The 72089-nt window shown below is 38.7% G+C and overlaps 1 long non-coding RNA gene and 2 pseudogenes across 1 annotated transcript; 2 read left to right on the top strand and 1 right to left on the bottom strand.

Annotated features, from left to right (window-relative positions):
* The first annotated feature begins 21369 nt into the window (after nucleotides 1–21369).
* LOC149152991 (uncharacterized) lies at nucleotides 21370–23266 on the top strand. The gene is made up of 3 exons (XR_016263053.1): nucleotides 21370–21659; nucleotides 21771–21939; nucleotides 22103–23266. It is a non-coding gene; the product is annotated as an uncharacterized LOC149152991 (long non-coding RNA).
* A 9052-nt stretch (nucleotides 23267–32318) lies between these two features.
* On the bottom strand, nucleotides 32319–44123 carry LOC149152990 (FRIGIDA-like protein 3; annotated as a pseudogene).
* Nucleotides 44124–44387: 264 nt separating this feature from the next.
* Nucleotides 44388–45523, top strand: LOC149152989 (dynamin-related protein 3A pseudogene; annotated as a pseudogene).
* Nucleotides 45524–72089: the final 26566 nt, after the last annotated feature.

Below are 72089 nucleotides of genomic sequence, written 5' to 3'. Positions count from 1 at the left end.
CAAAACAGAGAAAGAAATCATTCACACAGAGACATTGACTGTTAAAACAAAGGAACCAGATAGAGCATACAATCGAAATACAAACAGATCAAACATATAGAAAGTTGATCAATATCCATTACCATATGCTGATACATATAAAAAACTAAATGATTTACTATTGAAATACATAGTAAAAAGTTAAAATGTACAGTAAAAGTAAAAACAAAGTAAAGGATATTAACAGGTCATGAAAGTAAAAGTGTATCAGATGAAAGAGTATCAGTAAAAGTGTATCAGATTGAAAAATCAAAGTGAAAAAAGATGAAATCAAAACAGAAATGGTACATTTTCCAGAAATTTCTTGTTTAAGTCATAATTTTGCAGAAACTATTGTGGCCAATCCAAGATGCATTTTGAGAAACTGGAGGAGGTTTCTTTCCTAAAAGCCCACTCTACAAACACCTATCTCATGTTTTACACAGGTATTACAAAAAGGGAGATAAATGCATATCTTCAGAGCCTAGTTTTTGGACTGTGCAAAGTCCTGTTTTTGACATCTTTTTACAGAGAATATTGTGAATCGTTGGAGCTAAATTTTGGGAAATTGAAAGTGGCGTATCTCAATAACATACTTATCTACAATAACCTCTTTCACTTTTTACATATCTATCTCATATTGAGATATAAAAAGGTAACCCTGGACCCTAATTTTGCAGAATTCCTGGGGCAGAATGCATAAAGGAAGGAGGCAGTTAGTGACTTGGAAGCCTCATCATCAATTAAGAGTTGCTATCAAATTTTAATTTCTCTTCTTTGTCACCATCAATCCATAAATATAGTGCCAAATAGATTCATCAGTTTTGGGTGTCCTTTATTTAAGTTCTATTAATGTAAAATAGTTTGAGATATTTGTAAAACCAATCTTGATATTTTTTCAAGATATTTCAGTTTAGAATTTGTATAAATACTTCTTCATTTGAAGTATTTTAGGGTGGATTCTTAGACATTTCTATAGACTTCTTGATCAAAATATTGTAAAGCTATTGTATCACTGACTGGGCCAGCAAGATGGATTGATGAATAAATACAAGATATTTCCAAGGATTCATGTGTTGAGTGAAGTGCAGACAAGTATTTTCTCACGTTGTTGTTATATTTCTTAAAGTTTTTCCACAATGTACATCTGAATCTGAATGCTATAACTGGAGTATTATCTCATAATTTGTTTAATTACACTCTATTTTAACAGTTAGGAATATAAATGTTTTCTACTGGTATCTAAGTTAAGGAATTCTTAATTGCTCCTTAGTTTAGGTTGTTTCTTTATAATCTATAGCAAAGGATTCTTAATTTCCCTTTGTTTCCGATTACCCTTTATTCCTCGTTTAAGTATTGGTCTGAGAATTATTGGTTGCTCTCTCACCCTGATTCAAACCATTTCACCCCTTTGGCCCAAAGACCTGCACTATACTTTGCTATCTTGCCCTTTGAACATTCCCTTTAGTGAGTTAATTCCAGTTCTAATGCCCTTCTGTTGACTCCATAGCCCAATGGTCTAAAGACATCAATCTGTCCATTTGTTTTAAGGATCCCACCATCCAACCTTCAATACAAATCAAAAACCCCCTGAACATTCAGAACTAGCCTAAAATCCTAGCAAACAACGCTAAAACATATAGAGAGAGCCCTCTCTGAGCTTAGGTTAGCTAGAGCCTATGCTCCAAAGTTGGTTTGTAGTTACCTTGGTGATTTCTTTCTTTAACCTTGAAAAAATACTGAGTGATAACATAGTGGCGACCATACTGGGGAACAACTAACATTTTCCTCAGAAATATTTTATAGGTTCAGATCTAATCTATGATGGTGGACAGTGATCAGACACACAAAGGTTAAATTCATCCAGCTGGCAACTCCAAATAAATTTCACAATCAAGACTCCACTGGAGGAATGAACCTGAAAGAACAATATGAAAAGATCAGGCTTTCAACTTGGATTGTTGTCCAAGAAATTATGTTATTTCTCATCAATAAAGTTTTTTAATGTATATTGTATTTTAGAGAAGAATTTAGATTAATTTTTTATTATTTCCCTTTGAAAATTGTAGATATAAAACCTCCTTACACATTTGAGCAGCATTCTTCTAACTCTTATGAAGATCATTTTCCAATTAAGGAGCATCAAACAATCAAGACTAATCATACAACCCCTGTACATATTCCTATACCTTATAAAGTTCCTGATAGACATAAACCACTCATCTTACCTCCTACACTCCATGCTTTCCCTAACAATTATTACAAGTATCTCCCTAGGTTTGATGGAGAGAATGGTATCATTGCCCAAAAAAATATTCAATATTTTGAGAACTATCTAGACTTATTCGAAATTGATGAAAATGATGTTATTATCAGGGTTTTTTCTCTTTCTTTGCAAAGTAGAGTAAAGAGTTGGTTCAAAAATTTACCTATTGCAAGCATCTCAAATTTCCAACAATTTGTTAAAATTTTCCTTAGTAGATGGATAATCAAAGTCAATCTTCTTGTGATCATAGAAGAATATAATCAGTTAAAAACACAGCCAAAAGAAACAATACAACAATTTTCTGACATATTTAATCAAGCCTATTATTCAATGACATCAAATATAAGACCTCCTCCTGATTCAGCACTTTTGCATTATCCAAAAGCATTTGATCCAGAGATAGAATTTCAGCTAAGAGAAAGAAACCCATCAACACTGGAACAGATGCAGAACATTGCAGTAGATGTAGAAGTTAATCTGCAAATTAGAAGAGAAAAGTTGAAAGTAGAAGCAGAGGAAAACAACATTGCAAAGATAAAACTCGACCTTTTGGTAAGACAGATAGAGGAAAGGATACAGAAGATCACCATGAAAGATAAATTTTTTGTTCAAAATCACCATGACACATTTATTTCACAAAAAGAAGAGGTTGATAGCCATGAACAAATTCCTGCTAATTCCAACTACCATAGATCAAAAGATAGATTTATAGAGCAATATGTGGAGAAGAAATCTGTTGATATAATGTGTATGTTTGATGAAATTACTTCTTTTAATGATTTGACTAAGTATGATTAGTATGATGATAATTATGTTCTTCAAATCCAAACTAACTTTACAAAGAAATCATAAACTAGTTTGGGAAATAAAGGAATTCAGTTTCAGCAGCTTGAAAATAGTGATCATTTTATCGATATCAGCTATGAGAGTGAGGAAGAAAGTGCAGAAAATTTGGAAATAAGTGGAGCTTCTTTACTTCTTTGTTTTGAATCATTCAGTTTTTAAAGGAAATGTGGTATAAAATCTCTAAAGAAAAGGATGAGAATCTTGTAGAAATCTATGAAGTTCCATTCAAACCTATATGCAATAAGTTGCAACAATCCTTCCAAGTTTTTCATGATCCCATAACTGATGGGTTGGATAGTGAATGCAATCAAAAATTTTCTTCATTAACTAACAATCAGATTCAGGATCAAGATGATAAAGAATTTATCAGTCAAACATTTCAATCAGAAGAAATATCATCACAAAGCTTGTTTGAAAATATGCAGGGTGATAAAGGTGAAAGTGATATTTCAGTTTCATGGTCTGGAGGCCATCTAGAACAGATGTACAATTGCTTAAATCAGTTCAAAAATAGTGTATATATTTTAGAAGATCCTTTTGTACAGTTTTTAGAGTCCACAAAGGAAATCAAGTATTTCCTTATCTTCTCATTGGTTGACAAGGTTATATTGAGTTGTAGAACTTCAATTTTAATAACATTCAAGCACAAGCAACAAAATTCACCAATGTATATGATGCTTGTATGGTTGCATTGGTTGTTTCATTTTACCTAAACAGTAGTTGGATAGCTGATTAGAGTAAGTAGGTAGGATTTCAGTTTGAATAAATTCAGTTTTTTAGCAGCAAGTTTATGTTAGATCAGATTTCAATTTGCAGAAAAGGGTGTATTTTCAATTCAAAAGTTTTAGTCACAAAGATTATACAAAATATCATTTATATGTGTGGGATTGGCCCAATGGATCAGGCTACTAGCCAATGATGTCCTTTGACATTTCACAAGGAAATTCCATCCCCAAGTGGAGCCACTGTTAGGTTCCTATACCAATAGGAGTCATAATTTTGAATGACTAAGGTTAAGCTTATAATATTGTACACGCCTTTGCTTTCTGCAAATGTTTTCCATATTTAAAAAAAAAAAGTAAAAAAGGTAAAGAAGGTATGTCCTAAAAGATAAATCAAAGGACAAAAAGAATAAGAGAAGGTAACAAAAAATGAAAGTATTTGAACCCAAAAAACAAAAAGACCATGAAAGTGTGCAAGTAAAAATGCCACTACTATTTACTTTTTTGCATAATAATGATTGTGTGCAGCTTGTTATTCATACCAAAATCCATGGTAATCAAACTGTTTAATCTTGGTTACTTCATGTTTTGAATTTTATGTTTATAGTTAGAGAACAAAATCCGACCAAACAGTTTAATCTTGGCAAATCATTAGATAGGTAGAGAAATAAAAGGAGCTCATAAGTTTAATCTGATCCCTTGGATGATATAAGGTTAGAATTAGATAGTTTTCTTTCTAAAAGAAAAATAGATAAGATAAGGGTTTTCTAGCCTAAATGCACCCAAAGAAATGAAGAAAACATGTTAGGGTAAGAGATGGGTAAGTAGAAGAAAGGCTGTTGAACTACAAAGTTAATTGGATCGAAACACATGCATCATGCTTAGATACATATTTCAACATGCATGATCAATTATGAAGGCAAAAGAAAATGGTTTACAAGTTCATGTGATAAATTCCTCCTCATTCATTTTCCCCTTTCCTTACTAATTTCCTATCCACAAGTATGTTATAGTACTTTAAATCCTATGAGTCAAAGAGGCTCAGAGCATTTCTCTAACTTTTGGTGGGACTGGATCTTCAGCTCAATGACTTATGGACACAAGTGCTAGAATCCCCTTCATAAAATCATTCCCCCTTCATACAAACCATTTCCCCTCATCACCCTAAGAAAACCCCTTTTCCTAAGGTCAAACACCATTTACCTAGGAAAAGTGAAAACCCCCCATGTAAATCCCTTTTCGCTCAAAAACCCACAAAAAGCCTTTTATCCTAAGTATAAAGCATAATCACAAATATTACACTTTACCTTTTTACTTAGGAAAACCCACTCTACCCATCGCATTTCATATTAATTATTAATTTCATTATATAAATCCCGATATAACCCTTTTCCCGTATATAAACTAAATCCCTAATTAAATACCCCAACCCTTAGTTTTAATAAAAACTATATAAATTACCCATATCTCGATACAACCTTACTTAATTTACCTAATCCCAGTAAACCTAAGTTGATCCCGGCATAAAACTCACCCAACTCCCTAGTCCCTCATTAAGCCCGACCCGATCACTTTAAGCCTGCGATTAATCCCTAAACTAATCCCAAACCAATGTGATTAAACCCCTAGGCCCCCTTCAATTCCCATTCATTTCCTTCGTGCAAATCTTTCGCCCGACTACCATCAGATCGCAATCGCCCAGATCCAATGGCCCAAAGCCATATCGGTCACGCCAAATGGACTGCCTTTACGTGCCTGATAAGTCGGTTTTCCCCCGACGCCCGATGGCTACGTGTCAAGCCCTGACGTAGATTGGGTGACCCCTCCTCAAAACCGCCCATGCTATAAAAGCTGTGTGACAACCCTCAAAACCGCCTCCCCATTGTTCCGATAAACCACCCATCCTTCATAAATATGAATTTCGCGCCTTATTTCAAAAGTTTCCTGTTAAAACCCAAAAACCCTTGTTTTCATTCCTTTTTCTCCTTTTCATAGTAAAACCTATCAAACCCTTCTGGCGCCACCCTGAACCTTTGCAACACAATTCAACCTCCGATTACTTTCAAAACTTTGCCATGACCGCTTCCCGAGACATCCCTCTACAATAAAGCCATCAATTGCCTTTCTTGCCTACCTATGTTTTCTTAATGATTTTTGTATTTTGCAGGTAATTAGTAGAAGACGAGACCTTGGATAAATAGTTTTGATACTAGTCACAAAACTTGTTTACTCGAAGACTCGAAAGGAAATCTATTTAAAAACCTTCACTTAGTAGAAGAAAATAGTTATACACAGAACAGAGAAAGAAATCATTCACACAGAGACATTAACTGTTAAAACAAAGGAACCAGACAAAACATACAATCAAAAGACAAATAGATCAAACATACAGAAAGTTGGTCAATATCCATTACCATATGCTGATACATATAAAAAACTAAATGATTTATTGTTGAAATACACAGTAAAAAGTTAAAATGTACAGTAAAAGTAAAAACACAGTAAAGGATATTGACATGTCATCAAAGTAAAAGTGTATCAGATAAAAGAGTATCAGTAACAGTGTATCAGATTGAAAAATCAAAGTGAAAAGAGATGAAATCAAAACAGAAATGGTACATTTTCCAGAAATTTCTTGTTTAAGTCATAATTTTTCAGAAACTATTGTGGCCAATACAAGATGCATTTTGAGAAACTAGAGGAGGTTTGTGTTCCTAAAAGGCCAATCTATGAAAACCTATCTCATGTTTTACACAGGTATTAGAAAAAGGGATATAAATGCATATCTTCAGAGCCTAGTTTTTGGACTGTGCAAAGTTATGTTTTTGACATCTTTTTACAGAGAATATTGTGAACAGTTTACAAAGGATTTTTCGGTGAAGATCACATGAGACATCATTTGTCGACGCGTTTCGAACCAACCAGTGTGGTTCATCGTCAGGACAAGTTGAAGAAACAGATCCAGCTTAGCAGGTTAAATAGACAAAGCAAAGCCTCCAACGGCTAAAAAGACAACAACTACTTTTGACTAGGTCCAGGGATCAAAAACCTAATATTAACCTAGGGGGCTAGACCAATAAATAAAATAATAATATGATAAAAAATATTAATAAATAATAAAAATAATAAAAATAATTAAACAATTATGTACGATTAGTACCTAAAAATAATTCCTAATAATAGTTAGTTAAAGATAAATAATAAAAATTATATCTAGGAAAAAATAAATAAATAAATAATAAATTAATTAATTAATTAATAAATAAATAAAAATTAATCTAGAGAGGGACTAGTCCCTTAAAAATAATATTATGATAATAGTTAAGTACCAATATTAATAAATAATTAATTTTTTTTTTTTAATAAATAATTAAAAAGCAAATAGGTCCCATCAATAACTAAAATTAATTCAGAATTAAAATTCTATTCAATTATTAAATATAATTAAAATTATATAAAGTTATAAATAAATAATTCTATTCAATTATTAAATATAATTAAAATTATATAAAGTTATAATATATTTATTTAGTTATAAATAAATAAATAATTAATTAATAAATTAATTAATTAATGAATTATATAAAATTATATAAATTAAAATTATATTTATGTAGTTATAAATAAATAAATAAATAATAAACAATAAATTAATTAATAAATTAATAAATAAAAATTAATCTAGAGAGGGACCAGCCCCTTAAAAATAATATTATGATAATAGTTAAATACCAATATTAATAGAAAATTAAAATTTTTAATAAATAATTAAAAAGCAAACAGGTCCCATCAGTAACTAAAATTAATTCAGAATTAAAATTCTATTCAATTAATAAATATAATTAAAATTACATATAATTAATATAATATATATAATTAAAATTATATATAATTAAAATTATTTTAATTAATATAATATAATTAAAATAACTTTAATTATATTATATTAATTAACCTTATTATATTATTTAAAATTATATGAAGTTATATTAAAATTAAAATATAATTAAAATTATATTTAAAATAATATTTATATTAAAATTATGTTTTAGAATTAAAGTTATATTATCCTAGGGACCAACCCCTAAAAATGAATTAAAGAAAATATAAAAATAATAATAAATAAATAAATAAATAAAATAAAAATAAAAATAAAAATAATAAAAATAAAAATAAAAAAATAAAATAAATAAAATAATACTAATGATAATAATAATTCAGAATAATAATAGATAATAAATACATAAAAAAAAAAGACTAGGACGAGAGTGCTGGGACCCAACACCGACTGATTTTCCAGCCATCATCTCTATTGAGATTACTCGGCCTCTTTTCAATCTCAAGCGCCTCCCTAAATTTCCGATGATGGAAGTGCGAAACCTTCGCAATAACACTAGCTTCCTCAATACAAACATGATTCTTGGTTTTCTCGGCGTGCTCAGCTAAAGCGGAAGACTTAGTACGCCTATGCTTGAGATCTGCTACATGCTCACTAATCTGTTGATTAATGGAGCGACCAGTTTCCCCAATGTAGGGGGTCCCACAGGAACAGGGGATCAAGTACACACCTTTCATATCTTTAGGGTCAATAGGATCCTTCGCTGATCTGAGGGACATGTGAATAGTGTTCAGGGGCCTAAAGGTCACAGGGACATCATGTGACCTGAGAATCCTACCAATCTTATCAGTAGTCCCTTGAACATACGGAAGAAGGATGCCAGGAACTCGCTCCTTAGGTTTACGATGAGACAATGAATTCTTTGAAGCTTTAAGGAAAGCCCTCTGACCCAGGAATCTACTATAACCATTCTCAATAAAGACATCAAGGAGATGGGATTTCTCCTTCTCAAAACTCTCCTTATCCGAGATCCTTAGGGCCCGCATAGCCAGGGTATTGAGAACACCCATCTTTTGAGCCAGGAAATGATGGGAGCTGGCATGAAGGTATTGCTCAATATGCGTTTTCTTCCGAAAAACTTGGTGGCCGAGGGAACCATCACTATTCTTAGAAATCAGAATATCGAGGAACAGAAGGCAACCATCGACGTCCTGCTCCATGGTGAACTTAATGGCAGAGGATTGATTATTGAGATGATTGAAGAAGAGATCTAATTCCTCTTGGCCGTGAGGCCAGATAACATTGGTGTCATCCACATATCTTCTCCAATGCTTTGGCAAGAGCCTGGAAGAGTTTAGAGCCTTGGACTCAAAATCTTCCATGAAAAGATTAGCAACAACAGGGGAAAGGGGTGAGCCCATGGCAACCCCGCAGGTTTGCTCAAAGAACTCTCCCTCAAAACAGAAAAACGTAGAAGTGAGACAGATCTCCACTAACTTAGCAGTGTCAGGATCTGTTAGGCGGTTGATCACCTCCAAGGCCTCACCAATAGGGATGCAAGTGAAGAGGGAAACAACATCAAAACTAACAAGAATGTCCCGAGGGTCGAGCTTAATGTCCTTGAGCTCCTTAATGTAGGAAGCATAGTCCTTTACGAAGGACTCAGTACGACCAACCAAGGGCTTAAGCTTTAACGCAAGGAACTTAGCAAGGAGGTAGGTAGGACCACCAATGGTGTTGACAATGGGCCTCAGGGGAGCCCCCTCCTTGTGAATATTTGGGAGACCATAGATTCTAGGCGTGATAGGGTTGCTCTCAATGAGTTTATGGTGAAGGGAACTCAATGAGCTAATGGATTTAATGGCAAGCGCCACCTTCCTAGCAACCTTCTTTAACGGATTCTTAGGAAGCTTTTTGTAGCTACCACTATTGTGAAGATGATCCAACATCTTGCTGCTGTAATCAGCCATGTTAAGAATGACGGTAGCACCACCCTTGTCCGCCTTTAAAACAATGATATCCTTGTTCTGGTTTAAGGATCTGAGAGCGACAGATTCTTCCTTGCTAAGGTTGCTCCTAGGGGGCTTAGCCTTTCTCAAGACAACCGCACAATCTTGCCTGATGGTGTCCTTGACCCTATCAGGTAAATTTCGGATAGGGTCAAGGACATCATCAAGCAAGATTGTGCGGTTGTCTTGAGAAAGGCTAAGCCCCCTAGGAGCAACCTTAGCAAGGAAGAATCTGTCGCTCTCAGATCCTTAAACCAGAACAAGGATATCATTGTTTTAAAGGCGGACAAGGGTGGTGCTACCGTCATTCTTAACATGGCTGATTACCACAGCAAGATGTTGGATCATCTTCACAATAGTGGTAGCTACAGAAAGCTTCCTAAGAATCCGTTAAAGAAGGTTGTTAGGAAGGTGGCGCTTGCCATTAAATCCATTAGCTCATTGAGTTCCCTTCACCATAAACTCATTGAGAGCAACCCTATCATGCCTAGAATCTATGGTCTCCCCAAGATTCACAAGGAGGGGGCTCCCCTGAGGCCCATTGTCAACACCATTGGTGGTCCTACCTACCTCCTTGCTAAGTTCCTTGCGTTAAAGCTTAAGCCCTTGGTTGGTCGTACTGAGTCCTTCGTAAAGGACTCTGCTTCCTACATTAAGGAGCTCAAGGACATTAAGCTCGACCCTGGGGACATTCTTGTTAGTTTTGATGTTGTTTCCCTCTTCACTTGCATCCCTATTGGTGAGGCCTTGGAGGTGATCAACCGCCTAACAGATCCTGACACTGCTAAGTTAGTGGAGATCTGTCTCACTTCTACGTTTTTCTGTTTTGAGGGAGAGTTCTTTGAGCAAACCTGCGGGGTTGCCATGGGCTCACCCCTTTCCCCTGTTGTTGCTAATCTTTTCATGGAAGATTTTGAGTCCAAGGTTCTAAACTCTTCCAGGATCCTGCCAAAGCATTGGAGAAGATATGTGGATGACACCAATGTTATCTGGCCTCACGGCCAAGAGGAATTAGATCTCTTCTTCAATCATCTCAATAATCAATCCTCTGCCATTAAGTTCACCATGGAGCAGGAGGTCGATGGTTGCCTGCCGTTCCTCGATATTCTGATTTCTAAGAATAGTGATGGTTCCCTCGGCCACCAAGTTTTTCGGAAGAAAACGCATACTGAGCAATACCTTCATGCCAGCTCCCATCATTTCCCGGCTCAAAAGATGGGTGTTCTCAATACCCTGGCTACGCGGGCCCTAAGGATCTCGGATAAGGAGAGTTTTGAGAAGGAGAAATCCCATCTCCTTGATGTCTTTGTTGAGAATGGTTATAGTAGATTCCTGGGTCAGAGGGCTTTCCTTAAAACTTCAAAGAATTCATTGTCTCATCGTAAACCTAAGGAGCAAGTTCCTGACGTCCTTCTTCCGTATGTTCAAGGGACTACTGATAAGATTGGTAGGATTCTCAGGTCACATGATGTCCCTGTGACCTTTAGGCCCCTGAACACTATTCGCATGTCCCTCAGATCAGCGAAGGATCCTATCGACCCTAAAGATATGAAAGGTGTGTACTTGATCCCCTGTTCCTGTGGGACCCCCTACATTGGGGAAACTGGTCGCTCCATTAATCAACGGATTAGTGAGCATGTAGCAGATCTCAAGCATAGGCGCACTAAGTCTTCCGCTTTAGCTGAGCACGCCGAGAAAACCAAGCATCATGTTTGTATTGAGGAAGCTAGTGTTATTGCGAAGGTTTCGCACTTCCATCATCGGAAATTTAGGGAAGCGCTTAAGATTGAAAAGAGGCCGAGTAATCTCAATAGAGATGATGGCTGGAAAATCAGTCGGTGTTGGGTCCCAGCACTCTCGTCCTAGTCTTTTTTTTTTTTATGTATTTATTATCTATTATTATTCTGAATTATTATTATCATTAGTATTATTTTATTTTATTTTATTTATTTATTTATTTATTTTTATTTTTATTTTTATTTTATTTATTTATTTTATTTATTATTTATTTATATATTTTTTAATTCATTTTTAGGGGTTGGTCCCCTGGGATAATATAACTTTAATTCTAATACATAATTTTAATATAAATATTATTTTAAATATAATTTTAATTATATTTTAATTTTAATATAACTTCATATAATTTTAAATAATATAATAAGGTTAATTAATATAATATAATTAAAGTTATTTTAATTATATTATATTAATTAAAATAATTTTAATTATATATAATTTTAATTATATATATTATATTAATTATATGTAATTTTAATTATATTTATAAATTGAATAGAATTTTAATTCTGAATTAATTTTAGTTACTTATGGGACCTGTTTGCTTTTTAATTATTTATTAAAATTTTTAATTTTCTATTAATATTGGTATTTAACTATTATCATAATATTATTTTTAAGGGGCTGGTCCCTCTCTAGATTAATTTTTATTTATTAATTTATTAATTATTAATTATTTATTTATTTATTTATAACTAAATAAATACAATTTTAATATATATAATTTTATATAATTAATTAATTAATTATTTATTTATAACTAAATAAATATATTATAACTTTATATAATTTTAATTATATTTAATAATTGAATAGAATTTTAATTCTGAATTAATTTTAGTTACTGATGGGACCTATTTGCTTTTTAATTATTTATTAAAAAAAAAAATTATTTATTTATTAATATCGGTACTTAACTATTATCATAATATTATTTTTAAGGGACTAGTCTCTCTAGATTAATTTTTATTAATTAATTAATTATTATTTATTTATTTATTTATTTATTTTTTCCTAGATATAATTTTTATTATTTATCTTTAACTAACTATTATTAGGAATTATTTTTAGGTACTAATCGTACATAACTGTTTAATTATTTTTATTATTTATTAATATTTTGTATCATATTATTATTTTATTTATTGGTCTAGCCCCCTAGGTTAATATTAGGGTTTTTGATCCCTGGACCTAGTCAAAAGTAGCTGTTGTCTTTTTAGCCGTTGGAGGCTTTGCTATGTCTATTTAACCTGCTAAGCTGGATCTGTTTCTTCAACTTGTCCTGACGATGAACCACACTGGTTGGTTCGAAACGCGTCGACAAATGATGTCTCATGTGATCTTCGCCAAAAAATCCTTTGTAAACTTGATATGGATCACAGAAGCCTAAACTCTACTAATATTGTGAACAACTAGAGCTGAATTTTGGGAAATTGAAAGAGGTGTATCTCAATAACATACCTATATACAATAACCTCTTTCACTTTTTACGTATCTATCTCAGATTGATATATAAAAAGATATCACTCGACCCTAATTTTGCAGAATTTCTAGGGCAGAATGCACAAAGGAAGGAGGCAGTTAGTGACTTGGAAGCCTCATCATCAATTAAGAGTTGCTATCAAATTCGAATTTCTCTTCTTTGTCACCATCAATCCATAAATATAGTTCCAAATAGATTCATTAGTTTTGAGTGTCCTTTATTTAAGTTCTATTAATGTAAAACAGTTTGAGATATTTGTAAAACCAATCTTGATATTTTTTCAAGATATTTCAGTTTAGAATTTGTATAAATACTTCTTCATTTGAAGTATTTTAGGGTGGATTCTTAGACATTTCTATAGACTTCTTGATCAAAATACTGTAAAGCTATTGTATCACTGACTGGGCCAGCAAGCTGGATTGATGAATAAAGACAAGATATTTCAAAGGATTCATGTGTTGAGTGAAGTGTAGACAAGTATTTTCTCGCGTTGTTGTTATCTTTCTTAAAGTTTTTCCACAATGTACATCTGAATCTGAATGCTATAATTGGAGTATTATCTCAGAATTTGTTTAATTACACTCTGTTTTAAAAGTTAGGCATATAAATGTTTTCTATTGATACCTAAGTTAAGAAATTCTTAATTGCTCCTTAGTATAGGTTGTTTCTTTATAATGTATAGAAAAGGATTCTTAATTGCCCTTTGTTTCTGATTACCCTTTGTTCCTCGTTTAAGTCCTGGTCTAAGAATTCTTAATTTCTCTCTCACCCCGATTCAAACCATTTCACCCCTATGGCCAAAGACCTGAACTCTACTTTGTTATCTTGCTCTTTGAACATTCCCTTTAGTGAGTTAATTCTAGTTATGTTGCCCTTCTGTTGACTCCATAGCCCAATGGTCTAAAGAAATCAACCTATCCATCTGTTTTAAGGTTCCCACCATCCAACCTTCAATACAAATCAAAAACCCCCTGAACATTCAGAACTAGCCTAAAATCTCAGCAAACAAAGCTAAAACATATAGAAAGAGCCCTCTCTGAGCTTAGGTTGGCTAGAGCCTATGCTCCAAAGTTGGTTTGTAGTTACCTCGGTGATTTCTTTCTTTAACCTTGAGAAAATACTAAGTGATAACATCCCAGACCCCTGCTAAAAATTATTCTAAACAGAAGTCAGTCTCAAATACTGTTCCTAATGGTTCATCTCAAAATCCACCTGGACCTGGTAAAACCTCAGAGGTCCAGGCTGTCCAGTCTACCGCAGCAGACAAATACTCGAAAGGAAAGAAGAAAGGCAAAGGCAAAGCTAAAGCCGATGCCCCAAAACAAGGTCATCCCAAATCGTCTGATGGCGAATCTTCGCAACGAAATCCTAAGTATCCCTGCCTCATTTGCGAGGAAGATCACTACACTAAGGATTGTCCTCAACGATCTGAAGTTAGTCGCCTGCTCAAAGGGACCACTGTTGTCGTCAAAGAGTTGTTTCCATCTCAGTAGACCCAAATGGTAGACCAACCCCAATTTGATTCCTCCAGATCTCAAGTTTTCATGATGAGTATGCCTATTAATGTGGCTACTAGGTTGAAAGACCATCAATCTCTTGCTCCGGCAGCTGAGAAAGATAAAAAAGTTGCACCTTCTTCTTCTACCCCAAGTTCTGGCCCTCTGCATATTGAGCACCCTAACCCCGATTTCGCTATGCAGCCACCCTCTTGAGGTGTACTATGGAAATCCTCGTATAATGCCAACGTCCGAGTTGCTTAGCATTACAATATTGTTGAGGATTTGGCTTAGGCGCCATCAGCCATGTCGGATCTCGAGGTACTCCAAAGCTGCCCATCGCAATAGAAATATTTTTTGTTAGCTATCGAGGGCATCGATCCCACCGATTCCAATTTGAGATGTTTTTATCTAGAAAACCATGTTCCACGGATCCCTCATCAGATTGCCTTTCTTATTCAGGTAAGACCATCTACTGAACTGTCATTGATGAAGGTGCTTCCACCTGCATCATGTCAACCACATGTTGGAAGGCTATTGGTTCTCCTGCACTGAACCAATCTCGAACACTTTTGAAGCTTTCTATGGGCGCGATTTGTGACCCTTTGGTGTCTTACCTAACCTTTCCATCACCCTAGAAGGAAATACAGTGCAAGTAGAAGTAGAAATGGTTGACGCCAATCTCAATTATAATGTTCTACTCGACCGAAGTTGGACTCATGCCATGCATGCCATGGCCTCCTCTTTATTTCGCGTGATTTGTTTTCTCCATCAAGGAAAGATTGTCACCATCGACCAACTATCTTTCTTTGCCTCTTCCTCCTTGGATGGCAATGTTCCATATGTCAAGCACTTTGGTGCTCCCTATGAGAGTGTGGGGGTAGGTCTCTTCAGAGATTCTGCCTTAATGGGAATTTTTCCACTCCCACCTCCTCATGTTGCCTCTGTAAACATGATATCTATCAAATCTGATCCTTGGGTCATACCTGCACTGGATCTTGTTGATACCTGGGGCAAGGTTATGCCGCTTAGTCCCGCCGAAGTCAATTACGTGGAAATTGTTTCAGCTTCTAACTTTGCATCATCTAATTCTTCTATGTCGAAGACCTCTTTCGATACGTACTCTCAATCCCCGTGGCTTAGCACTTTGGAATTGCCTGATCCCTTAGCCGAGACCTTCATTGCTGATGAAGGTATCATTGAAGTCATGTCTCTTGAGGAACCCCCATGGATCGATACTCATCATCGCTCCTCGTTCCTACCTCGCTTGACAGTCATGTCTACCTCTTTCAAAAGGTCCTCTTCTCCATTTCTGCCACCGATTGTTACTAATGAAGTATGGTCGGAAGGAAATCTTGGTAATATTACCCAAATGATGCCGATTGACATCTCTGTCAAACCCAGTATCATTGAACACGTTCATATTGGGGTATCTTGTTCTCTGGATGAGATCAAGACATATACTCGTCTATTTCAGGAATTTCATGATGTGTTTGCATGGTCCTATGAAGAAATGCCCGACATTGATCCTAACATTGTGGTCCACTAAATACCAACGTATCCGCACACAAAGCCTGTTCACCAACTGCTTCGCCTGGTGCACCCTGGGAAGGCCGCCGTTATTAAGGGTGAAGTGGAAAAGTTTCTCAACGATGGGTTCATCTATCCCATCCCCCTTATAGACTGGGTGTCCAATATTGTCTCGGTGACTAAAAAACAAGGCATGATCCGCATTTTCGTGGATTATCAAGATCTCAATTTTGCTTGTCCTAAAGACAATTATCCTACTCCCTTCATTGATAAAATCATTGATGAATGTGCCGGGATCAAAATCTTTTCCTTTATGGATGGCTTTTCTGGTGATAACTAGATCAACATTGCATCGGCTGATCAAGAAAAGACAACCTTTATCTGTCCATGGGGTATGTTTGCGTACAAGAAGCTCCCTTTCGGCCTCAAAACTGTTGGAGCCACATTTCAACGGGCAATGTCCTATGCATTTCATGACATTCGCAACATTGTCCAGCCTTACATGGATGACCTTCCTGGTCATTCTTGTAAGCGGAAAAAGCACCCAGACCATCTTCGGCAGATTTTTCTACGCTGCAGACATTATAACATTCGGTTAAACCTGCACAAATGTGTTTTCTGCATAGAATCAGGATGACTCCTCGGCTTCATCATTTTCAAGGATGGTATTCGCCTAGATCTGCTAAAAGTAGAGGCCATTGTAACTTTACCCCCTCCATCCTCACTACACAACTCCAGAGCCTGCAAGGAAAGGCCAACTTTCTATTTCGTTTTGTACCAACTATGGCGGGCTAGCCACAGGATTTACCCGATTGCTCAAATAAGGAACGCCCTTTGTATGGGACGAGGTGGCCCAAAAATCCTTTAACGATCTCAAGGAAATCCTCATAAATGCTCCTCTGTTGCACCCGCCAGACTATTATCGAGATTACTTCCTTTACCTAGCCGCATCCCCTAGCACTATTGCTATGGTTTTGGTTCAAGACGACGATGAAGGCAATGAACATGTCATCTACTACCTTAGTCAGAATATCCTCGATCCCTAAACGCATTATGCACATGTCGAGAAGTTGGCTTTGGATACTGTTCAGGCTATTCAACGCTTTTGGCAATATATCCTATTGCGCACGACTATAGTGATTTATGAATGCAACCCTATGACCTATGTCCTGACTCGTCAGTTGCGAGGGAGAAAGTATTCTAAATGGATCATAATCCTACAAGAATTCGATTTGGTCTTCACTACAGCCAAATCTAAGAAGTCACTTTTTTTTGCTGAATTGATTGGTTCCCTTCCCTCCAAGGCTCTCCCTGCTGGTGCAGATGAACAACTTCCAGATGAGACCCTATTCTTGATTAGCACCCTCAATCCATGGTACAGTGATATCATTGTGTATCTCCAAATGTCCACGTTCCATTCGACGTTGACCAAGGATGATCACTGAAGGATTCAACATCACTCCCAACCCTACCATATTATTGGCGATACTTTATACTATGTCGGTGTCAATTTAGTTCTTCGCTGGTGCCTTGTGATCGAGGAAGATGAAAGATTTCTCAATGATTGCCACTCTGGGGCATGTGGTGATCATATGTCTGGTTACGCTACAACTCAAAAAATCCTTCCCATTGGTTATTTATGGCTTTCTATCTTCAGGAATTTTTGCTGTTCGCAAGTGCATTGAATGCCACATTTACCAATGCAAGATGCATGCCCCACTCCCTCACCTACACCCCGTCATCACTGTTGGTCCCTTTGCCAAATGGGGCATCGATTATTGTTGAAAATAGAAACAAGAAATGTTAAAAATAGAATCCAGAATATTCCAATTTTAATTTGTCCTTGAATTAAAATTGAGGATTAAAATTTGAATTTAGTCTCACCAGCTGCTTGAAAAATAATTAATTAATTCATTATGGATTAATTAGTTGGAGAAATTTAAGTTAGAAGTCTTTGTGAAGTCATGCAATAGTTATCCCTTAATTAAGGAGATTATCCCTTAATTAAGGAGATAATATTGAGTTATATTTGAGTTGTACTTAGTTAGCTCAGTTTATGGAGTTAAGTCTAGTTAAATTAGTTCCAAACTGTTTGAGGAACTAATTGTGAGTTCAATCAGTTAATACATGCATGCATCCAACTAGTGTACTCGAGATAACTGAAGATTCTCTCATCAGAAACTCATGCATGTCTATTTAGACAAAGACCCAGTTGAGCTAAATGTCAAGGACAGGTTACTATGTAAAAGGAAAAAGGTTCCTATAAAGGAAATTCATCCATGCAAAAGGAAAAAGGTTCCTTGAGGATTGTGCAGTTTTACAAGGTGTGAGATTAGTGTGAGTGATCAATGTTACACTTCGTAACTGTAGGATCACCCAAGAGAAACAGAGCAAGGAAATAGGAGGCTTGGAGGGCATAGGAGAAGGTTTGTGAGAAGCCTTATTTGTCTGTGAGCATCCAGAAGGATTGTATTGAGAGATGGCTAGTTGTGGGAGCTAAGGCTTTGTGTAATTTTGAGATATTTCCACCTTGTATGATAATACAAATAGTGGGGTTTTTAGATGAGGCTTTCCCCTAAGTATTTTCTGTGTTTCATGTGTATTGATTCTTCTTCTTATGGTTATATGTGTTTAGCTTGATCTTGCTCAAATATTTTAATCTTTCGCTATTTGATAGTAGAATTAGATTATAGTATTTTGCTTTGGTATATTGCATTATCGAGTTCTACAATCAGATTTTCTACATAGATCTCAGAGGTAGATTTGTAGAGAATTTGTAGGAAAATCTACAATTATATGACATGTAACCCTCGTTTGGTCGGGGGGCATGGCTATATTATCGTCGTTGTGGATTATTTCACCAAATGGGCCAAAGCGATGCCTACATATTCTCAGATGGTAAGACAGTGGCTCAATTCCTTTTTAACCGTGTTATTTCCAGGTTCGGCGTACCCCAAGCCATTGTCACAGACCATGGCTCCCATTTCATAGATTACATGATGGTCGAGTTGACATCTGCGTTGGGCTTGTGCCACGATGGCTTGACCCCATATTACCCTCAAGCCAATGGCCAAGTTGAAGCTGTGAACAAGGTCTTGGTCACAATGCTTTAGCGGACTATTGGGATGCACAAGTCAAATTGGCATCTCATTCTTTTTTCAGCTCTATGGGCCTATCGAACCTCAACCTCAGACGCAATTGGTTTCACACCATTCCAGCTGGTCTATGGTCTGGAAGCAACATTGCCAATCGAATGTAAGATTCCTTCACTCAAGTTAGCTGTTGAACTCCTCCTTGAAACATCACCTCAAGAGGAACACCTCTTATATTTAGAACACCTAGATGAGACTCGCCATCTTGCGGCCTTGGTCATCGAAGCACAAAAGAAACGGGTCAAATCCCATTTTGATCAGTTGGTCTCCCCTTGTGTGTTCTCTGAGGGTGATTTGGTCCTACTGTACAACCAAGCTAACAATAAGCTGGGGGCATGCAAGTTTGAACCGATGTGGCATGGGCCCTACATCGTGGAATGTGTTTTGTAGAAAGGATCCTATGAGCTTATTGATTATGAAGGAAATCCTCTCGATAAGCCCCGAAACGGGCTTTACCTCAAGAAGTACTATTCTTAGGTCATCTTGCATGGTTACTTGTATACATTAGTGTGTGATTAAATTTTGTATAGCGTGGTTTTGTGTGTTAGTTTTCAAACAACTTTCCTGTTTACTATGCTTTTCTTGCTTTGCAGATGTCTGCGACTCCTCACGTTGGTTTTGCTGATGGTGCTTGCTGTAGTACTCGGAGCCTATCATCTGTGGCATGGACTATTTATGACCCTAGCTATGAGTTGATTGACCTTCAAGGTATCTGCCTAGGTTGCAGAACCAACAACATTGCTGAATACAATGTGGTCATCAAAATGTTGTCAGAAGCCATCGCTCTGGGAATCAGAGAACTTGTTGTCAACCTGGATTCACAGCTTGTCGTTCTTCAACTCAACGGGTAATATTCCGTTAGAAACCCTCAAATATTGAGAATGTATTTCTGTATTCGTCTATTGGAAAGGCATTTTGATTACATTACATATCATCATATTCCTAGACGCATGAATGCATTAATAGATGCATTAGCTAATCATGTGTTGGATAGACATTTACGAAACATTTAAAAGACAAAACAAACCATTTGTACCATAGTAGACAGTATAATACAACACACACACACACACACACACACACACACACACACACACATATATGGTGATAATGTTTGATACATCATATCCCAAAAAATAATATGTGTATCTAAAATAATATCGGCGGCTCGCAGGCCTCATATATCTGTGGCACATAGGCCTAAAAAAATATGTAAGTGCTGAACCTAGGAACTAATTAGCATGGTGATCATGGTAGCATGATACAGCTCATGCAACATGAGTCAGCAATTGGTGGATCGGCTCCGACACTCCCACCATGTGTCTCTGGTACTGACGAGGAATGTCTCCTAATCGAGCATACTCCGGGATACCACGAGTCAACCCTTCAAGGTTCCTCGCGATCTCCTCCTCGTTGTCACTCTCCTTCTGATAAGGAGCGATAGCATTGATAGGGAGGGGGACGTGCCTAGCTATTGGGGACATCCCAGAAGGCCGCTCTGGTCCAACACCTGCATTAACAAGAGAAATGTTATAAGCACATATATACCAAAAACAAGTAAAAAATCTCAAAATTAAAAATTTTGGTTTTTTATCTTCATCATCAAAGTCCTCTCCATCTCGTAAGGGCAAGTCTGGATCTCCTTAGAAATCAGTGCCACTATATGGCTAGTCCTCCACGACGATCTTCTGTCATTGTAGCCATGAAAATAATGCAGGTCAGTATGACATGTGCTGACCCCCAGTGATCATGGGCAAAAAACAACTCCAGCGGGCCATCCGCGTATCGTGTGGCATAGGAGGATCTACCTCAGTCAGCGGATACTGGAACAATGGTACTCGTTCCAGGGAGAAGGTCACAAGCATTGATCCAAAGCCAAATTGCTTCAGATTCCTAGCCTTAGCTTTGGATAGTTGGCACTTGATGTTCATCTTCATGGCCTCTGCCCAGTCAAAGATCGTAGGAGATGTGCAGTCAACAGCATAAAGGAACTTCCACTTGTTACGCCGTAAGGCGTTTCCCTCTGGGAAGAACTCCCTTATATGCCACCGTGTCTTATTTTCGACCATTGATCTGATGTGTTAGACGATTAAAAGAGATTGTGCCCTTGGATCAGATCATTATAGTTGGAATTTTAATCAGCGCTGGTTGAACTCCCGGCAGATCCATGAGTTTATTAACTGCCAAGCAGCTGTAACGGTAAAGAAACCACAAAATAAGTAAAGGAGGGCTTCAGTAGACCAGCAATGGTGGTGATAGAGGAAGACTTTGTAAGCCACCTGCTAATAACTATGGAGGCTCCTTTTCCTGTGTATGGAACAAAGGCTCCATTTTTGCAAGGATTATCTTTAGATTGGCTTAGAAATCGCTCTAAATGGGCTGTGATCAGTAATGGCTCGGCTATTGATTCATGGAACTCTCCATGTAACTATCTTCGAGGCAGATTCACTGAGTGATCCTGGTTGAGTGACGGGAGGAGCTCCCAAGTCCTTCAGAAAGGTAAAAAATGGCGTAATTTGAGTTCTAAGATATAGAACGATCGAATCCTCTGTGATTCATTTTGTCTTTTTTTGTCTTTTTTTTTATTATTGTTTGTGTCTATGGTTACAGTTCATTCAAGACATTGAGGGGCATTCAAGAGACTATGGGGTTTGGAAAAGGAGCTAACAGACTGTACGCGACCATCGATCTGGAGAAAGCTCTAGTGGGTTGAACTCGGTCTAGAGAAAGCTCTAGTGGGTTGAACTCAGATCCTTGACGAACCCAAAAACCCACGATGGTATGATTCCTTTCACATTTACTGTGCTAACCAAGCTGGCAATGTAGGAGTTCTCTTTCATGCACATGGGACTGTTGAATCTCTACTGCACTTTAAATACTTGGATGCTTGTATTTTCTTTCATCCTCTTTCTGATGAAGATATTTGGCAATGGCAATGGCAGATCAGGATAAGCCAGAGACCCCATCTAATAAGCTTTGCAGGTTCTCCAAGATGCAACAATACAAAATCCATTCGTTCCGTCCTCATTGAACAGTGTTAGGCAAACCAAAGAGTTGCAATTTTTTGAACTGCAATTCCTACGTTTGCCTAGGTCCCAAAAACAAAGTGAAGCTCTTCATGCAATCCGAATTCTACCTTCAGCCTCCTGGTGATAGCCCTACTCGGAGATCCCTGTTCGATTCTCTTAAAGTTGGGTGCATTCATGTGTTGTTCAATCCCTTTACAGCATATTATAAGTATCCATGGCATCTTCAGTTTACATAGCAGAAGAGACAGTTGAAGAAAATAATATAAATGTGATAGAGGCTCTTCAGAAAATCCCCAAGGAACAGAGGAAGGAAATGAGAAAGACCATAATCCAGGAAATTATACCTGCTATTCAAGATTTAAGGTTTTCCAGGATGCATTTATGATTTCTTTGAATAATATTCTCTGGAAAAAAACTAATCCCTCCAAGGATGAAGCCATTTGAATCCATGATGCATTCCATTATGGAGGGGACAATGCATCTGAGTTGAGTACAAGTTTTGAACTTTACAGACAACTAAGCTCTTGTAAAAAATTGTTTTGAATTGAGGATACATGAACAATCAGACGTTCATGGTTTTTGTAATTGCAAATAAAGGCATTGAAATGTGTCAGGCAATTGTTATAGGTGCTATCTCCACGATTCATAGGGAAAAAACTGAAGTGGAGTCTGCACCCAGCAACTTTCGGTTTGTTGGATGTTATTTAATTATGTAGTCAAGAACATAGTTACTGGTTGTTATTTAGTTATGTATTCATGAACATAATTATCGGCATCTTCTTTGGTTTTAGTTTGGTGGTTAAAGGCTACCAAAACCAGAGTTTTATACCGATCGGACCTCCAAATTACACAGATGCATATGTATGTGTTTTCCTTATCAGGCATTAAGAAAACTGTTCAATGTCTAAAATTTAGTTTCATGTATTTCTCTCTTTTAATATCATAAAATGTGCAAATGAAATCTATTCAATGTATCAATGACGTGTAGATTGTGGATTACTTTAATTGTGTGTGGTTTAGTTCAGATTATTGTTTCATTATTGTTTCATGGAGCAGGAAGTATGGCATTGGATGAGATGGAGTAATTTTGAAACCGTCTCAACTCTGCCTTCAAGCTCTGACATAAGCCTAAACACAGATGAAGCGTTATTCAAAATTGCTTCCATTTCTTCCTTTGACATAGTTTCTCCTCCATGAATGATGAACTGTCGGTTGGATTGAAATTCTTCAATGTGATTGCCTGTCTGCTAGTTAATTTTACAGATCCTTTATTTTTGTTTTGCAAAATACTTTAGACATCACAACAGTCTTCTTAGGGAAAAATCGACTCAAAATTTGGAAGAAGTGTTGGAATTGTTAAAGGGCTGTCGTTTGACCACCCCTGCTCAGTTTCGAAGAGTGGTCTATCTCAACCCTAGGTTCCTTTTTTATAGATCCAAAATGAACCTGAAGTCTAAGCTGACTTTCCTTGGGACCTTCATGGAGGAAGAGGATATCCCTAAACTAATTATTACGTATGCAAGGGAATTTGGAGCCAGTGAGAAGAAGCTTAAATCTAAAATTTCTCTTTCGGAAAGATTGGGTGTTGTGGGTCGAGTATTATCAGAGTTAGTAGCTAACCATCCTCATATGTTCATGGCTTCAGAGGAAAAGGTAATGAAGTCATTTAGAATTGCCGAGGATTTGGGTTTCAAGCTGGGATCAAAGAAGTTTGTAGTTGCGGTACATGGAACGTTTAATCTAGCGAAAGAAACCTTAGAAGAAAAGATTACAGTGTTTGAGCAGTTTGGGTTTCTCAAAGAAAAAAATTTCGCAAATGATAGATCGGGATCTGTCTATTCTGTGGCTTTCAAACAGATGGTGAGATCACTCACACTTTCCTCAGATTGAGTGGTACATCAGCAACATGGAGATCAAGCTTGTCTACACATGTCAGCATATAGGTCAGAATGAACAAGGGATAATATGGCTACTCTTTAGTGACCAGAGGACAAATATGGCTATGGCTATAGATAAGCTCTATTATAGAGAAGCAAATTTTGTAACCAAGTGCGATGTTAGGTTTTGGTGGATTACTTTTTTTTTCTTTTTTTTTGTATAGATGATATTGCAGCCGAGAAATATTATGTTTAGTATGAGAATAGCTCAGCAGAGAACTGGCAGATTCTGCAATTCTTGGTCTCAGAAATTTATGAGAAAATTTGGGGTAGATAAAAAGCTCATCATTGTAAGTTGTATCTGATCTGAACAAAATCCCTATTAAAATGACACATGCACTGAATTTGTCAGTAAAAACATTTGCTAAGATTATGAGAGATAAATCTTTAATATGATTTTTCCTGTTCATAGTTTTTATTTTTTCACCAAAGAACTCCAGGTAAACGCTCCACTATTGGCAATTTTAATAAGGGGTCATTTTGGCTATATAATCTTCATGATTTCTCTTGCGGTATTTCAATATGATTGGTAATTTAAAAAAAATTTGAGGCTTGCTGTTCAGATGGTCTCAACTAAAGAGAGTTACCCTGGATGGGACTCTAGCTTAAATTTGGCATTCCCTCTCATAACAAGGAGTGCTCTCAGAAATGACTTGATTCATTTTGGGCAGGGAAAGGATAGAAATTTGAAGAGATTGGGCAAAACTCTACTATCTATAGCAGAGTTCAAGTATTATTTGGACAATCATCTGCCTTTTTAAGTTTTAGGCTATGCTGCCCTCTGTAGTTACAACCTTACCAAGTTTTGCTTCAGTTGTAGTTTGCAAAAGTAAACACCTCATCTTTGCAAAAGCTAACAATTCATTTCAATGAAAAATGTAGTGAATTATTTGTTCTTGATAAATTTTAGTCATGTTGTGAATGAGTAGTCCAAATGTATGACATCTGCTTCATTTGTTTGACGAGATGGTTGATGGTCCTTACCATTACAGTGTAGATTCTAATCTTTCAACAAATTTTGAAAGTGTGATCTAGCAATTTTAATAAGGGGATTTTTTGGCTATATAATCTTCATGACGCTCTTGCGGTATTTCATAATGCTCTTGATATATTTCATGATGCTATCTTTCATGATGCTCTTGCGAATGATAATTTAGACGAGACTTCTTGTTCAGCAATCCCTGTCATAACAAGGAATGCTCTCAGAAATGCCCCACTTGATCCATTTTCAGCAGGCAACGGATAGAAATTTGAAGAGTGGGAAGAACTCAACTATCTATAAGAGACTTCAAGTATTACTTGGACAATCATCTACTCTTTTTAGTTTTAGTCTATGTTTCCCTCTTCAGCTACAACATTACCAAGTTTTGTTTCAGTTGTAGTAATGGAGTAGTTGCTTTGATAACATCTAGTGAGAAGAAGCTTAAATCTACAATTTCTCTTTCGGAAAGATTGGGTGTTGTGGGTCGAGTATTATCAGAGTTAGTAGCTAACCATCCTCATATGTTCATGGCTTCAGAGGAAAAGGTAATGAAGTCATTTAGAATTTCCGAGGATTTGGGTTTCAAGCTGGGATCAAAGAAGTTTGTAGTTGCGGTACATGGAACGTTTAATCTAGCGAAAGAAACCTTAGAAGAAAAGATTACAGTGTTTGAGCAGTTTGGGTTTCTCAAAGAAAAAAATTTCGCAAATGATAGATCGGGATCTGTCTATTCTGTGGCTTTCAAACGGATGGTGAGATCACTCACACTTTCCTCAGATTGAGTGGTACATCAGCAACATGGAGATCAAGCTTGTCTACACATGTCAGCATATAGGTCAGAATGAACAAGGGATAATATGGCTACTCTTTAGTGACCAGAGGACAAATATGGCTATGGCTACAGATAAGCTCTATTATAGAGAAACAAATTTTGTAACCAAGTGCGATGTTAGGTTTTGGTGGATTACTTTTTTTTTCTTTTTTTTTTTTTGTATAGATGATATTGCAGCCGAGAAATATTATGTTTAGTATGAGAATAGCTCAGCAGAGAACTGGAAGATTCTGCAATTCTTGGTCTCGGAAATTTATGAGAAAATTTGGGGTAGATAAAAAGCTCATCATTGTAAGTTGTATCTGATCTGAACAAAATCCCTATTAAAATGACACATGCACTGAATTTTTCAGTAAAAACATTTGCTAAGATTATGCCAGATAAATCTTTAATATGATTTTTCCTGTTCATAGTTTTTATCTTTTCACTAAAGAACTCCAGGTAAACGCTCCACTATTGGCAATTTTAATAAGGGGTCATTTTGGCTATATAATCTTCATGATTTCTCTTGCGGTATTTCAATATGATTGGTAATTTAAAAAAAATTTGAGGCTTTCTGTTCAGATGGTCTCAACTAAAGAGAGTTACCCTGGATGGGACTCTAGCTTAAATTTGGCATTCCCTGTCATAACAAGGAGTGCTCTCAGAAATGACTTGATTCATTTTGGGCAGGGAAAGGATAGAAATTTGAAGAGATTGGGCAGAACTCTACTATCTATAACAGAGTTCAAGTATTATTTGGACAATCATCTGCCTTTTTAAGTTTTAGGCTATGCTGCCCTCTACAGTTACAACGTTACCAAGTTTTGCTTCAGTTGTAGTTTGCAAAAGTAAACACCTCATCTTTGCAAAAGCTAACAATTCATTTCAATGAAAAATGTAGTGAATTATTTGTTCTTGATAAATTTTAGTCATGTTGTGAATGAGTAGTCCAAATGTATGACGTCTGCTTCATTTGTTTGACGAGATGGTTGATGGTCCTTACCATTACAGTGTAGATTCTAATCTTTCAACAAATTTTGAAAGTGTGATCTAGCAATTTTAATAAGGGGACTTTTTGGCTATATAATCTTCATGATGCTCTTGCGGTATTTCATAATGCTCTTGAGGTATTTCATGATGCTATCTTTCATGATGCTCTTGCGAATGATAATTTAGACGAGACTTCTTGTTCAGCAATCCCTGTCATAACAAGGAATGCTCTCAGAAATGCCCCACTTGATCCATTTTCAGCAGGCAACGGATAGAAATTTGAAGAGTGGGAAGAACTCAACTATCTATAACAGACTTCAAGTATTACTTGGACAATCATCTACTCTTTTTAGTTTTAGTCTATGTTGCCCTCTTCAGCTACAACATTACCAAGTTTTGTTTCAGTTGTAGTAATGGAGTAGTTGCTTTGATAACATCTAGTTACGCCGTAAGGCGTTTCCCTCTGGGAAGAACTCCCTTATATGCCACTGTGTCTTATTTTCGACCATTGATCTGATGTGTTAGACGATTAAAAGAGATTGTGCCGTTGGATCAGATCATTATAGTTGGAATTTTAATCAGCGCTGGTTGAACTCCCTGTTTATCTCATGCTGGAGAGATTACCCGCGGGAAGGGGCGCAACATCGACAGCGGTATCATAACTGGCTAGGATTGCATCCGCCGCAGATAAGGAACCCAAATCGGCAGCGGCGACAGCAGCAGAGAATAAATGTGAGCAGAAATATAAATCTGCAGTTGCTGGAAGACAATATGCAACGGTTCATTTTTGGCGCCTCCAGGCAAACCAGAGAAAACCGCCGCTTCCGCGGCCGTTGTTGTCTTCGACAGTCTCGTTTAGTTGCCCTTTGTCAAGAGCTAGTAGGTCATTTTGGTACAATGACAACAGACCTGAACAGATCACTAGAGGATTACCAAACACCATTAAGGACTGTCACGAGGACTGCGAGTGAGTGTCCATCTCAACCACAACTCGACCAGCGATATCCTACCAACTGTACTGGTAGGAATGACTCGGATGGTTAGTTGAACCGTGATTAGATGCTTGCAAAGGAATCTCTCATCAAACTTCACACTTTCCACTCTTTTTCTTGGTTCAGGAATCCTCAAAAAATTGTTAGGCTTTAAGCGTATCTATCTGCTCGCTTCCTTGTTTTACTTTTTAGATAGGACTTATATCTCCATTTGCCGGTCTTCAGTTTCACTACAGATGCTTCATTAGTGTAATGCAGTATTAATGGGTTAATTGTCATTCCTGTTTTCTTTAAGCTGAAAATGGATGTTTCACTGTGTTATTTTTAACCTTTAATTCAAAATACGCAGTGGGTTGGTATGTGTTTGGCAATTTCCTTCTAAAATTACCCTTGGCATGATATTTATTTTATCCGTCATCTAAACCCTTCGCAGACAGTAGTGATGGCTTCGCTGGAGTTTTGATTTCCTTGGCATCTTATGAATTTTCTATAGTTATCTGTAGACAAATTTCCTGGCTGCCTGCTCAGTTTGAAAATCCCAATTCAGTGGGGATGAAGATCTCAGTCGGAAAAAAAAAAATATAAATCAGGCCCCAGGCAGAACCTTGATGTATCTCGGGGCACTGTGTACATTATCTGTATCTTCATATAGGTACAAAGGATTGCATTTGCACCATTTTCAAATTGTTTTATATTTTAGACCCGGTGCCATCTGAGAAATGGACCAAGCTGAGTATCATGATGTATATTTTGTATAACTACGACACATTTGGTGTGGGACTGGCTCTCTTTCCCAAGGGTAATAATCAAATTGTAAATCTCTCCTTGCAGAAAGTTTAAAGACTTGGTTGCCCTTGTGGTGCACACAGATAGGGCACTCCTCAGACAATTTAATTACCTGCACCAATAGAATTCACAGAAATGGCAGCCTGAATCAGTTATATATGTTCTTTCAAAAATATATTGATTTAATAATGCAAATGAGTGCTTCGTTTATCTCACCTTTGGCGCACATTTGAAACAAAATAAGTGGCTACATGCTAATTGCTTCGGCTCCACAACGGCATCTGCACATAGATTTATGGGTAGAAGTTTCAAATTTTGTTGTCTGTTGTTAGAATACAGATAAATCATTGAAATAACAATGTAAAAAAATGAATATTCTAAGTACCCAGGCATATAGAACAAGTAAGTTCCTTATCGATAGCAGATTTTGATGATGCTTGTGTTAAAACTTTGGAAATAGTGGGCATGTTCCCCATTGTTTTCTCTGTAGTATATAATACTGTTTTAATACCATTGGATCCATTAAGATTTGAAAATGGACTCTCTGGAAGGTTATGTCCATAGCTGTTGCAAGGAAAGAAACTCACTGATCATTACTTTTTTATAATAAACACCAAAACAAAACAAAGTAGCTTCTATTCAACTACTTCCAGGAACCCATTATTGACAGCTTGTTTTCTAAGTAAAATCTTTGTCATGTTCTTTATTTTACAGAACTACAGACTGTGGATGACGGTCTCTACTTTTCTTGATCTTGATTGTCCCGCTTAGGCTCATCTTCGTTATTCTCCAGTACCTCAAGCAGGCACCCAAGATGATCGGTTGAAGGAAACTTGTTGAGATCTGCATAAGAGGATGAATGAAATTACTTAAATGCAAAGTGACAGTCTCTAGAGAACATGTCTTGAATAAGTGGGTATCCTAGGTTTACCTTTTGATGCCTTGGATTCTATTTCAGACTGTGGGAATCCATTAGTGAATCTATTCTCGAGGGGGTGGGAAACAACAATAGACGTGTATTCCTTTGGAGTAGTTCTTCTAGAGCTAATAACTAGAAGAAAACCAATCAATGACAAGAATCCTAAAGGCCAAGAAAGCTTGGTTATGTGGGTAGGGCTCTAGTGTCCTTGCTTGTTTTGTATTTGATAATTTTGGATTCTTTTGGTTTCTTTGTCTTGGTTCAGAATCTTAATCTCTTGTAAATTTCAAAATTTAGGCAAGGCCATTACTGGCAGCTGGCTCTGTAAAAGAACTTGCAGATCCACTTTTGGAAGATGCTTATGACATGAGGAAGATGAAGAGAATGGTCATTTGTGCAGCATGTTGTCTGAGACAGGCAGCTCAGTTTCGACCTCGAATGAACAGAGTAATTACTCTTATTCTCATTAGTTGCATATATATGTTTCAGTTTCTGATGTCAAATTTAGTTGCTTGAAGACATTTCCTTTCCTGTGAGGAGTTAGTGCTAGAATTGTTTTTTCCCATAACAAAGAATGGCACATGAAATATCGAGTTGATATCCTTCTGACATAGAGTAAAGGGTGTTTAGACCTAGTGTTTAGGGTTGTAATCTAAACATTTGTTTAGTAGTTCAATTTGTGAAATCATCACCCTTAAACCGCAGAAGAGATGTTGATGGTATGCAAATTACCCCTCCCTGAATAGGCAAGAAGAGCCAGCATATCTGCTTTCGCTCCAATATCAAGAGAGTATATAGCTTTCCTGAGAATCACTATCCTAGCTGAAATCTGGATTGCAAGATTTGAATTGAAAGCTTTGGTTTCCCCAAATAAAGTGGCTTACCTTTGCATTAAACTGACTTTGTGAAATTTCAAACAATGGATAAATGTTAATGTAAGAACGTGAACTTATTCTTCCTCATTGTTTGTCTGTAACTTATTATTGCAGAGTTTGAAATTACTACGAGGAGAAGGAGATGACCTACCTTATTGGACCAAGAGGTAATTGACAATTTCCATGGAATTAGATGAATTGATTGAGGATGAATCTGGAGAAAACTATGGGAGTTGTGACATCCAAACTCATCTATCACTTGCAATGCTTGGAGTTGATGATGATTTGGTATCAAACAATAGTCCAGATCAAAGTGTAAATCTTGTACATGAGAGCAGAACATTGGAAGATTATTTCTATGGACATTATAGCTGTTCAACAAGCTTTGATTGATTTAAATCTACTTCTCTGAGCTTCATAATTTTTCTTACTCCTTGCTTCTGTAAAAGCTTCAATATTTTATACTTGGTGTATTACTGTGAGCCAATGCCACTACTTAGCTATGTTCAATTTCAATCACTCTCCATATTGGCTGAAGCTGTGTCTGAAGTTGAGTGGAGTCCATGTAAAGTCCCTTGCCAATTCCTTGTATAAATGTGAAAGCCATTAGTGGTCACTCGTTTTGGTGACCCACTGGTGCTCACTAGAGCTGAAAATTTTCTTGTCCTTGCCTTTGGAGCAATTGTATGTATGTGGAAGGAAAAGCAATTATGATATCGCTATTGATATGCCAAACCATTGTTATGTACTTTTTTAGGTCTGAAGATGTGTAACTTGTGGTTTAGCTTGGTACATTCTCTTGTATACTAGTTTACTTTGAATTTGTCAATATCATAAGCCCAGTAGCGATTTAAGTGTATGTCTGCATGGTAGAACTGCATTGGGGTTGAACTTTTCTAAAATTAAGTTGTATTTAAAGAAATATGGTGTCTAAAAAGCATAGAACTCCAAACATCAAATCTCTTTGCTCCTTGTAGGCTTGAACCAACATCTCTTCTAGAGAAATTCAACAATTCTAATTTAATAATCCTATCGACCTCTCTTTGTACCTTTTGAGACAATTGCTAGTTCTAGATGGGACATATAACTCCAATGTGCTTTGTCCTCGTTACAGAGAACACAAAAATATTAATGCAGGGTATAACAACTATACCACTAGTACTACAAATCATTTCTGCTCAAAAAGGGGGATTTAAATCATGCAGCAGCTTAAGAGGGGCAGGGTCCAGCTTAAGAGGGGCAGGGTCCAGTTTCAAAAATAGCCTTACAATTGGACTAATCAAAATAAAATCTGATTCGCTTCATAGGCGTAGAGTAAACAGGTACCAATGAGGTAAGGTGCAAGTGGACAATTAAATCATATTCAGCACAAGACAAGCCCTCGGCATACAAATGCAATTGAAAGTCTTGTGTTATGAGCTCCGAACAAGATCACAAATGATATATTATTCACCAAATTTTAATCTTCCACAAAGAGACAGATTGATCCTCTCTGATTTGTCAAACAAATAAAAAAATACCAAAATTATGCATAGAATCATCTTTGAACTGTAAACACTACAGTATATAGTAACCTGGGAAAGTGATGAAGCACTCAATACCATACAAAAATAAAATTCCTTAATAGAAGATTCCTTAATAGAAGAAAACACCACTGAAAATTGTGAAAAGCTGCCAAATGAACTTTGCCAATCTTTTAGATTTACAGAAACAAAGTCAAAAAACCTCTTCAAAGCTAAGTGCTTACTACCAGCCACATCCAATAGAAAAGGTTTTATGGGGCCTGATAAGATCAGAACTTGCTTGACCACGGTAAGATAAGCAGCGTACCTACCTAATGTATAAAAGAAGACTGATAAGCTCGAGGAGGGGCAGGCAGTCTACTGCCAAAGTGATGGTTGCTGTAATTAGTAGAGGAATTGTAAGAACCGAAACCCAACAACGAAGGTCCCATGTTATCTGATGGATACATATATGGCCTTGAGAGCGACACTGGAGTCCTATTTCCAACACCATAGCCTGCTCCATATAATCCTTGGTTTGATCTGTCATATGCATTTTGGCCCTGTAGGTTGTAGGATGTAACACCTAGAGCTGCACCAGAATATTGTACTCTATCCAAAGACCTATAAAAGCTTCTGTCTGCACCATTGGAAGAAGCATAAAGAGTCGGAGTTCTTTCATCTGCACTTAACGGAGGCATATATACACCAGCATTTCCTCCATTAGCATGAGGACGCTTAGGTTGAGACTTAATAGCACCTGCAGACCTTTTTCTGTCAGCCTTAGCTTTCTCTAGCTGAGCTACACGCTTTTGAAGAGGATCTGGTGAGAACTGGGATTCAAGTTTGTGCTCCTCAATGCACTTTAACAGCTCTGTAAGCAGAAAGCTCTTTTGTATTTACTTCATTCTGTAGCACCAAATAAAAATATCGGTCAAAAAAGGAACTTTTGATATAACCAACAATACTAAGCCAAAATGATCATCACATAACAAGACATTTTGTATAACAGTAATACAATCGTACTTGTGCAACAGTAGAGTTATTCCCGCTTTTTAAACTTGCCTGAGAAGCTTTCTTAGCATCTTTCAGATATTCCTTCAACAAAGGAACAGGTGCAAACTTCTCTGTCAACCCAAATGCATGAGCAAAGTTGACTGCCTCAATTTGTTTTCCACTATTGACCAGGGTTTCTACAACATCTGCATGAAATTGTCACAAAATTTTCAGTTAATCTGAATATGTCACAAACATTTGAAATACCAAAAGACAGTTTACTGTGAAAGGAAAAACAATACAGACAACTTCAACGGATTTGTCAATAAAGATAACAGCTATGTCAGCTTGAGACCATTTTCGTAAGTAAACAGTTCCCCACTCATGAAAGGCCTTATGACACTTTACCATAGCTGATCATCTTCAGGTGCCTTTATTAATATCAACAAAATAGCTTACATACAACTTTCTACCTCATAAAAAGATGTCTACCTAGTAGAGGCCACTCAGTATCTGCCTTGCATATGAAATGTTGAGATCTAAAGAAAAGAATACCAACCCCGTCAACTTAGAAACCCGTTCACTGGACTAAACAAAAAACGATGGGAAGGTTTACTACAGCCAGGATTACCAAAGTTTATCTTCAACTCAATCAGCCACAACCAAGTATACTGATAAAATTCACCAGTCCCTCAAAAAAACCAAGCTAGCCATGAATGCCAGAAAAACAACAAAAAGCCTATCTACCAAAATGGATGGAAATTTTGCCAGCCTAGCCACTGAGGCTAACATTACATAACACCAGCCAACCAACTTGGCATTTTTGATTCAAGTCCAAGGGAACGACAGAGTTCAGGTGTTTGCCTGCACCGTGCAACTGCAAGAACAAGCTTGCATAAGTCATCTTTATCAAACTCTGACGCAATTCCAAAAGTAGCTAGAAGTTGCAAGAAGGCCTGGGCCTCCAACGAATTGCCATTGGCAACATCTCCTTCAAGGTTTATCTTCGACTTCCATTCATGTGCAATACTTTTGGCTTGCTCCTTTATATTTAAGGGCAGAACTGGATGTTCAACACCCAAAATAGGATCTGCCAAAACAGGTACAAGAGATTCCAGTAATAATGTACAGGCCCGGCGTAGAGCCGGGAGCCCAGACTCTTTCTTGTCACTTGACTTTTGTTCAAGAGAATAAAACCCATCCAAGGACTCTAACACTAACCGTGGTGGGTCAGTTGCAGAGTTTAATGCAGAGGGAACCTCATTGCAAAGCCCTATTTCCAATTGCAAAAGTCATTAAGAATGGGAAGAAAGGATTTAGGGATTATAATATCTGAAAATTTCTATTTTTAAAGTATTATAAAATGAGTTTAGATATTTGTATAACAATAATAAGTGGAAATCAGAAAAAGAAAAAGAAAAGAAAAGAAATTGATTGGAGATAAAATTTTTATAATTTTGTAAATGTTATTGAGTTCCAATGCTCAAACAAAATATTTATAAAAGGTAATTGACTGGTCTGTGGATGAAGCAAGCATTTGGAGGCTAATTCGTGAAGTCTGACAATAAAAGAGGTGAAATTAGAATGAGTAATGATAAGACAGACATCCTTGTATAGAAATTGCAATGAGGTTCTTCTTAAAGGTGACTTAATTGTATCACATTGATTTTGACATGACAACATCAGTAAAATGATATAAAAGTCGTTGCAACTAGTACACCTGTGTTTGGTGCATTAATCACTATATGAGATTGAAGGAATCTGGTGCATTCTCGATCAGAACTATTGCTTGATTGACAACATCATGAGTCTTGTGTTGTACAACAATTGTATAATTGGTGCATTAATCACTGTATGAGATTGAAGGAATCTGGTCACATTCTCAATCAGAACTATTGACAACAACATGGGCCTTGTGTTGTACAACAATTGTATAATTTGATTGTGAAGGATTTAAGGAGAAGTAATGTTGTTTTTTCTGATCCTAGTAAGGATTTTCAAATATACTATTTATTGGTCCCTGTGGTATAAATTGTTTGGACCTTGTTTTCTCCCTTAATTGTAAGTGCATAAAAATATTAGATTCATAGGACAGGGTACCATTAATCATGTGATCCAATGATCTTGGACGTTTTTTATTGAATTCTTCAAAACTTATTTCCATTTGATCTTCCAAAATGTGAAGATAGTTTTATTGGTTGGAACAATGCTACAACTTACAAGTTATAATAACAAAGATTCTGTTCTGCATAATGCTTTCCACCTTGCAATCTTTTTGTGGATATGGTTAAGCAATATTCTCTTCGAGTAAAGAATAAATTATTGTGTGTAGAGTCATTGGGTTTACTATAGTAATGATCGTAACATTTTGTAGTCTTTTGTTTGTTGTTATGTGGTTTAGTGGTTGAGACAATGCATTACCATGTTAATGACCCAAAGTCAAACTTAGAGATCAGAGCCCTCAATTATAAGTTTGTTGAATTTTATGAGATTTATATGCAATATTAATTCAATAATTAAAAAAAATATAGACTTAGGCACCCTAAATAAACTTCAATTTATACATCTTTAGAATCTCATTTATGCTACATATCTGCATCTTATGTACATTTTCCCATTCCCATGTCAGAATTGTTCCTCAATTTATGCCTTACGGCGTTTCCTTTGCAACATTTGGTGCAAATGCTAGTTAGTCTCATGTTCCACCTAGGACCATGCCACTCTATTGATAGTCAACAGAAGCACCCTCAGCGTCAGATCCCGAACACTGGAAATCTCTATCTTCCCACTCTTGGATATCAGGGCCTCAGGGAAGAGTTCGGCAAGCAAGGAAGATATGCTTGCCCCAATCGGACGTGACCCATACAAGTTCACCAGCTCCCCTCTATAGGATAGTCCAATGATGAAGTATATATATGAAATCTCCAACTCCATCTCTTGGTCGCCAATGACAAAGATCTATCGATTAATGTCCCAAAGACTAATAAGGTATCGAAGCAACTAGAGCTAGGCTCGCATCCCTGGGGTAAGAAATAATTTGAGGAGCCTGCAAGCCCTCAAAGCCTCTAGACAATTTGGGTCATTCATTTCCTAGGTATCAACATCTTCATGTTCCCGTTCTTTCCAGTCCACCATTTTCAGTGATTCTCTCCTGCAAAAGCGATTAATTTGAGTCAATAATCATCCTTGGCACATAAAATTTAAGTTTCAATGGTCAGTTTTTGAGAAAATAGGGTTTTTCCCTATCCATGGCATAGGCGCCTGTTTTAAAAATAGTTGAGCTGATTGACATCGATGGCATTGTTAATCACCCTTGGCTAGCGCGATTCCATGCCTGGAAATCACACCAACCAATGGTGAAAACAATTTTCAAAAACCTCCTCAAAAATCTGAAAAAGTGGCTAAAAGCAGGAATAAAGAGCATGAAAATGGAGCTCAGGACTTAGGCTGTTACCTAGAACTGGCATCTCGTCAATTGACCTCCTGGATATCCCAAAATTTGCTCCAGAACAATTAGGGAAAAAGCGAGTAAAAATTCTTCACAGCAAAGGTAAAATGGTAAATGGTAAAAATATATTTACTTTTCCCCTTTTTATTCATTTTTTCATGAAAATATCATGTTTTTGTAGATATTTTGACCTATTTTTCCTCAAGGACTTGATAATACAATTTACCTTACTTGTACAGTGACAGGTGATGGATGTTTGACGATGATGATGAGTCACGTTTAAGCTCTTTTCTCAACTCGTTAAACTCATATGAAAAGATTGCAGATTATTTTTTCCCTTTTTGACTTGTTAAAGAGAATAAAAACAAGGGGTCTACTTTCAGCTCTTTTTTGACCCTTTAAAAGTGAAAAGATGGCTGAGCCCATGTCGTTTCGAACTCGTTAATGGATGCGAAACATTGTGCACCCAATATAAGTTTACCCCTTTTTTCAGGCTGGGAGGCACTATTTACGAGAAAGGTACTCCTTGACTGAAATGGTCAAGCAGTTCTCTTAGGTATTGTTTTCTACATTTTCGGGCTTGAGAGACATAAACGTACAAAAAGGGACCATGTGGAGTTTTCTTTTACATGTCTTTTTCAAACTCTCTAAACATGAAAAAGATACCGAGTTACACCTTTATCAGACTCGTTAAACTATTAAACGACATAGGATTCATCATGATGACAAACATGAGCTTCTCCTTGCTAGGGCTCATTAAACTTACTAGGTCAGATTCATCTGAAGGATGAACTTACAATGCAAGCATATGTTATCCCCTTCAAGCTTGTGATTAAAAAATAATTAGGGTACCTGCTAGAAATGGTGGGGGAAAATTTGGAAATTTATCAGTTGTGTCGGCAGCTCACTCTTGAACATGACACTCTTTGCTTCGTGTCGGGTTGGGACATCCTCCTTTGTATCGTTGACCTTCCTGGGTTGGGCCGTTCATTTTTGCCTTCCATTTGATCTCTACTATGTCATCATGACCACCGATCCTATGGATCCAAAAGCTTCCAAACTTCCAGTTGTGTCGCTAATATGTTCAAGAGTTGTCCTTCTGCAGTTACACTTACCTCCGATTCTCTGTATCATCCAAAATCATTTTGCATCCTCTCATCTCGCGTCGATTATGTGGGATTCATTATGACCCTCCTTTGACACGGTAACTTTTCGTCGACTTCAACTCATTATCCGAGAAGTTGACCGTGAGACTCCCTTTCCAGTACCTTAGAACTTGCATGCCTTAATGGCAAGTTCTTCGCACTTGATGACAAGTTCACATCATTGGCTTTCGATCGAGTGATTTCATGGGTGTTCGACTTCAGTTCCTCTATTCACATTTTGTGAATTGTGCTAATAGTACCTTGAGGACCATTGTCATTATTGGTGGTTTCTCTCGCGCTTGTTAACAATTTACATCATTGACTGTGTTAGCGCTCGAATCTGGCCTCAAGCTGAAGAAGGCAAAATCCAAGGCAACATCAAACCACTTAGCCTCGTAGCTAGCCCTACGAGGATAGGAGAGGGCTCTCTCCGGGTCTATCTCGGAAAATATCTTCAAAGGGCAGAGATAACCAATAAAGAACACTGATTTTAGGCTAGTAAACTGATAGAGAAGGTTTGATTTCAGATTTTTAGGGTTTTGGTGGAAAACAGGGGGAAAGCAATTTTGGGTGCGGGGATGGGACACAGCTTTTGCAGAGGTCTTTTTGGGGCAAGGTAGGAGACTGTCTTGATGCCTTTGAAAGAGTTGGGTGGATAGGAATGACTGGTGAGGAGCTAAGGAGAGCAAGAAATCACCATGAGTTCTCCTTAAACAGATGAAAACATTGATATTAAGCAAACTTAAAGGCAGAGCATAGCAATCATGAATTCTACCTTATCACTTCATTTGCCTAATTTGCAGAAGGAAAAGTGAGAAAATGATACACATAATAAAACTTACAAGTACATAAGAGAAGCACACCATCAACACAAGTAACCACAGGAATCCCAAAGAGGGCTGCAAAACCATGGTCTTTCCTTTACCAAAATTGCAGAGATACAAAGTGTAATACAATAGAAGCTTATCCCTCAAGAGTCCAACCATGAAAATGACTAAGAAAATACATAATATAGGCAAGCTAACACATTCCCTTGCCTCTAGGGGTTGAGCTTATCATCCTAGGAGCTGTTTCAACCAATTCTAAACAAAGCACTATAATCTAGGCAGTCAAAACAACTTGCCTCTATAAGCTAGGAAACCAATTCATTCATTAAATGTTTGCTATTTTATGAATGAATCATCTAGAATAGGTAAATAAGTGTCAAGTCAACATAAAATTACATCAATTACATCAAAGAGGGTGAAAAATCCCATGAAAAGTCAAAACTGGTCAAATAGCTGCGTTGTCTTGTATTGTAGATGAAAAACTGGAAAATTTCCCTGATGCGTAGCGCGCCAAATCTCTACGCGTAGCACGCCGTTCAACCCACGTTTGGGGCACTTCTCGGCATCCAAATGAAGCTCAAGTGGGCTTGTTGGAAAGCTCTGGATGTCTACTTTCCAACCCAAGTCGAATTTCTCAATTTGGTGCCCATTTGCCCCTCCAAAAATGCAATCTCCCAAGACTGCTTCCTGTGTGTCCAAAAAGTGGCAGAAGGTCATTTTTTGCTTGTTTTTTGACCTTTTGGGGGCCCAAACCTCAATGAAATGTCTTGGCAGTGGCTGAGCAAGTGTAATTTGTCATGAAAAGTCCAAAAATGTAGACCTTTCTTGAATTGGGCCTCCCCATCTTCAGGGTAGCGCGCGGCGCGCTACGCGTTGAGCCCAAAAACCTGTTTTTTAGTGCAAAAATACCAAAATGTCAAAAATTTCTCCAAATTTCTTGAAATTTGGACTGTAGGTTCTTCATCAAGGGAAATGATGAGCCAAGGATGCCTCAGCCAATATCTAGAGTCCTTCATCCACTTTTTGCCTCCTTGAAGCTCTCTTTACCTTTGCTTTCAAACTTCCGATTCTCGCTTTGTACACCAAGTTCCGGGACAAGTAATGATATTTTTGCCACCTCTATGAAGCCTCATGAGTGCATGTCCTTCCAAGGGTGAGTCACTTTGGGTTTCCACTTCATAATCGGATGAATGACCGGATGACATAACTGTTGTTGCACGACTGCCTTGGATGAATGCTGATATGTGAAACTGCTCTTCTGATCTAAACAATGCTGTGACCAAGGGGAAAACAAATGTAACAAGGGAATATTAGGAAGGGGAGAATATTAGGGAATAATGGAAATAAAACAAGGAATTTAGGGAAGGGAGGGGATATGGAAATCTTGAAGTTTTAGGGTTTTGGGGTGAAGTAGGTTTTGGGATTAAGTAGGGTTTGGGATTAAGTAGGGATATTATATAATTTTATGGGAAATTTGAAGGGGAATGTTGATGGAGATGAGGGAAAAGAGGGATCAAAAATGGGCAACCTTGGACAGCAAAATATTTTGAAACCATACCACCATTAAGTATTTAAATCTTCCACAGCAATGTAGGGTTTTGACTTCTCATTTTCATGGCATTTTAACATATTAATTTCTCATTCATCTTGCAAAACCAAAACTAGCCATGGAGGAGAGGCCTACCTGAAATTTGCTTGAGAGAAAAGACGATTTGGTGGCTTGCTGGCAATTTATTGGGCAAAAAACCCAACGCATAGCGTGCCTGGCCCAATGCGTAGCATCCCTATAACACGTAGCGCACGTGCAAATTTGTTCTAAGAAAGGCAACCTGATGCGTAGCACGCCCCTGACGCGTAGCGCGCCCCTGACGCGTAGCGCGCCCTCCCTGATGCGTAGCGCGCCCTCAACAACATAGTGCATTTTGTAGGAGGCGTTTGGAGGCCTTCCCAGTGTTGAAATTGGGCGAAGGATAGCTCGTTGGAAAGGTATTTGAGTCTACTTTCCAACCCAACTAGAATTGTTTAATTTGGAGTTCATTTGCCTTGTCAAAAATTAAATCTCCCAAGACTGGTCAAAATGTGCCAAATGAGGCTGCCTCAAGGCAGAGTGCTGTTGTAGTCAACTTTTAAATGCCTTCCTCAACTCCAAATTGAGCTCATGATAGCTCATTGGAAAGATATTTGTGTCTAGTTATCATTTGAATCATCAAGAAAGTCATTTGGCCAACCAAAATAGGAGAAAAATTGAATTTCCCAAGGTCACTTCAGAGGTGCATTCGATTCTCTTGAGGCAACGATATTTTTGACATTTCTCTAAAACCATGACACCTGTGTAAAAAGTGAAGGAATTTTTTTCTTCCTTGGCATGTTGTGGACAAAACCCTCTCTCAGTTTTCCAAAAGTCATCTTTGATTGCTCTGAAACATCTTTTGAGTGAAACTTATCCCGATGTGTGAAACAAGGAATTTTGTGGAAATGAAGCGAAATGAAGGGGATGAGGGGCTTGTAAATTCTTGGGGAAATTTTGGGGAGTAGGGAGGGATTTTAGGAAGTAGGGGAAAGTGGAATCTCAGATATTGAGTGAGGGGAAGGGGTCCAAAAGGGAAAAACACATGCCAAACCTAGAAAATTGCCAAGTTGCAGCAAGAAACTAGGGTTTGCGCGAAAATGAGGAATTTGGGGGATCTCAGTGATGGGAAGCATTTGATAAGGTACATGAAGGATAGGGGAAGGTGTATGAACATCTGGATACAAGTTTTGCTAATGATTTGACCATCCAAGAGGAATTAGCTTTCAAAACCCTAGGAGAGGGAAATGACCTTGCCTAGGCGCGCAACTGAAGCATGAATAAGCTGTAAAATGACTCATTAGACATTGACATGATAATGAAAACCCTATGAATGATGATAGACTCAGCTGAATGATGACATGGACCAACATTTGGATAACTTTAGAAGGAGTGAAAGCAAACCCTAGATCTAATGCCTAGTGACCAAATTTTGCTTGAAGACTCTTTGAAATGACAAAATTTGACCTTGACACTCTGAGACCACTTTGTAAGAGCATATTTGATCACTGGAGGAAGGCTGGAAAGACTGGCACTAACATTGGCTCCAATGGGGATGGTAGCTCCTTGGAGGTGCCAAGAACGGCAGATCTTTGGGAGAGCAAACCAGTGTTTTCATCCATTGGGCAATGGAGTCATAAACTCAAACTAAAATGCATGACTGAAAAACTGATGACTCGGATGACACAAATTGACTCTCACTACTCTAAAAACTGACTCAATACTTAAACACAACCGACAAACTGGAAACGATGCTCAAAGGGGAGCTTATTCATCACAACCTACTCTAACAGTTTCATTCATCATCTGATCAAGTGAAATGAAACAACCAATGCAACCAAGTAAGTATCCCATCTGTTGTTCGAATTCTCCGCAAGTGCTCACTTATGAACAACAAGAGAGAACTACTGAAGGAAACTCCCATGACAACTTAGAAACAGATCTGTTGAATGATATGGATTCTCTATCCGCCTCCAAAAACACTGCATAAGGATCATGAAATTCAAGCACACTGGAACTTAGCTCATCTAATGGATTACTTCTCTTTTCCTCATACCGTGAATGCAAACTTTGATCTGAACCTTGTGACGAGACCTCTGCTGAAAATGACAAAGAAACCGGCTGCCAGATCAAATTCATATCAGCACATGTTTCAAGCTCACATGTAGTCAATGGAGAAAGACTTTGACTGCAAACCTCGTCCAAAACATCAGCTATTGGATCATGAAAAACTTGAAAAGACTGTTGTAATGTATCCATTGAAAATGTATGACATCCTTCTAGCTGTTCATCTTTTTCTTGAGAGATTTTATGAAGATTCTGCCTTATAAACTGAAATGCTTCGAAACAAAAGGGTATAGAATCTTCCTGCATCATCAAATCATGTATTTTGTCTTCCACAACTTCATCTGTAATCTGCCCTTCAATTTCATTTGGTGGCTGCAAATTTGATGCTACAGGCTGCTCAAGAATTTTTTTATCTGTCTCATCCTCAACATTAACACTGAAAGATTGCTGATTTGTTATAGGCTGTTCATTTGAAGATCTACTATGCAATCTACCCTTCAAAAACTGAAATGATTCAAAACAGAATGGTATGGAGTCACCTTGAATTATTAAATCATGTGTGTGCACTTTCAAGTATTCATCTGCAACTTGACAATCAATGGCTTTCGGGGGTTGCAAATCTAAATATGAGAAGTCTTGAACAAAATTTTCATTGCTCTCAAGATGATTCAAATCAAGGCTTGTTAACATTTGATTTCTGATTGCATGGTAGTTATCTCTGATGAATTGAAACGAATCAAAACAAAAAGGCAAAGATCCTTCACTTACTTCCCACTTTTCTGCACTTTCCTTGTCAATGTCATAGCTGATATGCATCGCTTGATCACTGTATTCGAGCTGCTGTAAGTGAACTTCCTCCTCCCACAAACTGTATGAAGCTGTAGAAGAAATAAGAAATGAGTTAGCAGATACTGAATTTGATGAAGATGTTTTCAGTGCCTTGCTTCATTGGTTGAAATCTCCAAAGTTCCCTTGTTTCAAAACTAGATTTTGTGAGTTAGTTGTTGAAAGAATCGAAAAGGAGATTCAAGATTTAGATGAGCAGATCCAGTCATATGATTTCCAAGACCCTAAAAAGTTCTTGGAAATCCTTCCTCCATTGAAACAAGAAATCATAGAATTGCCTACAGATGTTTACATTGACAGTGTGCAGCTGGAGGTATGTATTGCAGAGTTGGGGCAGCCAACAGAGTATGGCTTTCGCGATCCAATTGCGATGTACATGGAAATGTTTTTCAGTTTGATTGATAGATCAAGCTGTTGTCTACGTGATCAGGCTCATTACGTACATGAAGGGCTGCCAGCAATTACATCTGTGCCCTCGCGGAAGCATTCTCAAGCGGCATCATTCTCAGGTTTACTTGAATGGTTGATCTGGCACTTCAGTATTACCTGATCTAGTGTTTTTGCAGCATAGTAGGGTAGATTTTGTAAATAAATAAGCAGCATTTTGTTCCAGTTTCATTACAGTTTAGTTTGAAGTTTGCCGAGTCAGTCTTTCAATCAATTCAGTCAGTTTCCAGTTAATAAGTTGAGTCTTCAGTTGTGTCGATTTGTTGGAATGATGACTCCATCGCCCAATGGACGGAGGCACTGTCTGCTCTCCCAAAGTTCTGCGGTTCTTGGCACCTCCAAGAAGCGGCAACTGCCATTCCTAGTGGAGCCGATGTTAGACTCCGTCTTGTATGTCAGTGTGAGATTGATTCTTCTTCAAAACCCTGTTTTGAAGAAGAAATCATTAAATGTGTTTTTAGAATATGTATCAAATTCTCCAGCTCTTCAAAAGACAGCAGCTTCCTCGGCTCCTATCTCTGCAAAAACACAAACAGAAGAAAACAAAACATCATCAGCAATCAGAGGCAAAGCAAGTTACAAGCTATTTGGAGAGGTCTCACTGGACATCCCAAACAAACTTCATTGTCATAGCTATTGAATCAAATGGTTGTGTTAGCACTGGGAATGCCCTGCATCTTATTGATCAGAGGAATGTGATCCGAGGTGATTTTGTGCTTGTTAGTAGTGACACTGTGAGTAATATGTCTTTGAGGCAAGAGTTCATTCTGAGCAGCATGCATACAAGCCTCCATTGATAATTTCTTGCAATCTAGAAGCCGGCATATACTTTCGCTTTTACTAAGCTCAGGGTGTTCCTTAAGGTATATATCAATCACTCTGTACAAATCATCATGAACTGGGCGTGCGAAATCGAGTATAGCTTCTGCAAAAATGGTGAATCTTGAAATTAATAGATTTGCATCTCGAGCAATCTCTGCCAAATATGCATCAATCAGCTTTACAACTTTAAGCTTTGAGCTGTGTGCTGCAGAAGATGATCTTCTGCTCTCTACAAAATCCAGGCTGAGACAGAGAAGGAAGTGGGGTTAAACAAGGGCATATATGACAAGCAAATCAGGTTAAAAATATTTTCTCCAAATGTACTCAATATAACATTGGTCGACTTACCTAGGATAGCAAGGGTTCCAGTGGGTGATCAACCTTCAGATATAGAGGCTAGAATCAGAACAATGATTCTATCATGCATTAAGCACGAGACGTGCATCATCCTAGTTGTTTCTCCTGCAAACTCTGATTTGTCAAATTCAGATGCATTTTAGATGGCAAGAATGGCTGACCCAGATGGATCTCGAACCATCGGTGTGATAACAAAGCTCGATATTATGGACAGAGGAACTGATGCTCGTAACTTCCTTCTTGGAAATGTTGTCCCCCTTCGACTTGACGATATAGGGATTGTAAATCGCAGTCAAGAGGATATTATTGCAAACAAAAGCATTCGAGATGCACTGGCTTATGAAGAAGAATTTTTCCACAGTTGGCCAGTGTATCATAGTTTAGCTGATCGATGCGGTGTTCCCCAGTTAGCAAAGAAGTTGAATCAAATTTTAGTACAGCATATCAAGGCAATCTTACCAGAATTGAAAGCTCGAATAACTTCCTATGGCGAGACCATAGATTCCAAACATTTAATTCAATTGTGGATGGTAAAAGTGAAGAGATGGCAACAACAGAGTTGTATGGAGGAGTAAGGATTCATTATATATTTCAGTCTATTTTTGTTAAGTGCTTAGATGAAGTTGATCCTTGTAATGATATCACTGATGAAGATATCCGAATGGCTATTCAAAATGCTACTGGCCCAAAAAATGCTTTGTTCGTTCTCGAGGTTCCTTTCGAAGTTCTAGTAAGAAGGCACATTTTTCGTTTATTAGATCCAAGCCTTCAATGTGCTCATTTTATTTATGATGAGTTGGTAAAGATAGCTCATCAATGTGAAACAGTCGAGCTACAATGGTTTCCTGCTTTAATGTAAGAAGTTGTAGGGATCTTTTTACAGGAAGGCCTGGCTCCTGCGGAGAGTATGATTGAAAATCTTATTGCCATGGAGGTGGACTATATCAACACTTCGCATCCATCATTTATGGGTGGCAGAATTTCCTTTATCAAAGGACAATTGACTCATTTGTAGGCTACGACTACATGACATTTCCAAGTTTTATGAAGAATCATTAGATTGAGAGATTCTATGAGTATTTTCAGGCAGATAAGAGCATTCAACGAATACAACTGGCATAATATGCACAATTGTGAAATTGTTAAAGATTTCAAACAGAAAGCGAAGGTGAAAAGTAAAGGATCAAACACCACGAAGACATCGACCACAACAGAAAAATAGGAACCGATCTCCTACTAAGGACTTCAGTTAATGATTCAACAGGATCTGCGCTCCAGTTTGTCGACCATCAGAGGATTTTTAGAGGGACGCTGTTTTATTTTAGAATAGAGGAAACACTCTTTTCTATTTTTATAACTACAGGTGAAACATCGCCCCTATTTTGGGGTCGATTTGTTTTTCCCCTAGCAGCGTTTATTTAATGTATTAAAAAATCATTTGTAAAAGGGAGCAGAGAGAGAAAGTGAGAGAAGGAGAGTTCTGAGCGCTGGTGGAGGAGAGAGAGAAGAGCTTTCATTGTACAGATTTTGACAGAGATTTTAATTAAAAAATGCAGCTCTGACCCCTGAGATTCCTGTGGTATGAAATTTAACATTTGTGTCCTCTTTTGTTTCATATGTAGCCTGTTATGTGTTCATGTCATTTCATGATCGTTTCCATTTGAACAAATGAAGTGTTAAGGTAGAATTCATAATTTATATGCTCTGCCTTTAAGTTTGTTCATATTTAATGTTTTCTTCTGTTTGACAAGGATTCATCTTCTATGCCCTTGTCAGCTCCTCAGCAGTCTTGCCATTCCATTTAATCTCAATTTGATGTTAAACTTTCTTGCCTACCTTGCCTCAGGGGATAATCTATGTTTTTGATTGCATTTCTCTGTTCAAGCTGTTTCTTTACCCCATGCGGCCCAGAAAAACCCCATCATTTTATTAAAAACCCCTTTTTATCAGTTTACTAGCCTAAAATCAGTGTTCTTTATTGGTCATCTCAGCCCTTTGAAAGACCTTTTACCGAGATAGACCCAGAGAGAGCCCTCTCCTGTCCCCGTAGGGCTAGCTATGAGGCTAAGTGGTTTGATGTTGCCTTGGATTTTACCTTCCTCAGCCTGAGGCAAATTCGAGTGCTAACATATTGGCGACCATACTGGGGAAATTCTGGAATGTCTGGATCGAATTGGAGTTGCCAGGTGAATGGTTCAACCTGCATATGTGTCTAACTGCTGTCCACCATCAGCATCAGATCTGCAATTTGATTTCATGTACTGGGACAAGACAATCAACAAGTCGAATGTTCTTCCCAGTATGGTCACCAATATGTTAGCGCTCGAATCTGGCCTCAGGCTGAAGAACGCAAAATCCAAGGCAACATCAAACCACTTAGCCTCGTAGCTAGCCCTACGAGGACAGGAGAGGGCTCTCTCCGGGTCTATCTCGGCAAAGATCTTCAAAGGGCAGAGGTAACCAATAAAGAACACTGATTTTAGGCTAGTAAACTGATAGAGAAGGTTTGATTTCAGATTTTTAGGGTTTTGGTGGAAAACAGGGGGAAAGCAATTTTGGGTGCGAGGATGGGACACAGCTTTTGCAGAGGTCTTTTTGGGGCAAGGTAGGAGACTGTCTTGATGCCTTTGAAAGAGTTGGGTGGATAGGAATGACTGGTGAGGAGCTAAGGAGAGAAAGAAATCACCATGAGTTCTCCTTAAACAGATGAAAACATTGATATTAAGCAAATTTAAAGGCAGAGCATAGCAATCATGAATTCTACCTTATCACTTCATTTGCCTAATTTGCAGAAGGAAAAGTGAGAAAATGATACACATAATAAAACTTACAAGTACATAAGAGAAGCACACCATCAACACAAGTAACCACAGGAATCCCAAAGAGGGCTGCAAAACCCTGGTCTTTCCTTTACCAAAATTGCAGAGATACTGTTAAACTCACATGGATAGTAAACACAATAGGAAAGATAAATCAGTGAGTGTAATTTTTATTAACAAAAGATGTACATTTATAGTACAATAGGTGACTCTTGGGATTCAGATCCCAAGGTCTCTTGGACTGCTTTGTCCATTCAACTTCCACGCTAACCCTTTAGGATTAGGTGTCCAACATTCCCCCCCTTAATCCGAAGGGTTATGTATGAGTCCAAGAAGAGAGCTGTAATACAAAATGTGCAAAAATGCATGGCAGCACTAGACTGAATGTGCTCTATGAAATGTTGGTAAAAAAAGGGCGGTGGTTTAAGGATGACCACCAACACTGGAACGCTTAGTGCAGTTCCCGGAACTCTTCCAAAATTGGCAAGAAGCTGGAGTCTTCTGCTAGAGGAAGTGTTCTTAATCTGTGATGGTTTAAGGATGACCAACAACTCTGGAATGCTTAATGCAATTCCTGGAACTCTTCCAAATCTGGCAAGAAGCTGGTGTCTTCTGCTAGAGGAAGTGTTCTCAATCTGTGTTCACGGGCATCTTTGTCTCTGGCTGCAACTCTGGAACTGGTGTGGCAGGTTGTGGCTCAGGCTCGCTTGATGTGGCTTTGAAGCTTGTAGATGACCATCATTTCCCCCCCTGTCAGGTACAAGGTGAGAAGATGGAGAAAACTCAACTGAAAGACTGTTCAATACTCTAGAACAAGTTCTAACATGCGTTTGGAATATCTTCTTGGCTTTTGATGCCCATTGCCAAGAAGCGATCCATCCAAGATGAATCTAACAGACGTTTGTTTCTGAAGCATCTGTTTGAAGAATGGCTGGTTTTATGACAGTGCTCACATGGATGAAGATCAAAACAGTGATCTTTCAGATGGCCAACTCGATCACAGTGTTGGCATTTCACGATCTGTTGTTTTTGTTGTTGTTGTTGCTATGGAAGAGGAGCAGAATCTGGAACAGCTGAAGCTGATCTGTCATGAGGAGCAGGTGAACTGTCATAAATAAATCCAACACTCTGAAACTGAATGGGCTTGGCATAGTCTGGAATATGAAAGGACAAGTCCTTGTCATATCCAAGACCAGTTTTGTGCTTGTTGTGGACAAGCTGTTCCCAAGGTCTGATGATGGGCTTGGGAAGTGCAGACTGAACCTCTGCATCTGCATGTAACTTTGTTAATTTATCTGAATGAACTGTAACATTATTGACTTGCTGTTTATGGGAGTCTGCTTCATTGTTCTGAACAGAAACAGGTTTAGAATGATGACTCCACTGGTGTAATTCTTCCTGCTGTAGCTTTGTTTCAAGCTGCAAAAACTCAATATTCTCATGTGCAGTTTGCAGAGAGGTTTGGATGTCAAAGAGAGTTTCTTTGTTAACTTTGACCATCTCATCAACAGTGGAATGAATTAGGATATTCAATAACTTTAATGCATCTTCAAGTCTGGCCATTTTTCTTCAATGTCACTTAAAAAACACAACTGAGGCAACAGCAACAGAAAAATAATATTGTACTCTTACTACAAGATATTGTAAGGGCTTATCAAGTGGCAACAATGTCGCGAAAATGGTTGATGGAGCAGGACCTGAGTAAGCTGGATGTTACCAAGTTAAACTACAATAAACATTTCTCGTCAAGCTACAATAAACATTGGTACAATTGGGCACATGGTAAATCAACAGTCCACAGTTCGTTTCAAGAATGAACTGGAGCATAACATCACCAATGCAAAAAAATATATAAATGTGAAGATGAGCGCTGTCCTCAACTTCAAACTTCAGAGCATCTAGCTGCTATGGAAATCATGCAAAATCTCTACAAGAAACTGCTCCAAAATCTCTACAAGAAACTGCAAAAAAATGACTTCCAAAAATGTCTTCAAAAATGCTTCAAATTTACTTCACAATGCTGATCACTTCTCCACGAATCACTTCACTCAGAGGTTGTTTCAAATTGTTCCATGGACAACACCAAATCTGCTTCGAGGTGGCTTCAATACTGCTCTTAAAATCTGCTTGAGCATGTGCCAAGTCATAAAAAATTTGACTTACAAATCATCTATCAGTGTTAACTCTGTGTGATTCCAGGCAGTCCGAATCTCGATTGACACACGGAGTTGATTGCTGATTCAGAGTTCACTGCGCAGTGTTTGAGCCGCCGAGATGTGCATGCATGGGAGCGTGAGGCTCCATGTGTAAATCTCAGAGGGCACGAAGAAGAGCAGCAAGGACGGGTCAAGCCTCCATTGCTGAACATACGTGGAAATTGAACAGTCAAGGTATTCAGACCTGGAGGAGAAATATAACCAAGCATAAGGTGTTAAGATTCATAAACGCACATGTGAGAAGCCACCATCATTAATGCACAAAGAATATGCAGCTACTTCAACTTCTCGGCTCAGTTTGCTGCGGCCTGGCGCTTTCTATTTGACTAAAGTAGATTCCGGCGTTTCAAGATCAAAACAGTGTCAATGCTCAGACAGCCAATTTTTAGATGCTTCCTCTGCTGAAACAACATAAGGTGTTGTATTTTACACATACTGATGCCCGTCTTGCAAATAATGACCTTCCTGATTCAATTCAGAAACTCCGCTGCCGTGTAAATTACCAGGCACTGAAGTTTACTAAGCCAATTGAGCGGCTATCTCAAACTCTTCTAAGTAGAATACGGGATAAGTCACCATACATTGATACCAAGAAGAAAGGCGCATACAGGGAAGCTGCCCTTTGACTCCTCAGTGAGTTCCAAGGGGACAAGACCGTGTGTAGCTTCCAAGCTATTTTAAAGGAAAAAGAAACCCTTCCGATCTGGCGCCAAAGTCAAAATAAGTACACTATTTGCAATGCAGGTGCAAGCAGGCTCCAAGCGCGTCTTTGTCAAAACACTTTAAAGAAAATTCTTAAACCCATTTCAATCCAAAGAGGCGCCCAATGATTATCATGCAATCACCTCTAACCAGCAGCAGAGACAGGAAGACGCAATTCATACATCATAGCAAATCTCTGTAATACAAACTCGTATAAATCTTTAAATTATTTTTGGCGATTGTGGGTTCGTGTCCCACCGGGCGTGCCAATGTGGAAGCATTCGGATCAAAACCAACTGCATCTGTTATATCAACAAAGCTCAAACCCACCGACAGAACACGGGTCTCCTCAACAAAGGAAATTACAAGAAATGAATGATAAGAATCTTGGTGCTTTCATTCTACCGTGAAGTAGCAGTGATGGACAGGCTCCGGGTGCCCCTTTCTGTTCTCCATGCAAAACCGCTCTCCTTATTGAAGCCCGAGCGCGCCTCAGGTCGATTTCCACCTTCGGAATACCACGTCTTTCTTGCTTCTCATTGACAGGGCTTCTGTTATGAGGAACTACAGCAGGTGAACCGACCAAGGATGAACCATGCGAAGGCAATCCATAATTCGGTATTGCATGAGATTGTGATGAAATATACGATAACAGTAGATCCAACAGCGGCCGCAGCTCTAATGAGGGGACTGACCCAGTATATCCACTGCTATACACGCATTAACTCAAATACAAACCGGTGCCATTTCAAATGATTCTTAAAGAGCCTTCACGACCCATGCCACAACAAGCACGCGCAGTAGGTGGATGAAAACGAAGCGTAACCACAGTTCAAAAAACGCAGCGTTTTCACACCACAGTCTTTATAAAAAAACGCAGCGATACAAATATATGCCTTCTCCACAGCACAGAGATACAAATCGCATTATAGCTCAGAGCAGAATGCTGATTTTTTTTTTTTTTTTCTATAGCAAATTTAATCTTGTCAGATATGTAACGTAAAGATGAATTGGGCACAGAAATTTTCTTTGGACAGAACACTGAAATGATGCAGACTCTTAAGAAGGAAGAGGGTAACCGCAATTAAGATTTTACATTTCAGTTCCCCATAGATACAAATTGTAATTGTAACATATGACTCATAAGATTTCAAGGGCATAGTCAACTTGTTCGAAAGTAAAGACACAGTATTCACAGCATATACGGCCTTCAAAAGCTTGTCAACAGCATTCACGGTGTTTTTAACTCTCATATGTAAAACAACGATGCATCACAACATACGAACAGTTGTGCATTCTCAGATCATAGCATTCCAGGTCGTGGGCCGCAATAGTTTGTAACGCCTACACCGGTTTTCAAACGCGCCAAAACAAAAGAACGCAGAACGGACATTCATACGTGCCAGGGAGCGAGAATCACTCGAAGACTGAGGATGACAGGAATTTGGCAGAAATAAAAAACGCATTCTTCATTATAATAATGGCAAATGCGTTGGCATATGGACAAATACCAGAGCAGAGAGCGTATGCAGCGCTGGTGCGCCAGGGAGCAAAGGTGTGTCAGGCAGCGTATTCAGGCCAGAGGCAGCGTATTAAATGCAGGTGGAGCAGCGCTTTTAAATGGAGCGTATATGGACAGTGGCAGCATGTCAGGAGCGCTGGAAAAGAAGCGTGCGTTGCGTTTCACTCAGCAGTGTTTCAGGCAACGTTATTGTTTCAGCTCTGACATCATTTTGTATGCAGCTTCAGAAGAGCAGGGCGCAGGTACAACACAGGGATGGCAGAATGGAGCGTTACAGAAGAAGACTAGGCCAGCTCTAGTCAGCACTATTCAAGGCAACTCAGACCAGTTGCTCAGGGAAAACAGGCCACTCATCATGGCTCTGATACCATGTTAAACTCACATGGATAGTAAACACAATAGGAAAGATAAATCAGTGAGTGTAATTTTTATTAACAAAAGATGTACATTTATAGTACAATAGGTGACTCTTGGGATTCAGATCCCAAGGTCTCTTGGACTGCTTTGTCCATTCAACTTCCACGCTAACCCTTTAGGATTAGGTGTCCAACAGATACAAAGTGTAATACAATAGAAGCTTATCCCTCAAGAGTCCAACCATGAAAATGACTAAGAAAATACATAATATAGGCAAGCTAACACATTCCCTTGCCTCTAGGGGTCGAGCTCATCATCCTAGGAGCTGTTTCAACCAATTCTAAACAAAGCACTATAATCTAGGCAGTCAAAACAACTTGCCTCTATAAGCTAGGAAACCAATTCATTCATTAAATGTTTGCTATTTTATGAATGAATCATCTAGAATAGGTAAATAAGTGTCAAGTCAACATAAAATTACATCAATTACATCAAAGAGGGTGAAAAATCCCATGAAAAGTCAAAACTGGTCAAATAGCTGCGTTGTCCTGTACTGTAGATGAAAAAACTGGAAAATTTCCCTGATGCGTAGCGCGCCAAATCTCTACGCGTAATGCGCCTTTCAGACCACTTTTGGGGCACTTCCCGGCATTCAAATGAGGCTCAAGTGGGCTTGTTGGAAAGGTCTGGATGTCTACTTTCCAACTCAAGTTGAATTTCTTAATTTGGTGCCCATTTTCCCCTCCAAAAATGCAATCTTCCAAGACTGCTTCCTGTGTGTCCAAAAAGTGGCAGAAGGTCAATTATTGCTTGTTTTTTGACCTTTTGGGGGCCCAAACCTCAATGAAATGTCTTGGCAGTGGCTGAGCAAGTGTAATTTGTCATGACAAATCCAAAAATGTAGACCTTTATTGAATTGGGCCTCCCCATCTTCAGGGTAGCGCACGGCGCGCTACGCGTTGAGCCCAAAAACCTGTTTTTTAGTGCAAAAATTCCAAAATGTCAACAATTTCTCCAAATTTCTTGAAATTTGGACTGTAGGTTCTTCATCAAGGGCAATGATGAGCCAAAGATGCCTCAGCCAATATCTAGAGTCCTTCATCCACTTTTTTCCTCCTTGAAGCTCTCTTTACCTTTGCTTTCAAACTTCCGATTCTCGCTTTGTACACCAAGTTCCGGGACAAGTAATGATATTTCTGCCACCTCTATGAGGCCTCATGAGTGCATGTCCTTCCAAGGGTGAGTCACTTTGGGTTTCCACTTCATAATCAGATGAATGACCGGATGACATAACTGTTGTTGCACAACTGCCTTGGATGAATGCTGATATGTGAAACTGCTCTTCTGATCTAAATAATGTTGTGACCAAGGGGAAAACAAATGTAACAAGGGAATATTAGGAAGGGGAGAATATAAGGGAATTAGGGAATAACGGAAATAAAACAAGGAATTTAGGGAAGGGAAGGGATATGGAAATCTTGAAGTTTTAGGGTTTTGGGGTGAAGTAGGTTTTGGGATTAAGTAGGGTTTGGGATTAAGTAGGGATATTATAGAATTTTATGGGAAATTTGAAGGGGAATGTTGATGGAGATGAGGGAAAAGAGGGATAAAAAATGGGCAACCTTGGACAGCAAAATATTTTGAAACCCTACCACCATTAAGTCTTTAAATATTCCACAGCAATGTAGGGTTTTGACTTCTCATTTTTATGGCATTTTAACATATTAATTTCTCATTCATCTTGCAAAACCAAAACTAGCCATGGAGGAGAGGCCTACCTGAAATTTGCTTGAGAGAAAAGACGATTTGGTGGCTTGCTGGCAGTTTATTGGGCGAAAAACCCAATGCGTAGTGCACCTGGCCCAACGTGTAGCGCCCCTCTGATGCGTAGTGCACGTGTAATTTTGTTCTGAGAAAGGCAGCCTGATGCGTAGCGCGCCCTCCCTTATGCGTAGCGCGCCCTCAACAACATAGTGAATTTTGCAGGAGGCGTTTGGAGAGCTTCCTGGTGTTGAAATTGGGCGCAGGATAGCTCGTTGTAAAGGTATTTGAGTCTGATTTCCAACACAACTAGAATGTTTCAATTTGGAGTTCATTTGCCTTGTCAAAAATCAAATCTTCCAAGACTGGTCAAAATGTGCCAAATGAGGCTGCCTCAAGGCAGAGTGCTGTTGCAGTCAACTTTGGAATGCCTTCCTCAACTCCAAATTGAGCTCATGATAGCTCATTGGAAATATCGTTGTGTCTAGTTATCATTTGAATCATCAAGAAAGTCATTTGGCCAACCAAGCTAGGATAAAAATTGAATTTCCCAAGGTCACGTCAGAGGTGCATTCGATTCTCCTGAGGCAACGATATTTTTGACATTTCTCTAAAACCATGACACCTGTGTAAAACGTGAAGGAGGTTTTTCTTCCTTGGCATTTTTTGGACAAAAACCTCTCTCAATTTTCCAAAATTCATCTTTGATTGCTTTAAAAAATATTTTGAGTGAAACTTATCCCGATGTGTGAAACAAGGAATTTTGTGGAAATGAAGCGAAATGAAGGGGATGAGGGGCTTGTAAATTCTTGGGGAAAGTTTGGGGAGTAGGGAGGGATGTTAGGAAGTAGGGGAAAGTGGAATCTCAGATATTGAGAGAGGGGAAGGGGTCCAAAAGGGCAAAACACAGGCCCAACCTAGAAAATTGCCAAGTTGCAGCAAGAAACTAGGGTTTGCGCGAAAATGAGGAATTTGGGGGATCTCAGTGATGGGAAGCATTTGATAAGGTACATGAAGGATAGGGGAAGGTGTATGAACATCTGGATACAAGTTTTGCTAATGATTTGACCATCCAAGAGAAATTAGCTTTCAAAACCCTAGGAGAGGGAAATGACCTTGCTTAGGCGCGCAACTGAAGCATGAATAAGCTGTAAAATGACTCATTAGACACTGACATGATAATGAAAACCCTATGAATGATGATAGACTCAGCTGAATGATGACATGGACCGACATTTGGATAACTTTAGAAGGAGTGAAAGAAAACCCTCGATCTAATGCCTAGTGACCAAATTTTGCTTGAAGACTCTTTGAAATGACAAAATTTGACCTTGACACTCTGAGACCACTTTGTAAGAGCATATTTGATCACTGGAGGAAGGCTGGAAAGACTGGCACTAACAGACTGTAATCAAGCAACTTTCTAGAATGTTCGACGCCAACACATCTACTCACATGTTAGAATTTTTACTTTGATCAGGTCGTGTTGGAGTGCAAGACCCTGGACTCAGATCACAAAAGTTCAGGTTGGAAACAGTGTGACATGGTTATGATGATACACATGTCTCTTTTGGATGGCTGGCTGAGACTAGACCATGAGTTATCATATGTGATCCTTCTCATTATTGGATGGCTGTGACCATACCATGGTTTCGTTATGATCCTCTTTGACGGATGGCTGCACCCATACCTGGATCCATTTACATGATCATTCTCTAGATGGTTGCGTCCATGCAATGATTCATGTATCATTTGACAGAGATCTTAGTTTATGTATATGTATTTGTACTTGCTTGTATGTTTTCCAATGGCAGACCAGTTCCTCGCACTGATTTATAAAGCATTTCATCCCTCACTCCAGATCTTCCTTCACACTTTAGGGGGCATATGTTACACAAAATTTTGTCACTGTCACTATACTCCCCATTCCTTGATCCTGGAGGACCTCTACAGTGAACTGCACATGCTTTTCCTTCATGAAGAAACTCCCATTGTGTCCCTCTTCATGAGCATATCAATTCCCTTTTGCACCATTTCCCCTGAAACTTTTGTTTTTCCCAGTTTACAAGATCGATGCTAATGACCTTTGTCTTCCCCACGCCGATGTGTAGAAATTAGCACTATCCCTCGTGCCGACCGGTGCAACTGAGCTATGTTCCAGTCACACTAGTCCTATTTTGGAAAGTTTTTTAAATTTGGAGTCGAAGCTTCTAGCTCTAGAAGCGTCATAACGGAAGTCTGGTAAATGGTTTGGCTGGATGGGGTCGAGGATGTCAGTTTGGGCTCCTTTCCCTTATAATGATGGAACTACCTCAAGGGATATGTCCTTTTCCCATGAGAGGAGGATCCATCTCTCATCCATTTTTCCTATATAAACCTTCCTTCTTCCCAAGCACAAGCTAGTGTTGATGTTGGTGTGCTTATGCTATTTTGGTTTGGAGTAGACAACAAGCTATCACTAATTGTAGCTATCTAGTTGTGTGAGGGAGAAGTGGGATTTGGTTTGGGGTGAAGCCTAAATGGAAGAGCCTTAAACCTATTGTTGCTTGAGGCAATCATGGAATGCTAGTAGAAGTGTGTGGGAACCTGGTCTTGTCAAAGGATGACTGCAAAGTCAAGACAAATGGTTGTAATCTCTCTTTAATATTAATATATGCAACTATTGATTGATTTCCTATATGTTTTGTTATATTATACATTCATGGATTAATGTTTCTTGACTTGTTAAGTAGGTTGAATTGCAATTTGTCTATTGTCACATTTGTTGTTTGCTATTGTTTACTTGTTTCAGGTTCTTGAAGAAGGAAGTGAGAGATAGCTAGAGCGAGCAAGCAAGGACATCATCAAATAGGACAAGCAGACTAAGAGGTAGGCCCTCTTACTTGGTTCTAACCTAAGGGAATCTTCCATAGAATGTATCTGTTGTGGCTAGACCCATCATCGGGCTAGAGGAATTCGTTCATGTCAACACTTATAATTTTACTTCACCACAACAACCTAGTGCACGGAGCATGTACAATTTAACTGGGTGTGCTACCTCTATAGCGAGTTCCTCAGGAACTGCAGAGAAGCGCAAGATCAAAGCAATACCTTCCATTATGTATGGCTAATGCTTTCAATTCTACTGGTGGCATGGGATTTACTAGAGGATAGTCAGTTTCCTCCAATTGCAGTAGAGCTGCCAGAAGTAGCGAAGTTCGCTTCGCTCTAGGCCACAAAGGACCCCAAAAGGGTCAAGGACAGTAAGATATTTTGGATCCTCATGGAATCGAGCATCCTCGCCACAATCAACTGCAAGACGTGACTCTCATCGACTATCTTTGAGTAGTTGTCTAAATATGTGGAGTTCAAGACGAACTTGCACTATGTTTCCATCAGAGCGTGGAAGGACCCCGGACAAAAATGGTATGATCTTTCATACCTGGTGATGGATGATGCAATCTCTGCGGTCTTATAGACTTGGCTAGCAAAGTGGTGCATGACCTCAGACTTATCAGCTGGGTCTAGTAATTCTATCGCGAAGCAAAAGAAGGAAGAAGCCAGGTTAAAGATGGAGAAGTTGGCTGAAAGAAGGAGGAAGGAAGCCGAGGACAAGGCCAAAGAAGAGTGTGCTGCCAAAAAGAAGGTAGAAGGGGAGGAAGAAGAGGAACATCGTGACTTTGATAGGAGTCAGAATTCATCTTCTCCATAGACAGAGGAGGAGGAGTAGTGCTTAGACCAGGGAGGAGCAGACCTGGAGACTACTCCATTCTGGGTTAAGCGCACAAGGGAGCAAGAGAAAGTAGGGCCGCGAAAGAATTCCAAGGCCATCAAATCATTGCTTGACCCAATCACCTTGAAAGAGGGTGATTTGAATGACATCAATGATACAGTGAGGGATGTGACCACAGAACTACTGCAACATTTTGAGAAGTAGTAGAAGCAGGCCTTGGTTTCCATTCAAATGGGTCTGCGCGAGTTGCATATCCAGGCTACTTAGGTGTAGACTAGTGTAGGGTGGGGCAGCGCGGCGTTGAGTAGTTTGGTGCCTGGAACCTTAGATGTGGCAGATATGGTCCACTCAATAGATCCCTGGGCCGTTGCACTACCAAATGGATCATTGACCGAAAAAACAAAAGCTGACAGGGCCACTGTCAGCGCTCTCAAGAAAGTCCTGTTAAACTTGGCCATACTTCCAAGTGAAGCCCTTCACACCCTACAAGACAGTGTGATCGCGGAACTTCGGGCTCAGGAATAATGCACATTGAATGTTATCAGCGAGCAGAAGGTGAACAATGCCTAGATGTTCATAGAAAAGACGTCCATGATTGATCTTCTTAAGAAGATCACAGAGAAGAATGAGCACACAACAACTGTGGTGGTTGAGGCATGTCAGACTGTTCTAGAGCTGAACATCCCAGAAGATGCACCAGTTGACGCAAGAATCCGGAAGCTCATTGCAGGTGTGCGTGACACACGGACAGAGCTGGATAAGGTTTAGATTTCACTGAACCTTAAGATCATAGAACTTGAGTTGAGGGCCCAACCTTCAACTCCACTAGAAGTCAGAGAACAATGCGAGACCACTGTCAAAGATTTTGTTGCATCTATCGATATCACAGTGAAGGATTTCATTTCGCTCTTCGAGCATGCGCTCGAAGTAGTTACTAGTTTGTAGGAAGATCCCAACCTGCAGAGGCTAGAAACTGGGGCATGGGAACTGCAGTAGAGGTATGACGAGGTCAAAGCGACAACGTGCACCGTCACCATCATGCAAAGGTTAGCAAAGCTGCAGGAAGCAAAGGAACTCAAGGAACATGTGGAAACAACACAAAGCAAGGAGGCAATATTGAAGGCCAGGCTAGGGCCTTGGCTAAATGAAGCATATGTGCTCACAACCACCATTCAAGGCAAACTGGCTAGTTTGCAGGAAACACAATAGAAAATATAGATGGACAGTGCAGGACCAGCGATGGAGTAGCTGGTAGAGCAGGTGAAGCAGACGGTGACACAGTGTACCACCGACCTTGTAGTATTCCAAGTAGAGTTGGGAGGTCTTTACGACAGGATCTCCGCACCGACTGAGTGACTCGAGGCGAGTCACTAGATTTTTGTTGGGGGCCTGTTGGGAATGGGTCCCTGGGGTCAATTTTGGGGTTAAAAGCTGAAGTTTTGGGGATAAAGGCCCAAGTTTAGTATAAAGAATGTAATGTCTCCGCATTTTGTGGTCGCAAATTGCGAAGATGTAAAGAGTCAAAAAGGGTTTCCACCCTTAGTTTAGGTAACTTGTGTCGGCTTTATGAGATCCACCCTTGGTCCGTGGACTATAATATTGTATAAAGAGGAAGTCTTAGAGGAGTGTAAGGTAGTTCAGTTCGGTTCAGTTGAGTCTGGTTATGTTTTATATAATGGGTCTGTGAGAGTTAAGAGTGAACAGTCTTAGTGTAGGAAAGAGGCTTTGTAGCTGGGTGCGCAGAGGCTTAGGGTAGAAGTCCGAAGCTGAGTGCGTGGACCCCTTCAACTATGTGTGCAGGGAAGTTAGAGTTTGTACTAAAGATCTTAACCATCAATAAAGAGAATTATTCTAGAGATACCTATGTAAGAGATCTTTTACTTCTGTTATGAATGTATGTAGTTATGCTATGTTGAATACTAGGTTTATGATTTAATGCTATATTGATGCGCGAATATATGTGTTTTACTTTATCATATGAACGCAAGTAAGAATATCTGTTTACGCGAAGATAATCATAATGCATGTTGAAGTTATCCGATACTAAGCTAATTTGGGTAGACACAGAAGCACAGGTAGTTACAAAGGCATGTAAGTGCATGAGTTTCCCATTTAGGGTATGCAAAGGACGATCGTAGACCTTCATGAATGTCTCGAAGATGAATAAGAGAAGTATAGAGATAAGTCCTAAAGAGCTTATCGGTCTGTGCAAAGGAAGGTTTAGGGCATAAAACAACATCACAACTATCTCAAGGTGTAGAAACTTGGTTCCTGCATTCCCCCATACTACTTTGGGTGAAACTTCAGTCCATGCTCCACGGATTGATGCCGAAAGGGCCACTAGTGTAGGGATTTTCTTGGCTAATTAATGTTGAACCCGGGTCAGGGCCCATCAAGCCAACAACTGGACAATGTTTGAGTTGGTCAAGCACCATGTAACCAATCTGCGATTAATGTTGGATACCTGCTGAAGATATCAAATCACGCTGAACCTAAAGAAGTGCTTGTTTTGTGTCCCCTTTGGTATTTTTTGGGTCATGTGGTATGAAAGCAAGGAATCATGGTGGACCCTTCCATGATCGTGGCAATAATCAATTTGGAAGCCCCAAGGAGTGTCAAATAGTTGCGTGCAATGTTGGGCCATAGTAGATATTACTAAAAGTTCATTAAGGCTTATGCTCAAATTACTGTGCAAATGGAGAAGTTGCTAAAGAAGGACACTACATTATGTTGGGATGAAGAATGTCAGTGTAGTCTGGATGTCTTGAAGGAGAATATGGTCACCGCACCGATATTTGTCTTCCTGGACTGGAAGAAGGAATTCCATGTGCACGTTGATGCCTCATGTATTTCGTTGGGAGTAGTGCTGACACAGGCTGGCGAAGGAGAGATGGATCACCCTATAGCATTTGAAAGCAGAAAGTTATCAAAGGCTGAGAAGAACTACTCAATGAAAGAGCATGATGTATTGGGTAGACATTTCAAGATGTACACGGACCACTCTGCTTTGAAGTACCTAGTCAATAAGCCTGTGTTGGGGGGGAAGATATGAATATGGCTATTTTTGTTTCAAGAATACGACTTTGAGGTAATTGTCAAGCCAGGAAGGTTGAATGCAGGACTTAACCATTTGTTGCGAATAGAAATGGGGGAGGAGCATACTAATTTGGAGGAAGGGTTTCCCGATGCATAGCTCTTCGTGGTGCACGTAGCGGACAACCACTTTATAGATATTATCCACTTTTTGACCACAGGGACAACTCTAGAAGGCTACACTAGTCAACAAAAGAAAGAATTGGTATTATGTGCGACTGATTTCTCAATAATTATCGAACATTTGTATAAGATGGTATCAGATGAGATACTCCGATGGTATGTGCCTGATTTCAAAAGAAACAACATCGTTGGGGAGGTTCATGGAGGGGCTGTAGGAGGGCATTATGCAGGAAAGGAAACAACGCAAAATATTTTGCGCACTGGGTTGTGGTGGCATACGCTGCATAAATATTCTAAAGAATATTGTAGGGTGTGTGATGCATGTCGAAGAATGGGTAGGCCATTGCGAAGGGATGAGCTGCCTCTGAATCCTCAGGTATTGTTATAGCCATTTGAGAAATGGGCTATTGACTTTGTAGGACCAATCCAGCCCCCAAGTAAGAAAACATGTGTGCACTACATCATCACCACGACAGAGTATCTAACCAGATGGGTAGAGGCACAACCTATAAAGGATTTTACAGGGGCTACAACAGCTAAATTTTTGTTTGAGTACGTGCTAACTAGGTTTGGGTGCCCAAAAGTGTTGATGAGTGATCGCGATACACACTTCCTCAATGAAACAATCAGTGTGCTGACAGAAGAATTGCAGGTTTATCATCAGAAGAGTACACCATATCACCCTCAGGCTAATGGAACAGTGGAGGCCTTCAATAAGATATTGGAGAATGCACTGACAAAGATTTGCAACATGCAGTGGAATGATTGGGATGTGCGTGCACTAGTAGTACTATGGGTGTACAAGAATACTTTCAAAAAGCTAACAGGTCAGACACCTTTTCGGTTGGTCTATTGCATAGAAGTTGTGATTCCTATGGAATATATCATGCCTAGTCTACACATAGCAACCTTCATAGGGATGGCAAACCACGAAGCCTTGGAAGAACGACTCGTGCAATTGATGGAGATTGAAGAGGATATATTCTTGGATGGATTTCATTAGCAAGTACAAAAGGAATGTGAAAAGGCATGGCACAATTGACACATCAAGTTGTGCACATTTAAGGTAAATGACTTGGTTTTATTATGTGATAGTAAGTTCGCTAAATTTCTAGGAAACTTTTAGATTCACTGGTTGGGACCATATGTCATCAAAGAAATCACAGATGAGGGCATGGTTCAGCTTGCAAATATGAACGAAGAACCTTTCTTGGGAAAAGTGAATGGGAGCCAGTTGAAGCGTATGCAGGAGACCCGACTCAATGACTACATGACGACAGGATAGTCTTAGTGCTCCAGGTAGTTCCAAGGGAGTGTGGGACTATAAACTACGCTGCCTGGTTGTGGAAGCTAGGCAATAGAGGGGCTACGCGGAAGAGGGTGATGTCACAGTGCCAGAAGCGGTGTAAAGGGAACTATGCTATGGATGGAGATACCGCGCAACATAGCCAAAAAATGATCGTTAGGGTCACTATTTATGATTTGATAGCCAGGAGACGGTTAAGAGGAGTGGGGGGATGACATTTAAGGCTGAAATCTTTGGAGATTTGCCGCCAATTCTACATTAATGGATGGATTTTGGGGGGAACGGTCAAATTTGAATTCAAAATCCCCTATAAATAACATGTGGCCATCCAACGGAGAACACTTTGCATCCTTAGAACTTTTGCACTGTGCTATCTATCGCTTATGAATCGCACGTTTTTCAAGGATTTGGTCACAAGCTCTATGTTTGATAATCTACCTGAGGATACCCAACACTTTATTCGCAACGCTATGTTAGGACCAGGAGAGACTGCAAGCATCGAAAAAATTGTTGCCTCCAAAGGAGTGGCTCCAGAAGTTGTGAGCATGGAGGCTCCGGCTTCTGTTCCTATGATGCCAAGGTTGCCTAGGCCGAGGCCTACACCAACGTGCAATACTCATAAGCCGAAGAAATATAAGCAGAAAAGGTCGATGCTAGTGCACGAGTCACCTAGAAAGCACTCTACCACTCAGGCATAGAAGAAGGACAAGAAACATGGGAAGGTTGTATATTTGGAGGTCGAAGAGGGCGCTGAAGATATAGACATTGAGGGCATGGAGCCCATTTCCAAGTTTCTGGAGTATATCCCTCTGCGTAAAGGAAAGGTGAAGGTTACCAAGGACTCGAACAAAGAGAAATTTGTTATTCATACACCCTTGTTACCGAAAATGATCACCTTTGAAGGTCCGTGCCTGGCGCGGGTTCCCCTTTTAAAGATGGAGGATTGGGACTTGGCTAACCATTAGAGGTTCCCCCACCTCGTTACGGAGAATTCCATGAAAGAGGTGTATTAAAAAGATTCTGGTGTCATGACCTTGGAGCCAGTTGAGTGGATCCGCGGAGTAAATAAATCGGGGTTTTCGAACCTGCTGTGGGTGTTGTTGGAAATAATACTGAGAGGGAGGGTGAATCAGTATTATCAAATCAATTATTTTTCATTTCACAAACAGATTTGTATACGCTACCTCAGTTATGGGAAACTGCGTATATATGCTACTGTGTCTAAAGCAACCAGTGTATATCAGTAAACTTATGATTCATTAAATGTTGATATTTAATCAGTGCATCAGAACTTCATTAACCATAAGAATAGTAAACAGGAGCAGTAAAACAGAACAGATCATCACACACATGGACACAAGATATAGGGTGGAAACCCAGTGTGGGTGAAAACCACCTGCTGCAATTCGGCTCTATCTTCTTTTAATAAGAAATTTCTTTTTACAATATTTCTGTACTAGTGCAGTCTTATACCAGTACACAGGCTTCTACCTACATAAGGCTACAACCTTCTCTCATTTTCCAGTTTCTCTTGAAAGGGAGCTTCAACCCCCTTAGCTCTTGTACTAGCTGATGTGTTTACTAGTACGTAGGTGCTAACCTACAGAAGGCTACAACCTTCTCTTTTCTTCCAGGGACCACGTTTCATAAATTTTCAGACTGGATCCATAAATAACAATAATCAAACATCAAATACATCTGTATCAACCAATCTCCTCTGCTTCAATCAAAACTAAATCAAACAATTACTTCTCTGAATGCTGTAACTAGAATACATTAACAGTAACTAGAAACCAATCCTGAAACCAGAATACTGCAACGATAAATAGAAGTGGCTAAAACATATTTCATGAGATGTACGCTACTTCAATATGTAGAACCTGCGTGCATACGCTGCTGTATTAAGGCCAACCTGCGTATACGCTATTTTGAATTACCGAACCAGCGTGTATACATGCCTTTGCTTCGTTGAACCTGTGTATAGATCTATAAAAGATAATCTTACCCTTTTCAGTTATTCAGACATTAGTAATACCTATATCATTATATTTATAGATCAAGTCATGTGCCAAATATAACAGATCAAATCATGCAAAGTTACTTCTCTTCAAGCCTTAAGATCTTGACCCATCAATAGAACTTATCCTTCTTCTTGCGCTCAGGTTCCTCCTTGATTCAGATCCCACGCACCATAACCCAATGACTAGTATTCCAGATCTTGCTCTTCATAAGATATTCAATGCTTGAGTGAATGCATTTGCCTAATGATCTCCTTCCCCTTTCATAGTATTAGGCCTTACTCAATACCATGGTCCAAAACCATAGAGAATCAATACCATGGACCTAATACCTGGGTTTAACACTTCGGATGAGATACCATGGTTCAAATACCAAGGACTAATTACCATGGACCAAAAAATAAGTTTTCCCACATGTACGTGCTTTTCCTTGCATGAAAGTGCGTGCATATGTATACGTGCCTTTTGATCGGCGATCCCGCATGTATATGCGACTTGGTTAAGAGGAACCTGCGTATAACTCTTTTTCCTTCATTCTGAGAGCCTAAACTGTGATTTTTCATCTAAGTGAGTTTCCATCAAGGACAACACCTGTGTCATAATGCCAACAATCTCCCCTTTTGGACTTGATGGCAACCCCAAGTCACTCATAGTCATTCTCCCCCTTTGTCATCAAGGGCAAAGGGTGATGTTCCCCCTAAGTACATGCTGAAATCTTTGCTCTGTTGTGCTGTCCATGCCCCCCTGACTGTAGGCAAGGTCTGCAAGAAGATGTTCTACAAGAAGAAACATGACTTTATACAACATAAATGACCTTCCTATCACCAAATGAGGATATACCAATATTGACTTATCCACCCAACCAAGGGGGGATACACCAAAATTTTATACATGATAAAACAAGAACATTACATCATCCATCCCAGGTATAGGTCGTTACATGGCCTTGATAATACAAGAAATACATGACATAGAGACTAAATATCTAAGACAAGACTATGATAGTCATCAGCAACTAAGCAACATCTGTCAACCATCATTCAGACTGGAAACCATGATCTCCCTCTGCACCTGTTCCACCTAAACAAAAACAACTATGAAATTGAACCAAGATCTTCTAAAGTAATGCCAACAATGCATTATTAGAAGTATATGCTCCCCCTGAACCTATGCCAGATGGTCTCTGTCAGACCAATATCAGACTCTTTTCATCCTGAGTCTGGCCCGACTGCTTGTCTTCAAACCATAATATACCCAACTGTGTTCACAGACACCTACGTATGTACGTGGATACACTTCATGAAACTCGCGTACAACCACTGTTCTCTGAAACAGATAATTTCAACAGAAAGATGATGCATCGACTACTCCCAACTTCTGTTTGAGATATTCAAATGTCTCCTTGGGCAGTGATTGGTGAATATATCAGCAACCTATTCCTTGGAGGGAACATACTCCAATTTGACCTTTTGTTCAAGCACTTGTTCCCGGAGAACATGATATTTGATAGGTATGTGCTTGGTCTTCGAATGCATGACTGGATTCTTTGAAATACTGATTGCACTTGTATTATCACAAAAAATGGAGATAGGTGGATTACAAGTGATTTGAATGTCTTGCAATGTTTGCATCATCCAAAGGAGTTGTGTGCAACATTATGCAGCAGCCACATATTCTGCTTCAGTTGTAGATAATGCAATTGATCTTTGTTTCTTGCTGAACCAAGATACTAATCTAGAACCCATAAAGAATGCACCACCACTAGTGTTTTTTTTGTCATCCACGCTTCCTGCCGAATTTGCATTTGTATATGCATGAAGTGTGAGATCTGTATCTCTAGGATACCATAAGCCATAATTTTCTGTTCCTTGAAGATATTTAAAAATCCTCTTAACTACCTGAAGGTGTGCTTCCTTTGGATTTGCCTGTAATCTTCCAACTATTCCCACTGCATGCATGATGTCTGGTCAGGTACCTGTCAAATAGAGTAGACTACCAATCATGGATCTATAGGTTGGTTGATGTACTGTTGTTGATTCATCATTTGCGCTGAGGCTGCATCTTATTACCATAGGGGTACATACTGGTTCCGAATCCTCCATCCCATATTTCTTCAAGATCTGCTTGAGATACTTGGTTTGTGATAGAAAAATACCATCTTTGCTTTGTTGGACTTGTAAACCAAGAAAATATGTGAGCTCGCCATGTAAGGACATTTCAAATTCTTTCTGCATCACCAAAGAAAATTTTTAACTCATGGTTTCTTCATTGCTACCAAAGATGATATCATCAACATACACAACAAGTATTAGCAATTTATCATTATCAATTTTTATATATAGATTGCTATCTGTTGATCCTTTTGAAAAACCTTGTTGATGGAGATATTTGTCCAACTAAAATACCAAGCCCTTGGAGCCTGTTTAAGGCCATAGAGAGCCTTTTTGAATCTGCATACAAGTTTTGGATCATTTCCAAGGATGAATCCATATGGTTGCTCAATGTACACTTCTTCTTCTAAGTCTCCATTTAGAAAATTAGATTTCACGTCCATTTGATATACTTTGAACTCCTGAAAGCTAGAAAAAGCAAGGAACATTCCTATGGCAGCAAGTCTAGCAACTGGTGCAAAAGTTTCTTCAAAGTCTATGCCTTCTTGTTGAGCATACCCTTTACAAACAAGTTTGGCCTTGTTTCTAATAACATCTCCATTCTCATTCAACTTGTTTTTGAATATCCATTTTGTCCCTATGACATTCTTATCATTTGGTCTAGGAACCAACTCCCAAGTGTTATTCTTTTCAATCTGCTCAAGTTCTTCATTCATGGCCTTGACCCAACATTCATCTTGGCATGCTTCACTTACATTTCGTGGTTCAGTGGAGGAGAGCAATGCTAGATAGCTTGAAGCTTTTGAAATAGTTCTTCTTGTTTGTACACCTGCCTCTTTCTGCCCCAAAATTTGAGTCTCTGGATGATTCTTCTGGACATACCTGGATGGAGTCTTTTCTTCTACCCTTATCTATTCTTCTGGTGCCTCATAGGTTTCTTCTTCATCATAAGTCTGATTTGATGTTGAAGGATAGTCCTCATCATCTTTGAAATATTCGAATTTTACCTGCCTTGGATTGTTTCCTTCTTCATCAACCACTACATCAATACTTTCAACAATTTTTCCAAGTCTTTTATTGTAACACTTATATCCTTTGCTTTGGGGAGAGTAACCAAGGAGAATGCCTTCATCTGCTCTAGGTTCAAACTTGCCAAGGTTTTCATCAGTCCTTTTGATGTAACATTTGCTTCCAAAATTTTTGAAGTATTTTATCGTAGGAGTCTTACCATACCAAAGTTCATGAGGAGTTTGAGTGTTGTTCACCCAGACGTTTGTCTTGTTGAGAATAGTAATGGCAGCAAATGCAGCTTCACCCCAGAAGGTTGCAGGAGTTCCAGACTCATCAAGCATAGCATGAGCCATTTGTTGAACCGTTCTATTCATCCTTTCTACTACTCCATTTTGTTGAGGAGTCCTTGCAGTAGAGAATTTCCTTCTTATTCCATGTTCTTCACAAAAATCAAAAAATTCATTCGAGGTAAATTCCCCTCCTCGATCAGACCTGAGGCATTTGATTCTGCAATCTGATTCGTTTTCAACCAAGGCTTTGAATGCTTTGAACTTTTCGAAAGCTTCGTCTTTATGTTTCAGAAGTCCTATCCAACACATTCTGGAAAAGTCGTCAATGAACAATATGAAGTATTCTTCTCCTCGAGGTGACCTTTTCCTGGATGGACCACATACATCAGTATGGACAAGTTCAAGTGGCTTACTAGCTGATCCTTCCTTCTCAGGGAAATTAGTTCTGGTTTGCTTACCAAACTGACATGATTTGCATATTGTATTGTTTGGAATTCTAATGTCAGGGAGATCACGAACCGCCTAATATTTGCATGCTTTCCTTATCTGAGAGAAGCTTAGATGCCCCAATCCTCTGTGCCATAGCCAGTGTTCATCATTCTTGCTTAGAGAGCATTGTTGTTGTCCTCCCTTGAGTATGTATAAATTATTTGGAGTTCTTATGCCTTTGATCACTGTTTCTCCTGTATCAAGCTCAAGAACAATACATCCATTTGATCGATTACCTAATTTCCTTGATCAAACATTTGACTGACACTCAATAGATTATGCTTTAAGCCATCAACATACATAACATTTCCATATTTGACCTTTTCTTTCAAAAGAACAGAACCTTTACCTTTTATGAGTGCAGGGGTGTCATTTCCAAATGAGACCTTCCTTTCCTTTTCTAAGGCACTATATGACTAAAGTTTTTCTTTATCACCTGTCATATGTTTCAAGCATCCACTGTCGATGTACCACTGATTTTCTTGTCCTTCCGGATATAAGGCTATACCACATCTTTTTGGTTGCTGTTCTTTCTTTCTCCATGTTTTGGGACTCAATGAAGCTTGCTCCTTCTGAGTTGTTTGCCAAAACCTACTCCTGCATTTAGAATCTTCATGATTGAAGTTGTTACAAATAGAACATTCTATTTCATTTTCAAGAGCAAAAAAGTTATTGTAGGTTCTTTTCATGATTCCAGTCACACTCCTTTGATTTCGTGCTTCTTTGGTCATGATGGTCTTGTAGGCAACACATTGAGCTGCTTTGTGTCCAAAGTTATGACAAGAGAAACATTGGCCATTGAAGAAATTCCTGCGATTATCAAACCTACCATCCAGGTGATTGTAGTTTCCATAGACATTCATTCTTGAGGCAAATTGAGAATGATTTACCTGTGATTGGTTGTAGCTTCTGTTCATCCTTGAAATAGATTGTCCCTGATTTACCTAGTGATCTGCTTTATGCCTTTGCTGTCGATTTTCAACCTGTTCACTTCTCCTTGCTGCATCAAGATAACTTTTGGAGGTGGATGGCTTCTATGCTTGAGATGTTTCTTCAGAATATCCAAGACCTGTCTTGATTAGAGGAAAATGTTGCACTTTGATAATCTCATCTAAAGTTTTATATCCTTTAGCAAATCTAATATTAAGAGCTTTTGTTTTCTCAATATATTTTCTAAGTCCCACAATTTCACATTCTAACTTTTCATTGTGTTTTTCCCTTTTAGCAAGTTGGAATGTCAGAGTATCTATGATCATACTCTTTTCTTCTAAACAGATTTTAAGTTTAGAAATTTCTTGATAGAGATCATCTTCATCTATAGCATCCAAGAAATCATCATCTTCAAAAGCCATCAGAAGTCTATATTCATTACATTGCTCATCTTCATCACTAATTGAAAATCCATCACTGTCTCATGAGTGTAATAGCTCTTCTTACTTACATTATGTTTTTTTGTTCCATCTAACTGGTTCCTTACCTTTGTCAAGCTTATCTTTATGAGGACACTTGGCTGCATAGTGACCGACTCTTCCACAAGCAAAGCATTTGAAAGGTAGCTTACCTCTTAATCTTCCAGAACCTCGTTGAAGGTTCTTGACAAAGTTTGATTCTTCCTCTCCTTCTGACATATGTCCTAACTCATTGTAATCTCCTTTTCCTGAAGCTTTGAATGTTGCTTCTCTCCTGTCTGATGGTCCCCCTTTTCTCATTTCGAAAGCAGTTAGGATTCCGTGTAACTATGACATGGTAATGCTCTGTAGATCCTGTTTTTATTCTATGGTAGAGACTTTTGATTCAAACTTAGAAGACAAAGATCTTAGAACCTTTTCAACCAAAGTAAATTCTTTTATCTCTTCACCCAAGTTTTTCATACAATTAATAATCTCATCTATACGTAAGAAATAATTAGCCACACTTTCATCATTGTGCATTCTGAGATTTTCATATTGAATTCTGAGAGTTTGTAGTTTTGCACATTTTACCTAAGTGTTTCCTTCATAGCTTAGAACGATCTTGTCCCATATTTCTTTTGTGGTTTTAAGCTGCATAACCTTGACAAATTCTGATTGAGATAAACTCCCTAATAGAGTATTGACAACCTTTGCATTTGTTTCATACTACTTCTTACCAGCCGTATCTATAGGAGTTGCTGATGGAAATGTGTATCCTGCTTCCATGATATCCCAAAATTCTGTACCAAGAGATTGAAGATAGGCTATGATTCTTACCTTCCAATAGATGAAGATGCTCCCATCAAAGATTGGTGGCCTGATCGATGCCTTCTTTTCATAGTTGCTCGTGATGATAGATGTTCCTTCAAGCGATCAAGCTTCTTCTGAATGACTGGCTCCGATACCAATTTTTGGAAATAATACTACGAGGGGGGGTGAATCAGTATTATCAAATCAATTATTTTTCATTTCACAAACATATTTGTATACGCTACTTCAGTTATGGGAAACTGCGTATATACGCTACTGTGTCTAAAGCAACCAACGTATATCAGTAAACTTATGATTCATTAAATGTTGATCTTTAACCAGTGCATCAGAACTTCATTAACCATAAGAACAATAAACAGGAGTAGTAAAATAGAACAGATCATCACACACATGGACACAAGATATAAGGTGGAAAACCAATGTGGGTGAAAGCCACCTGCTACAATTCATCTCTATCTTCTTTTATTAAGAAATTTCTTTTCACAATATTTCTGTACTGGTGCAGTCTTATACCAGTACGTAGGCTTCTACCTGCAGAAGGCTACAACCTTCTCTCATTTTCCAGTTTCTCCTGGAAGGGAGCTTCAACCCCCTTAGCTCTTGTACTAGCTGATGTGTTTACTAGTACGTAGGTGCTGGCCTACAGAAGGCTACAACCTTCTCTTTTCTTCCAGGGACCATGTTTCATAAATTTTCAGACTAGATCCATCAATAACAATAATCAAACATCAAATACATCTGTATCAACCAATCTCCTTTGCTTCAACCAAAACTGAATCAAACAATTACCTCTCTGAATGCTGTAACCAGAATACATTAACAGTAACCAGAAACCAATCCTGAAACCAGAATACTGCAGCAATAAACAGAAGTGGCTAAAACATATTTCATGTGCCGTACACTACTTCAATATGTAGAACCTGTGTGCATACGCTGTTGTATTAAGGCCAACCTACGTATATGCTATTTTGAATTACCAAACCAGCGTGTATACACGCCTTTGCTTCGTTGAACCTGCATATAGATCTATAAAAGATAATCTTACCCTTTTTAGTTATTCAGACATTAGTAATACCCATATCATCAGATTTATAGATCAAGTCATGCGCCAAATATAACAGATCAAATCACACAAAGATACTTCTCTTCAAGCCTTAAGATATTGACCCATCAATAGAACTTATCGTTCTTCTTGCACTCAGGTTCCTCCTTGATTCAAATCCCGCTATGCACCATAACCCAATGACTAGTATTCCAGATCTTGCTCTTCATAAGATATTCAATGCTTGAGTGAATGCCTTTGCCTAATGATCTCCTTCCCCTTTTATAGTCTTAGGCCTTACTCAATACCATGGTCCAAAATCATAGAGAATCAATACCATGGACCCAATACCTAGGTTTGACACTTTGGATGAGATACCATGGTTCAAAAACATAGGTTCAAATACAAAGGACTAAATACCATGGACCAAAAAATAAGTTTTCCCACATGTACGTGCTTTTCCTTGCATGAAAGTGCATGCATATGTATATGCGCCTTTTGATCGGTGATCCCACGTGTATATGCGACTTGGTTAAGAGGAACCTTCGTATAACTCTTTTTCCTTCATTCTGGGAGCCTGAACTGTGATTTTTCATCTAAGTGAGTTGCCATCAAGGACAACACCTGTGTCATAGCACCAAACCTATGTCATAATGCCAACAGGTGCCCCACTACCACCGCTCCAATATCAATATCATCTGTATAAAGCAACTACTGAATCTGGTGCATAATGGGTGTTTATGGCTTGGTACGCCTATCACCATCACAGACATGCTCATCCATAGAA

The sequence above is a fragment of the Pinus tabuliformis genome, chromosome 9 (genome assembly GCF_031772625.1).
Source record: "Pinus tabuliformis cultivar Carrire ecotype Pingquan chromosome 9, CPIR1, whole genome shotgun sequence".
Lineage (NCBI taxonomy): Eukaryota > Viridiplantae > Streptophyta > Pinopsida > Pinales > Pinaceae > Pinus > Pinus tabuliformis.
This window is presented reverse-complemented; position numbering and strand designations above follow the sequence as displayed.